At 34.3% G+C, this 70,935-nt stretch overlaps 2 protein-coding genes across 5 annotated transcripts; one reads left to right on the top strand and one right to left on the bottom strand.

Moving 5' to 3' along the window:
- Positions 1 to 41,401: 41,401 nt before the first annotated feature.
- Positions 41,402 to 64,521, bottom strand: LOC135137443 (centromere protein F-like). 4 transcript variants are annotated; one of them, XM_064067095.1, is made up of 21 exons: positions 64,369 to 64,521; positions 63,965 to 64,165; positions 49,462 to 49,605; positions 49,253 to 49,408; positions 48,928 to 49,204; positions 48,691 to 48,875; positions 48,447 to 48,641; positions 48,044 to 48,247; positions 47,684 to 47,887; positions 47,324 to 47,527; positions 46,964 to 47,167; positions 46,604 to 46,807; positions 46,241 to 46,444; positions 45,881 to 46,084; positions 45,521 to 45,724; positions 45,158 to 45,361; positions 44,798 to 45,001; positions 44,438 to 44,641; positions 42,319 to 42,522; positions 42,001 to 42,192; positions 41,402 to 41,941 (listed from the first exon to the last, which is right to left on the bottom strand). In XM_064067095.1, exons 1-21 carry the CDS (start codon positions 64,429 to 64,431, stop codon positions 41,675 to 41,677), a joined length of 4,128 nt encoding a protein of 1,375 aa, XP_063923165.1. In that variant the 5' UTR covers positions 64,432 to 64,521; the 3' UTR covers positions 41,402 to 41,674. The 4 variants fall into 4 exon arrangements, 3 of the variants coding, with proteins under 3 accessions (XP_063923165.1, XP_063923166.1, XP_063923167.1); XM_064067096.1 differs by lacking the exon at positions 42,319 to 42,522; XR_010281808.1 differs by lacking the exons at positions 41,402 to 41,941; positions 42,001 to 42,192 and adding an exon at positions 43,552 to 43,744 and having other exon boundaries at positions 42,449 to 42,522.
- Positions 64,522 to 70,016: 5,495 nt separating this feature from the next.
- On the top strand, positions 70,017 to 70,619 carry LOC135137358 (uncharacterized). The gene has a single exon (XM_064066981.1). The coding sequence runs from the start codon at positions 70,017 to 70,019 to the stop codon at positions 70,617 to 70,619; it is 603 nt and encodes a 200-aa protein (XP_063923051.1).
- The last annotated feature ends 316 nt before the right edge of the window (positions 70,620 to 70,935 follow it).

Below are 70,935 nucleotides of genomic sequence, written 5' to 3'. Positions count from 1 at the left end.
ACATATATATTAGGATTAGGACAATCATGTAGATGATAAAACGCTAACCAAAATTTCGTTAATAAGCCCCACCACAAATGGGGTGACGTCATCTCCAAAATTTACAATGGTAAATTTGTTTTTAATTTTATAAAATAAGATACGTCTGCACTTGTGCTGTATGAATCCGTGTTGAGTTTTCACCTTCGACATCCACATTTTTGGAAAGAAATCAAAATTGTATAGCAACAAAGTATTTAATCTTGAAACTGAAAAGCCGAATATCTTGTAAAAAGTTGATATATATATAAAATGTGCACACTACTACTAAAAGTAGGTACTTGTGGTTTATCGACGCATTCATGTTTTTTTGAATTTCTTATACAAAGTTATTAAAAAAATTAATGGATGGGACATGTTTTATTAGTTGTTAATAGTAATACACTGCATTTACTAAAATTGATGATATACATGTCTTTGCTAAGATGTTGATGACGTCATAAAAAAAAATTCGAAGTTAAATTTGATAATTTTTCGAAGCTGGATTTGTTCGACTGTACTTTAGGGCTGAAGGAAATCCTGTCGAAATATACTTTGATCAATTTACAAAGTGTATTTATATATATCAGTTTACTTCATTAAACATCGAAAAATATTGTTTTTCTTCAAACGTCAAAAAAACATGACTTTATGTACCTCAACAAATGAACTTAAAGTATGACATTTCAGCCGCTCCTCACCACCGACAGATAAAAATTTTTGCTGCCGCTACAAAGTAAAACCATAGCAACAGCATACAAATCATTCCAAAGCACACTGAAAAACCATAGTAACAGTTAACTTAATTCATTCGTTTTAAAGAATTGATATGTAATTCCATTTTTTTAAATTACTTCTCTAATTGAATTGCAGACGTTTGAAGAAAAAATAGCATGTTTTATTCGGAGAAAAATGACTTTTCGTGGCTCATCTGTAATTGCCGGCCTCGCGCGCTCGGCCGTCAAACCTACAGATTCGCCACGAAAAGTCTCATTTTAGCTCCTAATAAAACAATATACTATTTAGTAATTATCCACATCATTCTATTAATTTTGTTTTTTTTGAAAAAAGAAAGTATTTTTTATATTTTAGGGAGTTTTCAGAATACCGTGTTTACAATTTTTTTTTTCTCAACAACAAGGAAGTTTGGCACACATCAGATTTTCGAGTACATGAAACTTCTGCTATTGACGCAATATTATAAAAATAAATTACTGCATGTATTTAGAATAAATTCTAAAAAAAAAAAAACAAATGTACACACCATATAATCAACTTTATTAGAAATAATTAAAAATAACATCTGAAAGCTATTTAAAACAGTTTAATTTATTTAAAAAAATGGTCGAAAATTATTTCGACAGAATTTTCCTCTCTCTTGAAGGACAGTGCGAGAAATCCTGCTTCTTTAAAAAAATATAAAATTTAATATTGCGATTTTCATTTTGTGTTAACCTCTGTAAAGTAAACATCTTTGGCGTAAATAACTCCCCTGTGGCCCCTACGCCGCGAAGCCGTAATTCAAGAGGGTACACAAGTGTGGACAATATGAAATATATTTAAATAAGCAGATAACCAACTGTAAAAAATGATTGAAATTCTCAATTTCTCAATACATGCTTAACATCAACTGTTTATGTTTTTACTTCGTGTCTCCACAACACAGAGGAGAGAAGTGATTAATCAGTTTCTTTTCCCGAAAACAGTTACAAATTAGAAGATTTCATCAAAATTGTAAAATGACGGACAAATTTTGATTAACGATTTGTCATGCCTGGTGCAACCTTCAAACATTTGCAAGATTTCAGAGCCCTGCGTTTTGCAGTTTCAAATTAAAATTGTAAAATACAATTTTGAACTACATATTTCCCAAAAATTTGGATGTCTAGGGTAAAAACTCAACACGGATACCTTTTAAGATTTCATAACATTCGGTTTTGTAGTTTCAAAATTAAATTATAAAAGGTTGTTACAAAACTTTGCTTTATTATTTTTCAAAAATCTGGATGTCCATGGTAAAAGCTCAACACGGATTCATAAACCACATAAACCAATTGTGCAGGAGTATCCTATTTTATAAAATTTAAATAATAATTACTAATGTAAATTTTGGAGATGACGTCATCATATTATTGATGGGGATGATTAGCCAAATTATGGTTAGCGTTTTACCATCTACACAATATTCATTATACACATTAAAAATTTGACAGCAACCGGGACCGCAGTTTCGAAGATTATCTGTCTAATAAAAAAAAACGGCCAAACGGCAGATAGACAGACAGACAGACGGAAATGGACGACCAGTGTTTTCGTACTCTAGGATTTATGAAACCTCCAGAAAACAAAGAAGTAGGCAGTCGCTCGTTGTACTCGATTGCAATACTTCCTTAACTTATACAAGCGAAGTAAAAAAGTAATCATCCACCTTATTCATTTTTATTCTTGTATTATTATTATTAGGAGTTGCCAGTGTTGCGTATTTATAAGATTTTTTTTTATCATTCAAGAAGTATGGCACCCATAAATTTTTTAGTTGCATTAAACTTGCACTAATTGATAAAACCTTCTGAACATAAATTATTGAGCATATTTACAATAAATAAAAAAAAACAATTTCACACAATAAGTATTTGAGATAAGGATAAAAAAATATCCATGTAAAGTCTATGTATCATCTTTATTACAAATTACAAGAAAAAATGTCTAAAAGCATAATCTATTCATCAGTGACTCTAATCTATACATTCTTTTTCTTTTTACTTCCCGAGCGTAAGCAAAGGAAGTATTGTAATCGAGTCCGTTGGTCGACTCTCTACTTTTACGTTTTCTCGACCTGTCATGATCCCTAGAGGACAAAGAAGTAGGTCTCCCGTTTCCGTCTGTCTGTCCGTCTGTCTGTCCGTCTGTCCGTCTGTCTGTCCGTCTGTCCGTCTGTCTGTCCGTCTGTCTGCCGTCTCCACTTTTTATTAGACAGATAATCTCCGAAAGTACTGGACCGATTGTTGTGAAATTTTGGATTTATATCAAGAATATCATGTAGATGGTAAAACGCTAACCAAAATTTGTCTAATCATCCCCACCAATAATGTGATGACGTCACGTCAAAATTGTACATAGTAAATAGATTTTAAATTGTATGAAATAACATAGTCCTAAACATGTAGTTTATGACTTCGAATTGAGTTTTTACCCGAAACGTCCAGATTTTTGAAACAACATTTTGCAGTTTAATTTGGAATCTGCAAAACCGACTACTCTGAAATCTTGCAGATGGTTTACAGTTACGATAAGCATGATAAATTTTTGAACAAAATATATTTACTTATCCCCTCCAAAAAATTGATGACGTCAGCTCAAAATTTTGCTAAATAAATCCTATCTAAAATGTCCAAAATATGATGAGTCTGTACTTGTGATTTATCATTCCATTCATATTTTTTGGATTTATATATACAGGGTGACTCAAAAAAATTAATGAATGCGTGTATTTATTTTATTGATTGAATCAGAAATTATAGAAGCGAATGCTTTGAAATCTTGCAGATGGTTTACAGTTATGATAAGCATGATAAATGTTTAATCAAAATATATTTACTTATCCCCTCCAAAAAATTGATGACGCCAGCTCAAAATTTTGCCAAATAAATCCTATCTAGAATGTACAAAATATGATGAGTCTGTACTTGTGATTTATCATTCCATTCATATTTTTTGGATTTATATATACAGGGTGACTCAAAAAAATTAATGAATGCGTGTATTTATTTTATTGATTTAATCAGGAATTATAGAACCGAATGCTTTGAAATCTTGCAGATGGTTTACAGTTATGATAAGCATGATAAATTTTTAATCAAAATATATTTACTTATCCCCTCCAAAAAAATGATGACGTCAGCTCAAAATTTTGCCAAATAAATCCTATCTAAAATGTACAAAATATGATGAGTCTGTACTTGTGATTTATCATTCCGTTCATATTTTTTGGATTTGCATATACAGGGTGACTCAAAAAAATTAATGAATGGCTGAATTTATTTTATTGATTTAATCAGAAATTACAGAACCGAATGCTTTGAAATCTTGGAGATGTTTTAAAGTTATCATAAGCATGGTAAATTTTTTATCAAAATGTATTTGCTCATCCCCCCTACAAAATTGACGATGTCACCTCAAAATTTTGTTGAATAAATCCTATCTTAAATGTGCAAAGTATGATGAGTCAGTACTTGTGATTTATCACTGCGTTAATATTTTTTAGATTTGCTTATACGGGGTGCCTTAAAAAATTAATGACCGAGTTAATTTATTTTATTAATTAAATCAAGAATTACAAAACTGAATACTTTTAAATCTTGTAGACGGTTTAAAGTTATTGTAAGCATGGTAACTTTTTAATCAAAATGTATTTGTTTATCAACCCCAAAAAATTGATTACGTCTCTCCTTTTGAAAGTGTGCAAAATATGATCAGACTATACATGTAATTTATCCTTGCATTCATATTTTTTAGATTTGCTTTTACAGGGTGGGTCAAAAAAATTAATGAATCAGTCAATTTATTTTTGATCAAATAAAGAACGAGCCGTGACTTTCAGACTGAAAGCAATTTCATTAAAATGTCCCGTCACAGAACTCTAATGAGAAGAAACTATGATTGACATAGAGACACGGTTCTGAGAGCGAGGGAAGTACTGTCTAAACTCTCTAGACCAATTTTTTTGAAAATACACTAAGTTTTCGGACGGTTGCCAAACTTGCGCATTTACGAGGACATCTCTTAACAGTAAGGAAGTTTGGCACACAGGAGAACTTCGTCTTTTTCAACTGCTGCAAATTCATCTAATTTTTTTTCGAAGTGGCCAACATAATTATAAAAAGAACTTTAACAAATGTGTTATAAATTAATATTTTTACTAAAAAAACTGTATTAATAACGAGGGTGCCAAATTTCCTGAATAGTAAGAAACATTTTCAACAACACATTTAAAATGTGAACAGTTTACATAGAAAAAAGGACAGAAAATGTGTTTGTGTAGTTCTCAACAAAATTTCTATATTAACACAAATTTAAAGATGTTTTTTCAACCAATTTTTGCAAATAATTTTCACACTTTTATTTGTCACTCCACCAATTGAGAAAACTTAACGAACACTGTATAGTTTCACTGCCTCACAGAGAAGGTTGAAGACATCTCAAAAAATTTTATTTCTAGTTCACAGTTTTTGATAAAATCACCATTTACTCCAGCAGCTGACCAATACTCCTCTGGCGAATAGTCGACAGAATTTAAAGGACAAGGAATTTTTTAAAATCAAAAACTAGTGAAAAATTGAAACGTCTTCACTGCCCATTTTTCACTCAAGAGTTCTAAAGTCTTCACACAATTTCAGTTGTTGAGAGTATTCATAGTCTCAGTGGTTGATTGGCACTCCTCTGGTGAATTTTCTGCTGAAGTTGATGGATACAAAATTTTCTCCACTAATTAGAAAGTTTAATTTTAAACAAGTGAACATCAATACAGTTGTTCAACAATATCGTGTCTGAAAAACTTGTACTGGACTGGATACCAAACAATATCATTTTTGATATTGTTTCAGTCTTTACTCTCAACTCCGAAAACTCACTTAAATTTGATTATTGTAAATAAGTATTTATACGTGATTATGGCTCGATCGAGTAATATTATGGCAAAAATAATAGTTTGACTAACCACAACTTTTAAAACATGCAAATGCAATGCCTGCCATGTGAATGTGCGAAAGTTCCTTTTAATGAGTAACATGTTTCCCATGGAGGCAGCACATTGCAGATTATCGACAAGCAAGCCAGGTTCTCATATGAAATAAGAAAACGTGTGCAACGATGTCAAATTTCACGTTTATTTATGCCAAAATTCCGCTTTGATGAAAGTGGCAATTTGGCACAGGTGCGAAAGTAACCACGAAGTTACCGAATTGCCTACAATATGCATGTTTTCGATGCCAAATTGCCGCCTAGATATATATATATATATATTAGGGTGATTAAAAAAAAAAAATAATTTTTTTTTTCGTGTCAAAGAGGTTCAAAAGTTTCTTTTCAACGTAAAAAAATACCAGTTAAAAGTTGAGCTCTTAATATTAATATTAAGACCGTCCGCATCGCGTTTTTCTATTTCCCATAAGAATAACATGGGAAAATTTTTGTTTGCACCTTCTGATTTTTATTGCTAGCCCGTCGTGTGTCGTGAAAAAAATTCAATCACATATTTTTATAGAGAATTGAACGCTCTACAAAAAGTGTCTCCTATGATTTTGCGAGAAACCTGACTATGATTTTTTAACCCACTGATGCTGAAAATGTTCGGAAAGAGTTTTACTGGCCTTATTATAGCATAAAATTATAAACAATTACTGTTTAAAAAACTAAATTTAAAATGTGTATAAATTTTTGTGGTGATTTATTCCAATAAGACCATCAAATTTATTGTAATGCATCAAAAACGTCAAAATTTGGATAAATTTAACTTTAGCCTAAAATAACTCTTCAACTATCAGGTTTCTCGCACAATCATAGGAGACACTTTTTGTAGAGCGTTCAATTCTCTATAAAAATATGTGATTGAATTTTTTTCACGACACACGACGGGCTAGCAATAAAAATCAGAAGGTGCAAACAAAAATTTTCCCATGTTATTCTTATGGGAAATAGAAAAACGCGATGCGGACGGTCTTAATATTAATATTAAGAGCTCAAATTTTAACTGGTATTTTTTTACGTTGAAAAGAAACTTTTGAACCTCTTTGCACGAAAAAAAAAAATTTTTTTTTTGAATCACCCTAATATATATATATATATATAACTGTGTATTTTAAACTCAAAGCTCACTTTCGAAGAAAAACACTATGAGTGAGGTGTATGTGGATTTCCAAGGTTTTCTTAACAAAGAAAAATTTGTTTTCAAAGAATTGGCAATCATTAGTGAAGACTATTCGGTAAATTTACATTGTTTATTTAAACCACCCCACAATATTTCTCAACTAAATACATGCGAACGGCAAATTGTTAAATGGCTTACTAAGAATCATCATGGATTAAAGTGGCAAAATGGCGACCAACCTTACGAGGAATTGGTAGAAACACTCACAAAGTATACTAAAAAAGCGAACGTTATTTTTGTAAAAGGGTCGGCAAAAGAAGAAATTCTACAAAACTACATACCACACAAAACCGTTTTAAATTTAGAGGACTACGAATTTCCATGTTTAGCAGAGTTAATGAGCAATTCGACAGAACTTCAATGTGATCATCACGAGTATAATAACGACTTACATGACAAAAAGCTGTTTTGTGCAAAATACATTGCTAATTGTATGATGAATTATCATAATGAACACCGTAGAACTAGAGATATGTTTGAAGAAGATGTGTATGATGACGACGAAGAACTTATCACTTGCGGGTGTATTTGCAAATAATCGTTTGCCATTCCGCGTAAGTAGACCTGCTTCTATCATAGTCAACGATGATCCGGATTACATGAAAGGTAGTCACTGGACCGCTATCTACGTAGAAGAAAACGGGCTTGGTTATTTTTTTGATAGTTTTGGGAGACCGCCTAACAAGAACGTGGAAAAGTTGCTCAGAGTAAATTGTCGTTATTGGAAGTTTAATACCAGGCACATACAGCATCTTTCGTCTGATGTGTGCGGAAAGTATTGCGTTCTATTTCTTTTTAATTATGTACTTGATAATGGTGTAGATATGTTTTTTAAAATGTTTACTGGTAATACTAAACAAAATGATGACATTTGTAAGAAAAACTTCAATAAATACTTTTCAAAATAAATATTTATTTATTTGAACCAAATTTTACACATTTTATTTAATTAGGAGTAAAAGTATACAAATACTGTAATATTTTTTTGATAAATATAAACACAAAAAAAAATTACAACTAATGAAAATATAAATTATCACATAAAATAAAGCTTACTTAGATGTCGTCGTTGTACCCATAAGGAACAGTTTCAAAAGTACCTTCAAGTCTGCGCCTTTTAGTATAACTCATAGCGTATTTTTTGGTTGTGTTTTTTGTAAGCACATCATATTGAGCGTTACGTATTATCGAACGATCCTCGAGCTGCACCTCAAAGTCGGGGTTTTCCAAGACCATTGTTTTCAAAACATCAAAATTCACTTTTTGCGAGTTTGCGTAGTGTAATGTCAGACCTTTTACCCTACACACAGTATCGTATTTTTTTTCGTTAGCATTCCAAAATTTGTAGGCGTAATTCTTAGGGCCCCCACTGACAAATTCTGTGATGTAGGAATCTTTTCCGTACTCAGCCATTTCATCAGTTAAATCCCCAAGAAAATCGCCTGTGGGTGGTTCTGCCTGACCTTCATACTCGCTAACAAAGAAAACACTATTGGTATCATAGTACAATACGCGCTCATTCAATTGTTCCAAGTATTTGTACAGTTCTAAGCGCGCATTCGACGTAGTGTACGCTGCTATAGCAACATTCACAGATTTTAACTGGGCAATGTCTTCTTCAACTCTTTCCCAACTCGTCAACAAAACGTCGTCGGTTAAAATTGTCATAGTGTTAACAACAATTGAAGGATTTGTTACCAACGCAAATAAGTCACTAGGTTGATGAATTAATTGAGTTTGTTGCATGTTTTCCCGCTGGCCAAACTTGCCCCAGAAGGAATTGAGCATAATCTTTGATACAAATCGAAGACCAGCATTTTTGTTAATCTTGTTTTGATCTAAATCAATACCCTCCCGTTCTTTATACAGGTTTATGTATCGTTCTTTATCGATATCTGTGACACACCAGCTAGGCCAGCCACTACACTCCTGCTTAATTTTTAGAAAGCTATTGATATACTCTGAAAACAATCCACCTGTTTTGGTGTTACGATCATATTGCACAGTTTTGTACTCCCATGCCTCAGAGATATCAATAACTTTATAATTTTTTTCAATGGCTTTCCTTAAGAGGATTCCTTCCGTATTTTTCTTATGGGAGATTCAATACATCTACCCGAACAAATATCTTGCGAACCATCAACAATATTGACTAAAATTTTATATGTATGTAATGTTTTTAATATTCTCAACAGAACGGATTTAGAAAAATTTAAATTTTCGTTCGGTATCATTTCGAAATTAAGGGCATAATTAGACCAAATATCATAGGTTTAGCTTTAAGGCTTTATCAATCGAAAAGTAGTAATTTGCAAAAACGGTCGTGGAGATACTATGTTTAAAATTAGTTTGCTGAAAATCGGAACTTAAAATTTTAATAAATAATTGAGTATTTAAGACGTAACAATTAACCATCTGAAATTTCTTCGTCTTATTTTGATTTACAACAGACCATCAGAATTAGCCGCCGTTTATGTCTGGGTTGATTTATGACAATCCCTTCTAAAGGATCCGGACAGTTGGGTTTTTGTAATTGCGAGAGATTACTGTGTAGGTAAATATACAATAAGTTTCTCTGTTCTGAGAATAAATAATATCCTTGCAAATTACTGGTACAAATTTACCTGTTTGTTCGGTCTAGTCACCACACCATTTACTTGTTGAATTTTGTCTAGTGCTGTGTGTCTTGTCTTGTGTTTTTTTTTTCGTATATTTTATTTCGTTGGATTTTAAACAAAACAGTTTTTTTACTTCCCGAGCGTAAGCAAAGGAAGTATTGTCATCGAGTCCGTCGGCCGACTCTCTACTTTTACGTTATCTCGATCTTTCATGACCCCTAGAATACGAAGAAATAGGTCTCCCATTTCCGTCTGTCTGTCCGTCTGTCCGTCTGTCCGTCTGTCTGCCGTCCCGGATTTTTATTAGACAGATAATCTCCGAAAGTACTGGACCGATTGTTGTGAAATTTTGTACTTATATTAGGAATATCAATCATGTAGATGGTAAAAAGCTAACCAAAATTTGTCTAATCATCCCCACCACTAATGCGATGACGTCACTTCAAAATTGTACATAATAAATGGGTCTTAAATTGTATAAAATAACATAGTCCTACACATGTAGTTTACGACTCCGAATTCAGTTTTTACCCGAAACGTCCAGATTTTTGGAAAAAAAATCAAAATTATAAAACAACATTTTGCAATTTAATTTGAATCTGCTAACCCGAATGTTTTGAAATGTTGCAGATGTTTTAAGGCTATAAAGAGTATCATAAATCTTTAGTCAAAATATATTTAGTTATCCCCTCCAAAAACTTGATGACGTCAGCTCAAAAGTTTGCCGAATAAATCCTATCTAAAATGTACAAAATATGATGCGTCTGTACTTGCGATATATCACTCCATTCATATTTTTTGGATTTGCATATACAGGGTGACTCAAAAAAATTAATGAATGCGCAAAATTTATTTTACTGATTTACTCAGGAACTACAAAACCGAATGCTTTGAAATCTTGTATTGCTTAAAATGTAAGTATTTGGTCGTCCGCCCTAAAAAAATTATGACGTCACCACAAAATTTTGCTAAATAAATCCTATCTAGAATATACAAAATATGATGAGTCTGTACTTGTAATTTATCATTCCATTCATATTTTTTGAATTTGCATATACCGGGTGACTCAAAAAAAATGAATGCGTAAATTTATTTTATTGGTTTAGTCAGGAATCATAAAACCGAATGCTTTGAAATCTACTGCGAAAAAAAAACATAATAGGCATGCAGTCGTCACGTTTCCGATAGCGAGGGAAGTACTGTCTAAACTCTTTAGACCAATTTTTTAAGACTACAACTAACTTACTCTTTATTAGAGTGAGGTAAGTTATCGAAATTAAGACACTTAAAAAATTTGTTTTGACAGTATAATTTGTGTTATACAGTGCGGTAAAACATTTAATATCTATGTTCCAAAATAAAAAGTTTTTGAAGTTGGTGGGTGTTGAGTTTTGTTACGAACGCGAAAAAAATTTTGTATGCGACTCGTGAGTAAATTATTTTTTTTTTTGACTCGGCGGATTTGCGCACTCGCCTTCGGCTCGTGCGGCAAATTTTCCTTGTCGTAAAAAAAGATACACTTTACACACTAGTTGCATAAATAACTATTTATGTAAAAAGTAAATTAAAATACAACATTTTAATACCATTATTAACAGTTAAATTATTAATTACCTAACGGCTTTACTTATCACTGGCAGAAAAAAATTAAATAACAGCAAAATACAAATTATTAGTTAAGAATTTATACAGAATCCGATACCGAGAGAAATGAGTGTCTTTCAATGGGTTGGATCCATAAATTATTCTTCCTAAAGGGGTGGTGAGCTGGACGTTTTTATGACATGCGATTAGAAGTGAGTCGGTGTTGACAGCAAGGGCAAATTGTCCGTTCTCAAGGTCGAATTCTGGAAGGAATGCTCTTAATATTCAGTCAATCAAAGGATACTTTCCGCATTATTTTAATACTTTGGAAAATCAAGAATACGTAGGCCCTATGCCTGCAATAGAATTTTATGATCCAAATTCTATGAAGGAAGCTGGAAAAGCTGCTTTTTAAAATTTCTATGAAGAACAAGTCGCGAATGGTTATATTTTTCGTATGAAAGATGAGTTGATTAAATATTGCAAAGCGGACGTGAAAATCTTAAGAGAGGACTGTCTAAAGTTTAGGGAGTATTTTGTTACAGCAAATAACGTCGATCCACTCTTGGAATGCATAACAATTGCATCCGCCTGCAATTTAGTGTATAGACGTAATTTTTTAAAACCGGAGTCGATAGGCATAATACCTCGCGGCGGTTACAGGATGAATGACAAACAATCCACTATCGCTATAAAATGGTTACTCTGGGAAGCCAACAGTAATAATTTAGATATAATGCACGCAGGTGTAGGTCGCGAGGTGGTTCTTAAGGAAAATCTGCGTGTGGATGGGTTTTGCTCTGATAATCAAACAGTATATGAGTTTTATGGATGTTTCTGGCATGGATGTGAAAGATGTTTTGCCAATCAAACAGCGCGCTTGAGTGACAAAAATGATACCCTATTTTTTAGACGCGAAAATACAGCGTCAAAAGAAGTACGCATCAGAAATGTCGGTTATAATTTAGTTACAATGTGGGAGTGCGATTTCCGTAAAAGTTTAGAACAAAATGCTGAAATGCGTGAATTTGTAGGACATAATAATGTTACAAAAAAGACACCTTTAACTGCAAGAGACAGTTTTTTCGGAGGTCGTACTAACGCGTCGAAGCTATACTATAAATGTGGTGTAGGGGAGAAAATTAAATACTTTGACGTATGTTCGTTGTACCCGTTTGTTAATAAATACGGAAAGTATCCTATTGGTCATCCGACGAAAATTCACGTAAAACCTGAGGAATGCGCTCTGATTGATTTGCAAACATTTGAAGGTTTAATTAAATGCACGGTAGAACCACCTAACGACTTATACCACCCCGTTCTGCCGTACAGGTGTAATGGAAAATTAATGTTTCCGTTGTGTCGCTCATGTGTTGAAACAGAAAACCAGGACAATTGCTATCAATCTAAAGAGCGACAGTTTACGGGAACTTTTGTGGCTGACGAGTTAAGAGCATTCCTTCCAGAATTCGTCCTTGAGAACGGACAATTTGCCCTTGCTGTCAACACCGACTCACTTCTAATCGCATGTCATAAAAACGTCCAGCTCACCACCCCTTTAGGAAGAATAATTTATGGATCCAACCCATTGAAAGACACTCATTTCTCTCGGTATCGGATTCTGTATAAATTCTTAACTAATAATTTGTATTTTGCTGTTATTTAATTTTTTTCTGCCAGTGATAAGTAAAGCCGTTAGGTAATTAATAATTTAACTGTTAATAATGGTATTAAAATGTTGTATTTTAATTTACTTTTTACATAAATAGTTATTTATGCAACTAGTGTGTAAAGTGTATCTTTTTTTACGACAAGGAAAATTTGCCGCACGAGCCGAAGGCGAGTGCGCAAATCCGCCGAGTCAAAAAAAAAAATAATTTACTCACGAGTCGCATACAAAATTTTTTTCGCGTTCGTGACAAAACTCAACACCCACCAACTTCAAAAACTTTTTATTTTGGAACATAGATATTAAATGTTTTACCGCACTGTATAACACAAATTATACTGTCAAAACAAATTTTTTAAGTGTCTTAATTTCGATAACTTACCTCACTCTAATAAAGAGTAAGTTAGTTGTAGTCTTAAAAAATTGGTCTAAAGAGTTTAGACAGTACTTCCCTCGCTATCGGAAACGTGACGACTGCATGCCTATTATGTTTTTTTTTCGCAGTAGATTTCAAAGCATTCGGTTTTATGATTCCTGACTAAACCAATAAAATAAATTTACGCATTCATTTTTTTTGAGTCACCCGGTATATGCAAATTCAAAAAATATGAATGGAATGATAAATTACAAGTACAGACTCATCATATTTTGTATATTCTAGATAGGATTTATTTAGCAAAATTTTGTGGTGACGTCATAATTTTTTTAGGGCGGACGACCAAATACATTTTAAGCAATACAAGATTTCAAAGCATTCGGTTTTGTAGTTCCTGAGTAAATCAGTAAAATAAATTTTGCGCATTCATTAATTTTTTTGAGTCACCCTGTATATGCAAATCCAAAAAATATGAATGGAGTGATATATCGCAAGTACAGACGCATCATATTTTGTACATTTTAGATAGGATTTATTCGGCAAACTTTTGAGCTGACGTCATCAAGTTTTTGGAGGGGATAACTAAATATATTTTGACTAAAGATTTATGATACTCTTTATAGCCTTAAAACATCTGCAACATTTCAAAACATTCGGGTTAGCAGATTCAAATTAAATTGCAAAATGTTGTTTTATAATTTTGATTTTTTTTCCAAAAATCTGGACGTTTCGGGTAAAAACTGAATTCGGAGTCGTAAACTACATGTGTAGGACTATGTTATTTTATACAATTTAAGACCCATTTATTATGTACAATTTTGAAGTGACGTCATCGCATTAGTGGTGGGGATGATTAGACAAATTTTGGTTAGCTTTTTACCATCTACATGATTGATATTCCTAATATAAGTACAAAATTTCACAACAATCGGTCCAGTACTTTCGGAGATTATCTGTCTAATAAAAATCCGGGACGGCAGACAGACGGACAGACGGACAGACGGACAGACAGACGGAAATGGGAGACCTATTTCTTCGTATTCTAGGGGTCATGAAAGATCGAGATAACGTAAAAGTAGAGAGTCGGCCGACGGACTCGATGACAATACTTCCTTTGCTTACGCTCGGGAAGTAAAAAAACTGTTTTGTTTAAAATCCAACGAAATAAAATATACGAAAAAAAAACACAAGACAAGACACACAGCACTAGACAAAATTCAACAAGTAAATGGTGTGGTGACTAGACCGAACAAACAGGTAAATTTGTACCAGTAATTTGCAAGGATATTATTTATTCTCAGAACAGAGAAACTTATTGTATATTTACCTACACAGTAATCTCTCGCAATTGACCAGTAAAGTGAATGACGCGCGAAATTTGAACTCAGTTCATAACACGAGACCCGTATTTCAGTTCCCCGTGTAATCCTTATGGGTGAAATCGAGGCGTCACTTTAACGCTTAAATTGTACCATTAAACTAATTTTCTTATATATCCCACTACCTGTACCATTAAGACTGATATTTTTACTGTTGATCTTGATACCAAACATGAACGGAACCGGTAGTATTTAATAAATATTTAAATTCAACTTTTACCACTACATTTGCCTCGAACGTATGTCGTACAGTGGTTCATACTGCCATTGACTTCCCCCTCCACATAAATGGCTTTGATTTTCAGATGCTACAGATACAGCTGTGAATTTAAAATAATACATAAAGGAGATCTTATATTTGCAAATGTTTTCAATCAATTGCCAAATTTTGATTTAAGAATCATCATCAATGCCAAGCTTTTTTCTTTTCACACATTTTTGCTAGAAACGGAAAAACTTAGCATTCCTGATTAAACCTTTTATGTACAAGTAAAAATCACTTTCATTTTAGTACGAATTGGGTCTGAAACACCCATTAAAAAAAAACACAATTTAAATAAAAATTTATTTCAAAACAAAAAAAAGTATTTTACAATAAAAAATTGCACTTCCTAATGCAAAATCTGATTCACTTTTGGTGAAAAACTAATCCACAAACTGTTTTCTTGATGGGCCATTTAAATAGTCCTCGGACACTAATAATTCTTCGACACTGTGAAGTAGATTTTCTTCAAATCTTTCTAGTTCAGGGCCCAATAGCAAAAGCAGTGCTTCGCTCCTATCAGTTTGTCGTAAGCTTTCATGAAGTTGTACCTCAACATTAGCTGTTTTTAGGCTGACTTGGGGATTAAAAGAATTTTCAGAGGCAACAGCTCTGACCTCAGCCGATTCACTTTTCTTCAGATGTACGTCCCAAGCACGCAAATTATTGGTCCACAATAATAACGTCCGTGTAGGGCAGGTGTAGCCATATGGTGATATACAAATGCACCTTTTGGGGTTTCACATGTTGCCTCTCTTAAGGAATATCTAAGCATAATAAAACAAAATACGTCATAATTTTACTTGACACAGAATTTATCAATATACATTAACTTACCATAATCTTCTCGCATTCTAGCTCGAATAAACTGTTCAAGCACATTTAATTCAGTATACCAATTGACTTTCACTACATTATTTGACTGTATAGAATTTTCTCCAACAAAAAAAATGGCAATTGCCCCTATTGTTAACACATGTCTTTCTGTCATTATTAATAACAAATACAAAAAAACCAGTCCACAGATACATACAACCTAATGTGAATCAATATCACAGAACTAATATATCATCCAAAAATTGTGATTATGATTGTTTGTTGTGATGAAAATACGAAATCAACTGTCATATTTTGGGGATTTTCACGATCTAAACGTCACTAGTACCGCAAAATATTGGCGTTCTTTTTCTTTCCCAAGTGTTTCTGGATTTTCCGTTTCACTCATGAGCAAGACGTTAGAAACGATGTACGTTACTTCGATGGATAGCGTTGTTTTTAATTTGCAATATCTTTTTAACAGAAGCTTTTTATATAGTTAAACCTTTAGTAACAGGAAGATAATTGTACAGTCTTTATCGCTTGTAGCATGAACTAGTTAAGATTTCTACCTATGCGGCGTATTTTGTCTGTAAAATCAAGCTCCCATAAGAAACTCATAGTAGAATTTTTCAATTATGAACTGCCGCGCATTCTAAATTCTAACCTTACTTTACTGGTCAATTACAAAAACCCAACTGTCCGGATCCTTTAGAAGGGATTGTCATAAATCAACCCAGACATAAACGGCGGCTAATTCTGATGGTCTGTTGTAAATCAAAATAAGACGAAGAAATTTCAGATGGTTAATTGTTACGTCTTAAATACTCAATTATTTATTAAAATTTTAAGTTCCGATTTTCAGCAAACTAATTTTAAACATAGTATCTCCACGACCGTTTTTGCAAATTACTACTTTTCGATTGATAAAGCCTTAAAGCTAAACCTATGATATTTGGTCTAATTATGCCCTTAATTTCGAAATGATACCGAACGAAAATTTAAATTTTTCTAAATCCGTTCTGTTGAGAATATTAAAAACATTACATACATATAAAATTTTAGTCAATATTGTTGATGGTTCGCAAGATATTTGTTCGGGTAGATGTATTGAATCTCCCATAAGAAAAATACGGAAGGAATCCTCTTAAAAGCTTTCGGAAACTGTGAAAGGGGCAACTGAATAAAGTTTAGACTATCGATAAAACGTAACGACGATCCACACTGTATAGACATAATTTTTGTACCCGATCTAATGATTTGCGGATTCCAACGTGAAAATTCAGAGTACAACTCACGTAGTAAGAAACATCCATCGAATTTCTGCGAATTGTGAGCAATTACGGTGACTTTAAAATTTTTACTCATGTCAGCTAAATAATTTAAAAAATCTTTCACTGGATTTTTAGTATAAAAAATTTTTTCACGCTCACCGCAAAATTCACAGTTCGTAGAAATAACAGTGTCAGAGATACAAAACTCACAAACGTGCTGGGAAATACACAAATTTACCTCGTGAAGAAACAAATTATTTCCTAAAGCCTTCTCTTGTCTTGTTTCTAGATCAAAGAATACTATTAAAAATTTAGTATTGTCACTATTCTTAGTTACAGGTGATTTATTTGGCTGAATAAAGCATAAATGATTGCGGGGTTTGTCACTCTGGCACGTGATACAATATTTGATACCACAAACATGCTTTTTTTCCTTCGTTACCCATACACTCATGTGGCATTCATTGCACCTTTGAAATTTGTTGCAAGTTTTTAAAGACCTGTGCTTAGCGAAACATATTTGTCCCCTAAAAGTTCAGTTACATGCTGCACACGTAATTGTGTTAGTTGCAATTTCGCATGGAGGCTTCGCATGACAACACGGACATACATAGGGACATTTCTGATGCCGATTGCCATTTTGATATCTTTTGGCACAAAATTAGCAAAAATAACTAGCTGAAAAAGCACCGGTTGACTTAGTATAACGTTATAATGCCGTCCCTCCATAAATAAATTTAGGCGTGGTTTCCCTGAAGACATATCCCCGACAAAATACCTTGTGTCACCAGTTCGATTTGCGTACACTACAATCGTATACTCCGTCAAATAATTTTGAAACAATTGAATGTGCTCGTAATTTCCACCCTGACTTAAATCAACACCGGCTTTGCGGCACAGCTCTACAGATTGACGTCGCAACGCACCATGTCCCGCAAATTTTTTATGTAAGGCCTTGCGGTTGAACTTAACCGCGATAAATTCAATGGCTACAATTAAAGCCGCAGCTAGACAAAACTGATCCTCCGTAATGACATACACGCTATGTTTCCGAATACTAAATTCATTAAACGTTACGCACTTACCATCGACGGCGCTGTAACCATTACCTGACGGTAATTTCAGTATATCTACTTTTACACGTAGACGGTCATTGGTAAAAAACGACGAATTACTCTGGAATACTTTCGCTAAAACCGCAAGGATCACATTTTCATCCAGTTGGGACCGTTTGCGCAACGAAATGCCAATAGGTTTGTCAGGAAAATCGTCATTTTCCATAACAAATCCCACAATATCGTCTGCTTCGCATTCTCGCGTTATGTGGTCCAACAGTTCTCGTAATGCTTGCTGTAACCATCAATGATATTAATAAACATGAGTATAGAATTACTCTCCATAATCACCTTAAGCCATTGTAACGGCTGTTGGAGGTGCCCCAACGGTTTAAAAGAAAATTCCATTCTTCGACTGGTCAATGAAAATTTCTTGTTGAAGTTTTCACTCTCACCTCTTTTAATAAAGTAGGTAAAATTTTCCACTTCACTATTTTGCCGGACTCCTTTTCCTACTTGCTTTTTAACGGAACATGCCAGGCTCGTATCATTTATAATTTTTCTATTACGGGTAACGCTTGTAGTCTTTAAATCTACAAAAATTGTTTAAATTAATATTCTTTACCTAATCAATTTACCGAAATTACCTTCATCTATAACTTCCAACAACAAGCTTAATTCGTCGTCATCAGTATTGGATTGCCTTTTAACAATTTGATTTGGAGCTGTAAACCCATCACTAGCTGAAATAATATGAAATATTAGAATAATATTATTCCTTATTTAATTTCTTATATCAAATAACTACTCACTCGCTGCATTACGTCGCGAACATCCCTGACTGTCATTGGTTTTGTTCTGATTCAAATCTGTAACAGCGTAATATGATTTAGAAAGTTTAGTAAACAAATAAGAGTTCAAATTTACCTTGCTCAATCACTTCCAGTATTAAAGACAAGTCGTCATCATCATCATCATCATCGTCATCATTATTGCACAAAGGTTTAGAAGTTTTACATGACTTATCATTAGAAAAACGCAGATCACCTAGTAAAGTACAGAAAATTAAGTATACCTATATGTAAAATCAATTAAAAAATTAAAAATAAAAAACCTTACCTTTCATAAACGAGACCATAAGCTGATCGTACAATCTTCGTTCATCATGCGAAAGTACAACACTACCGTTAACAATTTTTTCAGTGATGTGGTTTTTAACCACTCTCAAAATATTTATATTGGGAAATAACCCTTGAGAATACATTCCCAGGATTTGCGTGACCGAAAGATTATTTAGAAATACAGAAAATTCCATTTTATTTCAACGGACTTTAACAACTGACCAGAGCTGTTCAAAGTACCCAAAAAAAGTACTTGAAGTACCAAGTACAAAGTACTACTTGAAATAGTGTTCAAGTAAAGTACCAAGTACTTACTTTCAGCAAGAGTATTTCAAGTATCAAGTACTTTTCAGATGTACTTGAAGTACAAGCCAAGTACATTACTTCAAGTACTTACGAGTACTTGAAGTACTGTAGGTATACTTCAAGTACTTACAAATACTTGAAGTACTGAAAATGCTTTAAGTACTTTCTAATTATTTGAAATACTGTAGAATTAGATAACTTTTCCTGTTTTTTTAAAAAAGCTTAATATATTTTAGAACTGAATTTTTTAATACTCAAAATTTAAGTATACAATAATACATATTTCGCCACATAAAAAATTGCATAAGCATCAACTTAAATGCAGAATGGTAGCTCACTTATTAATAATACTATGTTATTTATAAACAATATTCTTTTGAAATACTTTTACATCTTTCTGTTGACACAATGCCTTCGACAAAATTAACGTCTATTTCTAATTTAAAATTTAAAATAAAATACATGACGGCGTTGTCTATGTATGCTTACTATTAATTTATAACAAAAACATCGGCGCTGTATGGTATTTTCTCAGGCTTCTGTTGCCTTTTTTTAATATTTTGAATTTTGGTTCACCAGCAAAACGTTCTGATTTTTTAATAAAGTTGTGTTAAAAATATATGAATTTTATGAACCGGTTCCGTGTTTAAGTTTGTGGGCAGTTTACAGCACCCTTAATCATTACCCACTGTGAAAGTGCACAGGGCCGGATTTCTGAAAGTGAAATTTTTCAGAAAAAAATTTTAAGAGCAGTGCGATACATATACATGCTCGTGACATAAAAATGTTTAAGTCACTATGTTGCATTTTCAAAAAAAATGTATGAATTTTTTAAATAAAAAATAAAATGCCTAAAACGAGAGTTCATTTTCAGCGAAAACTATAACTCTTGAAAAATATCAAGGTGATCAAAGTAATTAGTCGTTTTTTACTTTTGCGGTTACCAAAAATGCTGATGCCCATATTTCTGAATATATCTCTATCTACCACTTACGTATTTACTATTCTAAAAATGATTAAATTAACCTAAATACTACAGTGACTAAATAGTAAACACTAATCACTACAATGTTTGTCTAACTAAGTATGCAACTTTACACTGACAAATCACAAATAATAGGTTCGTAATGCTGTTCCGTCCATTTATACAAAATTTTGTTCCTCTAATGCCACAATACTTTCAAAATTTTCCTTTACATTTTCGATTGGCTTATTTTTTATTTTTACCTGAAAACCCAAAGAAGAGGACATTAGTAACTGATAACTATAGTGAACCAAGACCTATAAGGTTATATGGCCATCATAAAAGTAGTTGACCGCAAATGAATACCCCCTTTGTGTGGTTCGCACTAAGCTTACCGGTTGGCAATAAATCATCTTCTAAACATTTCTTGCTCATATTTAACAGGGCCGGCTTTCAAAGCGAGTGGTTATTTCGGAACCCCCAGCGGCTGCAGGTAGTAAAGAAATAGTGGAGAGGTGGATTTTCATATTTAGTGAAAGCCGCCCCTGAACGAAACCACAAGAGCCGGTCGAGCTGCAGTGGACACGTTATTTACGACCCTAAAACCTTTTCTATTGTAAACAACTTAACTTCGACACAATGGGATGATTTTATGATGGCCATATAACCTTATAACTCTTGGTTCACTATACAATGACTTCAGGGAATGCCTAACAACGGCTTTTGCGAAAATTCAGGTAAATATGTACTAAATTTATTATTGTTAAAATATTTCGTAGGGGTGTATTTATCTAGGCAATTATACTAACTAATCGCGAATTTCATTAACTTTGTATTTTTTTTATAATGTGAATATGTGTTTTGTTCCATCTACGGAAGGGGCCACTGACCCTTTTGGGTATCTTTACCTGATATTGTAAATACAAATGTAAATTCAGTACTTCTGTAACTGCCCATTCACAATGGACATAAGGCAGTGGCGGCTCCTCAGAGGAGGCAGGGGAGGCTGAGCCTCCTCTATTTTTTGGAGCTGAGTTTCCTCTAATTTTTTTCGATGAAAGAATTTATATTTTTGTAGACATTTGTTATTTTTCAGAATATTTTCTTGGATTTCATTTACTTTCATCATATATCAGGTTAAAATGTCGGAAAAATTTATATTTGCGCCCTCACAATCATAATTCACATTCACACCACTCCGCGTTTGGTTTCAGCGGCAGAGGCTTGCTAGCCGCTAGCCTCCGAACGACGATGCATCTGAATAAGAGACCGTGACCTTGACGCACCGTCAGTGTGCATTGCATTGGCTAAAACGTTGATTCGACAGCCGCTCCAAGCCGCTAGCCTCCGGCTAGTTCATCTCTTTTCAGATCAAGTCGTGCAGATAACTTTATCTCTTTCTTATTAGTTGGAGCAATCGGGTGTAAGTAGGAAAAACATTGAGGTGGTTTCGCGAGCTCCCTGTTCAGTGGTGGTGGTGTTTAGGCTTTACGTAGGTAAGGGTATAAAAGGGAAGACCAACACCATCACTCCCATTAATGGTATTGACAGTTACAATTAGAAACAAAACAGAGCATTTCATGAAAATAATTATAATAAAACTAAATAGTTAACGGCTTCGGTTTTAAGAAACAAATTATACTGTTGGAATTGTGTATTATTTATAAGTGATAAACTGATAAATCTTCCGCTTGGGGTAAAACAGGCTATAATAATTTACAAAATTTGTCACGAGCTATAGAAAGGCATGAAAAATCACAGGAAGACATATTTTCTTCGATTAAATTAGAAATGCTTGGTAAGCAAAACATTGCCAATAATTTAGATTCGGCTCATAAAAGGGAGAACTGTTACGAGAAAGTTGATGAAAATTGGGCAATTTTGAAAAGACTACCTAATCGATGCAATATAATTTATCTGTCAACGCAAGAGTGTTCTTTTCGTGGGCATGACGAAAAAAATTATTCAGATAATAAAAGATATAAAAAGTAGTGCTTTTCAAATTTGAGCCTCCTCTGAAGAAAACTTCACGAGCCGCCACTGACATAAGGCATAACAAGTACATAAAGCTTACATAAATACATAAAGTTGAAACGATGGAAAACGTGTACCCCTGTTCACAGTGGACGAACATAATTCTTATGCTTATGAACGTTTTATGTAATCCTTGTGTGCGTACACAAAGTTGAAACAAGTTCAACTTTGTGCACGAATTATGTCAAAATTATGTTAAAATCTAGGGACTTTTGAATGCTGCTATTGAATTCCCTTTGACAGTTGGCACTTGGCACTTCACACCTTTGATTATATTATATAAATTATAATCAAAGCTTCACACTGCGAGTTTGTTCTGTACTGCGAGTTGTCAAGTTCGAATATCGTATGAAATTGTAGGTTAGATATTTTGATTGACTCAGTTTGAGGTTAGCCGTTTCTATCTTTAGCCGGGAGTTATTCCGTTCTGCGTTTGCGCAGTTTAACAATTCTTACAGAGTTCACTCTGTCCACTGTGAACGTAGATAAGCATAAGCCAGACACAAACCAAAAACGTAAATTATGTTATGCGCTCGTTCTTATGTCTTATGTCCATTGTGAATGAGCAGTAACCGTCCTGTATTTAAACATCGAAACCGAACGCTGTCTATTATTTCGCACACAACAAAACAAAGGTCCTTCGAGCAATATCAAAGTACAATTCGGTACTCATCAAAACCATACAATCATGGTCGTATCAACTGGATTACAAAAAACATTGGTACTACGAGCCGAGTTTCACAAAACATATTTCATTTTGAACAATATTGGGTTTATGTAATAAGCGATGCAATGCAAAACGTAAAGTTGTTGTACGGTAATAAATAAAATCCGCACAGGAAAGATAAATGACACTAATTAGTGTGACTTTTAAAATCATTGTTTTTCTGCATTACGTCTTTTTAAATTGTTGGTGTTCAAATAATTCACACAATTTAACAGATTATTTGAAACTGTAATGTGAGAAAATATAAGTAGTAATAACAAACTAAGTTTATATGGCTGAACCATGTATAAACAAAAAAAGAAAATTTGGTACAAAACGAGTGTCTAACATGATAAAGAAAATTAAACTGCAAAATATTTAACATAAAATTGTGTTTAAATTCTAGGAGGGAGAGGCAAATATGAAAGTCTGTACCTGCCATCAGCTATTGCTATTATAATAAAAGGCATAATCCCCTGCCGAGTTCTCCGCCCTGACCAGGCTTCTTACTGACAAATACACGGCGGGGTTAAGAAACTAATGAAAGAATAAATATCTTTTTGAACGAGTACTGAATCATTTCTCAAATATTTTCAAATCCGACCTTGCACTTTAGCAGGTACGTCAACAAACCCGATTCCCTTTGGGGTACCGGGAAGGTACTGAAAAACTACCCGCAAAGTTAAGTTCCAGACCAAAGTACAAAAAAGACAAAATTCATATATTCACAACTTTACATCGCTGAAAATTTTACATCCACTCTCAAATGACATATTTATGACATTAATTTTCTTACCTACCTATCTATCGGCATTATGCAAGTACCTATGAAATGTACGTCATATTGTGGATAAGATATCCACAATCACAGATCAAAATATAACCTCACAGGAAACAAACACGATTTTACTATAAAAATACATCTAATCAAATAATTGAATTAATAACTTCAAGCATTTAACAGACCCTATTTTGAGATGTGAAAACTTCGTAAAATAGAGACTAAAGTATTTGAAATTTCCACTTTCATACTTCAAGTAATTCAAGAGTATTTAAAATACTGAGTGAAGTACTTGGAGTAAAGTACTTGTCAAAATCAAATACTAAACTCAAGTACATTTTAGAAATACTTCAAGTACCAAGTACCAAGTACCTAAATATAAAAGTACTTCAAGTAAAGTACTTGAAGTACTTAAAGTACTTGAAGTATTACTTCAAGTACTTTTACTTGAAGTACTGAACAGCTCTGCAACTGACAATGTCGACACAGCAATGCTCAAGACTGTGAACTCTTCAAGGGTCGGTGTGGTAATGGTTATTTTGTTTCATTTGCCAAATAAACGGATGAGTGTTTTAAATCCCCATTTACAGGAAATTTTGTACCTGCCTTACGTAACGACATTATAGTATGTATAATGGAGCTGTGATAACAACCGGGTGCATTTAAGAAAACACAAACGAATATCCCGTGATAAGGGAGCTGATAGAGTGGTGATAACAGACCGCTGCACTTTCGCGACGTTATAGTATTGTGCCAAAATGACCCTTCTGCAATATTGTGTTAAGAAACTATGTACATAATCATAAAGACCTAAAGAATGCAAAATGGAAAATTCACGTACCGCACAAATGACGAATGTCATCTTCAAAACATTTCTGATGGATCGGTAATAACAACCGGATGCACTTAAGAAAACACAAACCAATATCCGATGATAAGGGAGCGGTTAGCACTTTTGGACCCTCTGCACTTTCGGCGAAAAAAAGCACCAAACCCACGCCATAAAATGCCATCAAATTAATTTAATTACGTTCGCTATTAAAAATTAAATAAATGTATTTGATGGCCATCTTAGAGCGCTGGAAATTATACTAAAACATGTAAGAGGAAAAGAGACAGCGTTACTTTGATAAATTATAAGTAAGGAGATATATATTTCAATAATTTTATTTAATTCATTAATACATCTAAATTAATTTTATAATTACGTGCGCGATTAAAAATTCAATTATGAGTAAACAAATTCCATTTAAGAGAATTATCTTGATGTCGCATGTCAAAAATCCATTAAGAGCAGTATCTTATCACACATGTCAAAAATCCATTATCATTGATAACGTAATTGACATCTGTCATGTTTATCACACCTGATGAGTAACTAATTGATGACTAATACCCAAACTGCCATCACTTCTACTCCTACTGTAGCACATAGTATTTTTCCATAACGAGCCTGCTCTTCATTATCATGGGAACCAAAAGTCCGAACTTCCCAGCAGGGGCGGCTGGTCAGGGGCGGCAGGGTCGGCCACGCCGTACCAGTCATTTTAAAATACTTAGTAAGCATTGAAATTAGAAAATAAAAAAAGAAATACAGTTTGAATGTACGTTAGGATAGAACATATATATTAAAAAATATATTTTATTATATTGTAGGTACAAAATAAAGCATTTGTTGCTAATTTTAAATGCTGATAAACACGCTTTGCCGGCGAGATTTCGGCACGCCGTATCCAGGAATGCATAATGCTCGATGTTTCGACTTCGTAGCAGCTTACGGTTTCATCATTCTCTTTGTCTACTGCACTGACAGTAGACAAAGACCTGGCGGAACGTATGTTGTGCCAGGTCCGGCGAGATCCTTCTTCGCCGTACCCAGCAATGCGAATTTAGTTTTTAAAACGTTTAATATTTAAGATAGCTAACAAAATTACAAAACAATAACGACTTCGATGTTCTTCAGTGCATACTATTTTTTTTTTAATTATAATTGTCGATTTAATACATTTTCCTGTGTATGAATAAAAAAATTACATTAAATTATCTAAAATTTTATTGTTCGTAAATGACTTAACTACAACATAAATGCGCTTTTTCTGTATTTTTAGCATTTAAGCGTTTTCAGATATTTCAGAAATGAATTTAAAAAATTTTAAATCATTTTAAGTTTAATTCAATAATTATTCAATTAATTTGACAATTTGCCATATACATTGAAAACAAATTAAATGTAAATGAAGATAGTTAACAGTTGGTACTTTTATTATTACTTTTTTTATATTTTTTAACTGCATGTCATTATTTAATTATTATTATTTAATTGTGGATGTCCGGGGTCGGCAAGCCGTATAGCCGCCGGTCGACGCGGAACCCAGCAAAAATAATTTTTTCGGTGGTTCTCAATTAATGATAAAGCAGAACAAGTAGAATTAAGGATTAATAGTATTTGGAATCAAACTGACATTGTCAATTTCCTATAAAAAAATTATTTTATCAAGTCGAGGTCGAAGCATTTGAGATGTTTTGTACATCCTAGCACGTAAAATGTCAGTGGTTAACGAGTAGCGGCCATACATTACGAAAATATATAACACCAAAGTGTACACTCAAAATATTTGGCCGACCCGAAATTTTGACCCACCAGCCGCCACTGCTTCCCAGTATTGTCAATTAACATAATCATAGGCAAGCAATCGCTTCCCATGGCCCCACACAGTCACACTTCCTTCCAGGAATAATCGGCAAAACGCATTCTATGCCCTAAAATGGAGAACATCTTCATGTCCAATCAAATCACTCCAGTTGCAATTAATATGCACATTTGCATGGGAAACTTGGGGTCAATACAAACACTTGAGATCAAGGCCAATAAGTCTGACGAATTCGTTATCATTCTGGGTGGTCGGACGACAATTAATTATGGGAAATGCATTTTTACAAACACTCGCCGCCGTTTCCGGCGACAAAATTGCGAGAAATAGATTTTTTTTGTTATATCGTCTTCAATATTCTCACGCTTGAAAACCCTATAAAAACGTCCGGATTAGAATTAAAATACAATTCGATTCCGATTCAGTCTGGCGTGCGGATGGGACTGCTTCCTAGTGTGATCGCGATACCCGACTTCCGGCCGCTGTGCTAGTGGCAAGTGCGAAACTGCATCTTCCAAGCCAACTTTCTTCAGCTGTTGCAGTGGGGCTTCGTCCATTCCGATCTTCCACAGAGCCGCTAACTCGACGACATGTAAGTCCCACTGACCTAGTTACGGCATGGTCTATTCTGTCCTTGCGGAGACCGGGTTATCGGTCATTATCGGCATCTCAGAGTGATTTTAATGCATCATCAGGATGAATCTCGCTCATCAAGTGATAGACTCCCCTTATCAAACCAGATTCTTTCGACTGTATTCGGGACCCCCGTGCCGTAGTTTGCCCTGTAGGGCACTGCCCACGTTTTTATCTCATCGACGCGTTCAATCCCGTGAACCAGCACTCCTCCGCCGTCAAGGAATACGTTCCCAACACTGAGAGCCCTATCCTTTAGGAAAGGTTGTAATTATATCACTTACTCCCCCCCCCCCCCCCCCCAAATCTCGAACCATGACCTAGGAAAGCGCCAACAACCCTCTAATTCGCATATATATTATAGTTTTAATAATACTTTAAAAAGGAAACATTTCACAACCCTGCCCGTTTCTTTTAACTTAGTTTAATGTTTATGTTTACTGCCCGTTTATTATTCTTTCTAATCATTAGCAATATTTTCTTAGTCTTAATTACGAATAAGATGTACGAGCCCTAATCTTGTTCCGTCTCGGTTACTCGTTTAAACTGTAGCATTTGTTTAAAAAGATTACCTATGGAGCGAACCGCTTCGCGTTTAACTTACCCTTTTCGCATCCCGAAACGGCCCTCACGGACCAGGACCTAAGGGGCACCATTTTGTGACGCCCACCGGCCATAAAAACTCGGACATCAAAAGTTGGACATTGAATATTAAAATAAATTATAGAAAAGAGCCGGCAGGGCCACCACATTTGTAACGAAGACGAAATGTGTCGCAAAATAATTGTAATTGCAAACTGCAATGTGTTTAACTCGTTTATTGTGTAATCGTTAAACATTAAAGGCGCTCTCCCGTTAAAAATGTATGTGTCTTTATACCTGTGTTCTTCCCTCACTCGTTGGTTTGCTCACTTCGCTATAGATCTGAACCGCCTGCCGCCATATTAACGTAACACAACGGAGGTTCTAACCTTGCTAGACGTTCACGACCATTGACCAAATTATTCATTTGAATTTGCGCGGTTTTCTTGTGTACAGAGTGCGCATGCGCAAAAATTCGGCGGCAGGTTTGGGTTTTAAAACTTAGATCATGATATAATTTGACATAATGTAAACTCTTTGTTTGAACCATTGATAAATTGTGGCAATTATTAATCCCCTGTAAATTTTGTTAACTCTGCAATTTTCACCTCATACTATATTTCTTAATCTCACAATCTTAACCTCAGTAATTTTATTTGTTGTGTGATTTTAATTGAAGGTAAATTTCATATTCGACAGTTTTAACCTCACATAATATTTCTATTTTTACAAGTTTATTTCACACCAGATCTTCTGTTTCATAAATCCTTGCTAAGTTTTGTTTTGTAAATACTTTGTTGATGAATGTTTCTATCATATAAATTATTTGATGTCCAACTTTGATCTCACATCAGAATTATTTGTTGTTTCAAATTTCACAAGGTTGTATGGCGAATCTAAATGTTGTTTATTGCTCTTTGAAACTTTAACCCTTGTTCAGTTGTTGTTAACATCAGAGTTATGGGAGATTGAATATTTAAAATGGAATTGAGGTTAAATGACACAGAAAACATGGCAGAAGCGAAGTTCGGTTCCTAGTCGAGCTGACGAGATTTATCGTGCCACCTGTACAAGTCCACAGGTTTGGATAGATTCAGGGGCGGCCGCCGATGCTGTAAATTTCTCGATTTGGCCCAATAGTCGAGATCTCTTGCGGGTTCGACGACCGTTATGGCCTGGTTCCGCAGGGCACGTTCGTAATGGAGATATGCGTGTGGGGTAGGCTTTGCGATAGATATAGAATCATCGTCGCGGGGGGAGAACAGCTCCAGACCGGTAGCCCAGACTCCGCTCATGCTACAACGCCCCAGGGGTACTTTTGTTATGCCCCTGTTAACTGCCGTAACTTAAAAAAAAAGATCTGCCGCCACACGCCTGTAATAACTTGTGTATTTGCATCCAGTTACTTGATTCAGCTTTCGTTTTGTTTTATTAAATTTATGATATTCAAATAGTTGCATTGATTCCAAACAGATGTATAGAATTTCCGTTTGTTCGTTTTTCATATGTGTATGTCTGTCAATTCGCGACTGTTTTTCTTTCATATATCTTAAGGTGTTTGAAATGTAATATGTCCGGAAATAAAACAAAAGGGGGTTTTTGCGCTGAGGAGTAAATCTTCGCAGCGTCTTTCCTCTGGTGAGGGGGTGTCGTATTCCCCCCTCCAAAACAATTTTGTCTATTATTTGTTGCGCTCTCAACTCAGATGCAGTATATGCTTACTTGTATAAAAGAACGTCTTCCTGCCATTTTTCAAAAGTAAAAAAAAAACACACAACGTAGGTTCCTATTTGTTAGACGATCACAGCCAAGGCCAAACTTTGAATTTTTAAATTTTTCGCGGGCCTTTCTAACTTTTTCAAGGACAAATTTTATAACCTCTTATTTTTTTCACACCGGTGCTACTTTCGGAGAGCGGGTTCTTCTCGTGGTGTTTGCACTCACCTTGGATTCAACTTCGTTGCTAAACTCTTACTAACCAAAAATAGTAGGGCGCCACTCAGTCGTTATGGTGGAAAGGAGGCTTGAGGGGACTGAGACCACCCAACTTCATCAATGCTCTTTTTATTTATACAAAGTAAATTAAATCAACTAATTACATTATAGAACAAAACTATGACTCGAAATCAAAAAAATGTGGTGGGCAGGAGTTCGGTTGGTTTTAGCGTTTAGCAGTCCATGAACGCGGTTAATTCACCTCCAGGTCGGCGGTTCGACAGACTTACCAGGATGACAGGATGACACCTCTCCTTGGCACTAACTTTTCACCCCTTTTTCGTGAACAACGACACCCCAAAACTTTCGTGTCTTTTTCTCTCGACCTTCTTTCGTCGCCGTCTCAGAAGAAAGAGAAACCTTCCTCCACTCTCGCTCTTCTCGAACCTTCCATCTCCTACCCCCCTACTCCCTAAATGCGCGCGCTATTCAAATCGTCGTAACATTTTCATGTTACACTACCCCCCCTCCTAAAAGAAAAAATATATGACGTGCAACGAATATATTTTTTAACAAACAAAAAAAAAAAACGGAAAAACCTCTAATGAAATAAAATTGCAACACCTTATTACAAAAAAATTTTGTCGGGAACACTTTCGCTTTCGTCCTTATAATTGGGTAACTGCGCGTACCGAACGGTTAATAACATAGAACGGGTATTAACTGAAAGTCATATGAATGACGCGGTAAGATGAAATGTCACAGCCGGGAAAAGTCACAAATTGGGTAGGTCGCAAATCGGGTTTCGAAAATCATTCCAACAACAATGAAAACAAAAAGAAAAAAACTAAACTGAAAATTGAAAGTTGACAAACCGAAACTAAAACTACTAACCTTGGGACTCGACATCGGAATCTTCGGCCGAAATAAAGGGCTTCAAGTCCTTTATGTGCCAAACACCTAAATTTGCGTTGGATTCATCCACCAGCTCATAAGCAAGCTTAGACAACTTTCTCCGTACCGTACACGGAACATAACCCGGTGCTAGTTTCTGGGCGAACGCTTTGGATGCGTTGGACAGTACTTTATTCCGTTTCCACACTCGATCACCGACAAAGAATTCAACATCGCGCTTCCGTAAATTGTACGTTCTGCTGTTCCTAACATAAGCCTTATTCAAGCGCTTCATGACCCCCTGAAAAATACTTTGAAGACTCTCTAAGTCCCTAGCTTACTTCTCTCGGTCGTATGCTGTAAGAATATCGGGATTGGTACAGACTTTCCCGTAAAATTCTCCGGTACACGGGACCACGCGTCCGAAATTTAAAAACGCTGGACTGAAACCAGTAATTTCACTAACAGCGGTTCTAACGGCATATCCGATCTTCGCTATCTCGGCATCCCAGTTTTCGTGGTTACCCTTAATATAGCATCGAATCGCCGTCCCTATCACACGGTTGTAGCGCTCCACAGGGTTTGCTTGTGGATGATACTTGGCTGTAAACCAGATTTTTTGGACTTTATACTCCTTACAAACTCTAATAAAATTCTTTCCGTTAAACTGCTTACCGTTATCTACCAATATGAATTGTGCTACTCCATATACTAAAAAGACTTCGTTTTCTAAAAAATTCACAATGTTAGGACTATTAGCTTTTCTAAGAGGACACATGACGACGTATTTAGAGAACCAATCCACTATTACGAACAAGTACGTGAACCCTTTCTTCGATCTTGGAAGTGGTCCAGTTAAATCGACTGAGATAATTTGCCAAGGAAACTGAACGATCTTTTCTTTCCCCATAATCCCCGGACGACTTACATTTGGAGCTTTCTGAGCGCTGCAAACCTGACAACTCAAAACGTACTTACGCACGTCTCTATGGGCTTTCGGCCAATAATAATGGATCTTAAGTCTCGATAGGGTCTTAAAATAGCCTAAATGAGAAGAAGTGGGCTCATCGTGACATAATCGCAATACTTTAACGCGTTGACTTTTTGGAACGAATAATTTCCACTCTGGGACATTGCTTGTCAGATTGATTTTGTTCGGAAAATATTTAAAAATAAATTTACCCTCGACTTTCCAATGATAAGTATTTCTGCGGATCGCCAAGAATGGTCTTTCGGATAATGGCGTAGGCTTCTTCGGTATCATCCACGGTCACCTCTAAATAGGTATCGGTATCGACAGAACTAATTTCGGCGGGAAGACGCGATAACGCATCCGGAACAACATTCAAACATCCTTTCCGGTGTACTAAGTCAAACGAGAACTGGTTTAGCCTAACGCTCCACCGAGCTAGTTTACCGACGGGGTCCTTCATTTTTTTCAGCCATAACAAGGAATAGTGATCAGTTATCACGGTGAAATGTACTCCTTCAACATAAGGGCGGAATTTTTCTAACGCAAAAACCACGGCAAGGCATTCACGTTCGGTCACGCTGTAATTGAGTTCCGTTTTACTTAACGATCGACTGGCATAAGCTATAACCTTTTTTGGTCTTCGATGGTTTGGGTAAGCAAACCGCCCAAACCCGTATCTGAAGCATCGGTATGGATCGTAAAAGGTTCAGAGAAATTGGGACTGGCTAAAACAGGAGCTGATACGAGCGCTTCTTTAAGCTTACGGAAAGAGAGGTCAGCGTCTTCATCCCACTCGACTTTTTGACGTTTGCGCTTTCCCTTTAATAAACGATTCAACGGCGCTATCAACGACGAAAAATGCGGCACGAAGCGGCGGTACCAGGAACACATTCCTACAAATCGCTTTATTTCAGTAGACGTTTTCGGCACCGGATAATTAGCCATACTCTCAACCTTTTCGGGATTTGTACGGAGCCCTTGCTGGTCCACTATAAAACCCAGATATCTTAAAGACGGACAAAAAAATTTACACTTCTCTAGGTTAATCGAAAGATTCGCCTTCGACAGACGTCTCGCTACGTCGCGTAGTACGGACAAGTGCTCGTCAAACGTTTTCGACAATATAATTAGGTCATCTAAGTATACGAAAACTTGCGGCTCTAGTTCTGGACCGAGTAATTCATCCATTAGCCTTTGCAAAGCTTGATCTGCATTAGTGACCCCGAAAGGCATCACCGTAAAATGAAAAAGACCACGCCCTGGTACGGCGAATGCTGTTTTTGGTTTCGACGATTCTTCCAACGGTATTTGCCAAAACGCTTGTTTCAAATCTACCGAACTGATATATTTCGCGTCACCTAGCATGCTCAATATTCTATCTACTAAAGGCAAGGGATAATTATCCCGCACGGTAACCGAATTTAACTTTCGTCCATCAAAACATACTCTAAATTCCCCAGTAGGTTTTTTAACTAAAAGAATCGGAGAGGACCATGAACTATTCGAAGGCTCTATAACCTTAAGCTTCAACATTTTATCAATCTCACGATTTAATTCCGATAACATATACGGAGACCACCAAAACTGTCTTTGCTTGAAGGGAGGCGCGTTTTCGGTGTCAATACGGTCTGCCCTAACGGTAGCTCGACTCAGTTGATCGTTGTAATTCAACTTTTTAAATTCCCCTATTACTTCTTTTATTTCCTTTCGACTATCCGCATCAAAATCCGTAGATATTAACTGATCGATATCCGAATTTACTCTGTTGATGCTTCTACTGCACCTACGTGCGATACTTTTGGCTGCTTTCGACTATTATTTAAACCCGCACTTGAAATTTCATAAGAAAATGTTCGAAAGTCCAACTTTAACGTAAAAAGTCTGCAAAAATCACTCCCCAAAACTATTTTATGTATCAAATCAGGTACTATATAGAAGAAAATTTTATGATGCCTTCCTTGCAACCCAATCTCCAGTTCCACTGAGCCTGCAACACAGTGAGATTTTCCATCTGCGGTGATCACGGCCTTTAGCTTGGAAGGAACCATATTTATATGACATCGCGGTTGTTTAAGTAAATCTAAGCCACCACGTCCGATAATACTGCAATTTGAACCAGTATCTAATAACCCCTCGACAAATTTACCATTTAATTGAACCGAAATAAAGGGCCTGTTATCCCCATCCCTTTTCGAAAATGTAGGAGCGACTTCCCCCTTTTTAGGACTAATACTACTCTTATAAAATTGACGCACAAAATTAACCCATTTATTCCAATCATCCCGAGTCTGAACAAAAGTTTTTAGTTTAGAATAGGTAGTACGGAAACGATTGCTCCGATCAGCGTTAGCCTTGTGAAACTTTGGAAACGTCGACCGGCCTAAAAATCGTGTTTCCGTTACTCGTTTCCCGAACGACATTTCGGACAAGATACTACAGTCACGTTCCGCAGACCACATTTGTAACAGAATTTCGCGCGCTTGGCCACACAAGTGCGGTAGCTATGATTTGGTTGTCGGCAATTCTAACAGATCAATAGGGTCCTCCGCGGATCTTCCTTGCCTTGTTTCACCCTCACCGAAAGGTTGTACATCTTCCCTTGACGGGACCACAAAATTAGCAATTTCCTCGTTACTAGATTTTTCCTTAAACGTACCCCGAACAGGTTGTGTTTGTACACCAGCCAACTCGGCTTCCAACAAACACGACTGTCGATACGGAACCTTAGATCTCTGTCTCAAACTAAGCATCTGCTCGATTTTCTTACCGATCTTAATTAATTCATCTAACGTTGTTGCCTCCGCTATCTCTAAATGATTCAAATATGCTAAGCCCAGATTTCTTTGGATTACTTTGACTTTAGTGATTTCTAACGGAGCACGCGAAAGGCGCGAGAAAAGTGTTTCCATCACTGCTACGTAAATTGATATGGACTCGCCCTTGATCTGCATTCTATTTTTAATATCATCCCATAAAATATCGTCACAATCACTAGGAAGAAATTCTTGCTTGATCGCGTTCACTAACGAATCCCAATCTACGTATTTATGTCTAACAGCTCGATACCATAATAACGCTTTTCCGCTAAACAAATCAACTGCTGAGTTATACAGATCATCCTTAGTGGCATGTCGGGCCTGACACAACTCGTCAACACGTTCAAGAAATTGATTAACCCCTACACCTTGGGCTTCACCGCTAAACGAAATCCCCCACTTGTAAATTGGTACTAGTTTAGTATTGATAACTGGTGGAAGCGAAGGAACTACTGACGGAAAAATAATGGGAGGAACCGGAGAAGACACTTGCGGCGATGCGGTGGTCTCTACCTTACCATACAATTCGGCCTCGAGTAGCGCACACGTTGCATGAGATTCGTTACGGAACTCCATCATTTCTTTAGCGTCGTTTTCGGAAAGATTGTCAGGAATTTTAATTCTAAGAACCCGAAGAGTCACATGAGCAATTCGCGTTCGCAAACGTTTAAATAAAGCATCTTGAGTAGAACCTTCAAATTCCGGCATCAACTGTTTAATACTATCAATCGTACTATTAATTGATTCAACTTCCTGCTCGTAATCAAACTGCGGGTATTTATACGCCAAAATTAGTTCTAGTGGTCGACCGATATCTTTATCTTCATAGTCGCCAGCTATGAGTGAGGGCGAACAAGAATGTTGCTCCGCATGTAAAGCGGATATAACCGATTTAAATAAAAGAATACAGTGCAGTGGTTTGTGTAATCATGTATTCCACATGGACTGCGCGAGTGTGAAAAAAGCAGAACTTAAGGTGTTAGATAACACTAACTTTAAATGGTTTTGTGATAATTGCTCAATTTTATCCACAAATATGATTGGGCTTCTTACATCAATAAAGAACACAGTGCTACACAACCAGGACCAAATCCTTCAACAAGGTAACATGATAAAAAAGCAGTCCTTGATTATTGAAAATCTTGTGCAAGAAGTGAACCGTTTAAAAGAAACAAAGATAAAAGACAACGATATCATTAGTTTTTCTACACATGTTTCGCGTTGCAATGAAAACAAGGATAAGAATCAGGAGGTGGATAAACATGACAGTGATTTCCAAAATGTGAAAAGTGGAGATGGGCGAAGGCCATTATCAAAGGTCAGTTGGTTACTACCAACAACATTGCAAGATAGGGAGCAGTCCCATGATGATTTAAAAAATATTTTCAATACTCGCAACGGTGGATTGAGTAAACAAACGCAAATTACAAAGGAAGACGAACGATCATCAGTCAAATATAGTTCAAATAGGGACCCTCAGACACAGGGTACAACTAAGTTGGCTGGGTCGATTGATAGTGAAGGATTTATGCTAGTAAAAAATAGGAAGCTAAAACGTACAAGTCAACAAACTGTTATTGGGACTGCAGAGGTTTCTACAGATGATAACTCGGGAATAAAAGGTCATGAACGAAAGGCCTGGATATATGTCGGAAGAGTAAGCATGGACTCAGATGACGTTAAATTAGCAAGATTTATTTGTCAGAAGATTCCAGGAGCTCGAAAACTTAGCGTCACCAAGCTTACGACAAGAGGAAACACATATGCCTATTGCGTCGGTATTGATTTTGAATACAAGGATCGTCTTTTTGAAGCTAGTTTCTGGCCGAAGGGTATTGTAGTGCGTAGATTTAATTTTAGTTTCAATAAAAAAAGTATGCCTTCACTTAATAGTGATTCTAACAATATGACTCAAAGGAATAAGGTAACTGATACTTTTGATGTTAAAGAAAATGATGTAAATTTTCACCAAGGGGCGATACCGAAAATATACAAATGATGCGTGGTAAGAAGTTTTATCTTAATTTATTCTACATGAATATGCAATGTATAAGAAATAAAATATTAGAGTTAGAGGCATTTTTGAAAGATTCTCAACCTATAGAAATATTATGTTGTAGTGAACATTGGTTAAATGACCTTGAATGTAATGATATGCAAATAGAAAACTACTCGATTGTGTCTAAATTTTGTAGAGTTCTTAAAACACATGGCGGTGTGAGCATTTACGTTAGGAATTCTTGTAGGGATATTTTTATACCAATAGATTTAAGCAAGTACAGTAGAGAAATCCATTGTGAATTTGCAGGAGTAAAAATCTTAAATGTGGTTATTGTATGTTTATATCGATCACCTGATGGTGATCTGTATATTTTTATTGAGAATCTAAATCTAATGTTATCCTATGTAATAAAAAATAATAATATAATTTTGATTGGAGATTTCAATGTTTGATAATAGCAGAAATAGTCAAACACAGCTAGTGGTAAATTGCCTTTCATCATTTAATTTAATACAAACTATATTTCAACCAACGAGAGTTAATTCGAACTTAGACAATATGTTCACAAATATGCATAAAAATTGTTACGAGACAGTAGTGTTTGATCCAGTTATCTCTGACCATAGCGGTATATGTGTTACATTTTCTTTACAAGAAACTGCAAACTTGATAAAAGGCAAAGTATCATGCAGACCAGTCACAAAGGCTGGCATGTATAATTTATACAACTCAATTGAAAGGGCTGATTGGTCTTTCATTGATGATATATCTTTGAACTGTAATGAGAAATTTAGTAAGTTCCATAATATCTTAGTTATGACGGTTCAGAATTCCTTTCCCATAAAAACATTACCTTATAACAATTTAAACAGACCGAAAATACAATGGTTTAACAATAATCTTAAAAATATGCGAGAGAAGTTACATTTTTTAAAAGAACTTTATAATTTAAACCTAATATCAAAACAAGAATTCAATAGTTACAGAAATAAATACCGTTCTGAGTTGGCTAAAGCAAAAAAAACAGCGCATGATAATTTTATATTAAAAGCTGACAACAAACATAAAGCAGCATGGGATATCATTAAACCCCAGTCAGTACAATTACCACCCACAAATGATTTGACATCCAATGATTTTATAGATTATTTTACTAATGCTCCGGGAAACATTGTAAAAGACTTGCCTCAATCAAATTTTGATCCCTGTAATTATATGTCAGTTGTTAATACTTCTCAGTTTAAGTTCAAGGAAATAACATTTAATGATCTCAGACAAATTATTTCTTTAATAAAAAATAGTAATAGTAAAGACGCCTATGATATAAATGGAAAAATGATAAAAGTTTTAACTAATGTAATCATAATTCCACTAACAAAGCTTATAAATCTATGCTTACGAGAATGTGTATATCCGGATGTTTTAAAACTCGGAAAAATAATTCCTGTTTTCAAAAAAGGTACGGATAATCTAAAAAATTATCGTCCAATATCCATAATTCCAACAATTAGTAAAATATTTGAAATAATTCTCAAAAATCAAATAAATAATTACTTTGAACAAAACATGTTATACTGTCATAATCAGTATGGATTTAGGAAGAACCACTCAACTACAATGGCAGTAAATAAAGTAGCGGAAATTGTGTTCAACGCATTTAGTAAGAAAGAACATGCCTATGCAATATGCCTTGATCTAACTAAAGCATTCGAATGTGTCGCACATGATTTACTGTTAAAAAAACTGGAACTTTATGGATTCGATAGTTCAAGTCTATTATTGTTAAAATCATATTTGACAAATCGGTACCAGTATGTAAATTATAAAAACGTAAACTCAACACGACAATTAATAAGATATGGTGTTCCTCAAGGTTCTGTCTTGGGTCCCATCCTATTCCTAATATTCATCAATGATTTACCAAGCAGTTCTTTCATGACGAACTTTATTTTGTTTGCAGACGACACGACACTAGCGGGTAGTAATCAGGATGTAAAGAAATTAATAAACGAAATTACTCAAGCAGAGAATGAAATCAATACTTGGTTCTTGTCCAATAAATTGTGTAGGAATGAGAGTAAGACTCAAAGACTATATTTTTCTTTACGAGAGCTGGATACTGTTGAGGAAACAATTAATATGCTAGGGATAATATTGGATAAAAAAATGACTTTTGAACAACATATTGTTAAGTTAAGCAAATCAGTATCAAAAAGAATCTACACACTTCGCAGGCTACGACTAGTTGTGTCTGAAAAAACATTAAGAGCAGCTTATTTTGGATATATTCATAACTGTTTATCATATGCAATTTTAGTATGGGGTCATTCTCATCATTTGTTAAAATTATTTGCTATACAAAGAAAATGTATTCGCATTATAGCCGGGTTAAATTATAGAGATGACTGTAGGGTATCATTTAAAAATTTATGTATTATGACACTACCATCAGTTTATATTTATGCTTGTCTTAGATATGTGAAAGCTAATCCAAATCAGTTTAGATCCCTGGACCATGAGCATCAAACAAGATATAAAGAATGGCTACAAACAGATTTTCAAAGATTAACGAGAACAAGAACAGCTCTACGGTATTATTGTATTACACTATTTAATGTACTTCCAGTGTCATTAAAAGAGTTACCTGAGAATGTATTTTGTAAAGTTGTCAAAGAATTATTAATTAATAACGTTTTCTATTCTACATCTGAGTTTATTAAATATAAGTTTACGGACATGTGAAACATTTTTTGTAATGATTATCACGAAATATATTATTATTATTATTATTATTATTATTATTATCAACCGAACGCTGCAACAACCTCCGTTTATCATCTCTACTACGCTTGGTTACAATTCCCCTTATGCGCAACTCATAATCGAGCTCACCTGCTAGTAAATACCTTGCCTTAAAAGTGTCGTCCATATTAATATCACCAATGTGAAATGGTTACAAGACATCCAAAGCCAAGACATACAAATTCAAGATGTAGAACGTCAGGATGACAAAGTCAGAATGACAAAGTCAGGATGACAAAGTCAGGATGGCAAAGTCAGGATGACAAAGTCTGAAATGCAGAGTAATTAGAATTATGTTCGAACGGTATCATCAACAAAATGTCTGTCACCACCTATTTCATTACTTGGGCTGCTAATTGCCACACCACCGCACCATACCTCAACAAACTCCTATGACCTTATAGAATTTCACAAGTAACGAAGTCGAACCAAGTCGTAAATCCACCTACCACTGTCAATAACGCATCTGGCCCCACGTTACGGCGCCATTTTTTGTATAACCTCTTATTTTTTTCACGCCGGTGCTACTTTTGGAGAGCGGGTTCTTCTCGTGGTGTTTGCACTCACCTTGGATTCAACTTCGTTGCTAAACTCTTACTAACCAAAAATAGTAGGGCGCCACTCAGTCGTTATGGTAGAAAGGAGGGTTGGGGGGACTGAGACCACCCAACTTCACCAATGCTCTTTTTATTTATACAAAGTAAATTAAATCAACTAATTACATTATAGAACAAAACTATGACTCGAAATCAAAAAAATGTGGTGGGCAGGAGTTCGGTTGGTTGTAGCGTTTAGCAGTCCATGAACGCGGTTAATTCACCTCCAGGTCGGCGGTTCGACAGACTTACCAGGATGACAGGATGACACCTCTCCTTGGCACTAACTTTTCACCCCTTTTTCGTGAACAACGACACCCCAAAACTTTCGTGTCTTTTTCTCTCGACCTTCTCTCGTCGCCGTCTCAGAAGAAAGAGAAACCTTCCTCCACTCTCGCTCTTCTCGAACCTTCCATCTCCTACCCCCCTACTCTCTAAATGCGCGCGCTATTCAAATCGTCGTAACATTTTCATGTTACAATTTCAAGGCGGGAAGATTGGGTTATCACAATGTATTTGTTCATCCTCCCTAAAAAAATTGGTGACGTCACCCCTAAATTTTGCTGAATAAATCCTATCTAAAATGCAAAAAATATGATGAGTTTGTAGTTGTGATTTATCATTCCATTCATATTTTTTAGATTTGCTTAAAAGGTGGCTCACAAAAATTAATGAAGTCAATTTATTTTATTGATTAAATTAAAGGCAACACTTATTATTATTAGTATTACATTGGACCAACCCAATTTGGTAGACACAAAATTTTTTAAAGTAAAAACTCGGTTGAAACATAAGGGTAGCACGCTTATTTATATTTACTTTAACATTACAAACGTGCATTTGTTTTGTGCGCTGACTAGGTTCCGCGAATGTAGTATAGACATGTTTATAATCAACCAATTGTGAATTCCACCGTCAAAAGTTAAAATAAAACCCAATGTTTTATATAATAAGCGGAAGTCGAAGCAATAAAAATCTCTAGACGACCATCGGTTTTGTTTACAGTTTCTCTGTTTGACTCTCACGTATGCTATGTTACGCTTGTCGTCTTAAATTAAGAATGCTTATACATAAACCATTTTCAGTTGCCTCTCCTAGTACACGCCGGCGCCGTATACGTGAGTAAATTATTTCGTTATTTTATTGATTATTACAAATCAATATTCAAAACGACCCAATTCATTTTCCCGAAAATTTGGGGATACAATAATATTATTCTTAGTATTACACTACATCTATCTCAACTGATATACGTGTCCTTGTAAAAATGTTGATGACGTCATCGCAATTTTTTTTTAAATTCCCACTACAAAAATGTAATGAGAAAAAAAACTACAATAGGCATGCAGTGGTCAAGTTTCCGACAGCGAGGGAAGTACTGTCTAAACCCTTTAGACCATTTTTTTTATTTAATTTAGCATGTATGTTGTTGGTTCTTGCCTGTTACAGTAAATGTAATACCAGTTTCTTGGTTCTGTGTTACTGTGTGCGATGGAAGATCTCAATCTGCTGTAAAAGTTAAGTTCAACGGCATGTTGAATAACTAAATTTCTGTTGATCGTTTGGGAAAACTGAAAGTCTCGTGTGTGTTTTTTCACGTGTATATTGTTCGTGATAAATAAAATTCGCTTGGATAAACTAGTTATATTAATATCAATGATAAAAAAATATATGCAAATAGGAAATACCAGTTGACAAATCTAATAAATCTAAAATAACAGTTTTTGTTTGCTATTCAAGGCTATGTAATCATTACCAAGAAATACAGAAAAAATATATAATCGAAGATTAAAAAGAAACTACATAAAAAATTCTCTTGCTATGGGCAACATACCCCCAAATAACTCATTACTCTGCAAAATGATGTCAGTTGGAAAATATTTCTTATTTAGAGTACGAAGATTATTCTTCTTCAGCCTCGTTGTTATAATTTCTTAGTTTTACTGCAAATGCTCCAACTCCACGTGAAATTAGACCGAGTCCACCTCCCACAGATTTACCAGCTCCAAACAGAACAAGGCTCATTATGGGACCACCTACTACTCCACCAGCAACTGCCCCAAGAACTCCTAAACTGGTTCCAGCCCAGTGTTCAATATTATTAGAAACATAATCGACATGCTTCATTTCAATTTTCTCTTTGCTCCTTTTATATATTTTGAAACATTCCTAGAATTGCAATTTATTAAATTACTATATTGTTTACTTTAACGAAAAAAGTTATATACTTCCATCAAATGTATCTTCAATGTATTTCGTAATTCATCCTCGCAATTCAAGTTATTTCTTTCAAATTCAAGCAAAATTCGCTCCAACTTTTCATCGGCTTCTTTTAAAGTGCTGCATTCGTTAATAAGCATGGAGTATTGCTTTTTTAGATAATCGGTCATCCTAAATTTCTCCAACACGTCCGAAAGGAACTAAAATACTTTTGTTATAGTCGTTTTATATACAAGTGTCAAAATTATCTTCGTTCTTTTCATTTCTTCAAGTGTCCCATATTAAATTATACATACATATAATTATTTGCACTGATAAACACTTACTACATTTAGACGTTTCTTAAAATGATTTCGAAATTTATTCTTGCAGTATGTGCTGTCATTTTCATATATACTACAAATTTCTTTCACCCCCTGCGAAGCCTCCAGTGAAGTTTTGTATTTTTTAATACTTTCACAATATTCCTCTGTTAGCTGATTTACATGGTTGAAAAGTATGAAAAAATCATTATACACATTTTTAAGACCCTAAAAATACTCCTATTATAGCTGCTTTACACACAAATGTCAAAATGATATGTTATAAAGGATTATACCTTCCGGATGATTTTATATTTAACATAAATTCCCTTTATTCAAGTATTCCAGATTAAATTATACAGTGCATCTTTTTTAAAAGTGGCCATAGGGATTTCCATGTTAGATTTTAGATCCCATGTTAACTTTTGTTAGGGTGAAAACCCAGAGATGATTTTTGCAGAGAAAATAACCTTCGGGTTCTACTTTAATTTTCACTACCACTTTTTGCAGTAATTTGCTAATTTGTGCTTTAAAAAATAAAAATTATTTTGATTAAAAAAGTTTGGTACATCACAGACGGTTTTGATTTATCATTTTAACTTGTCATTTTTGACAGCATAATTTTGATTTAATCATTAAATACCTTGATTACAGTTTTTAGAGAAGAAACAAAATGACGGAATTCAAATATAAATGAAGATAATAACAGATAATTTGACTGAAATTGCGTTTTTAATGTCCAAGATCGAAAAAAACCTGTATTTATAAATCTGCCACAAAATTTTTAAATTGTGCTCTTGCCGGGTATGGAACGATGTGGGAATGCTGCAGCAAAATTTTGCGGAATTTCTCTGTTGTCGATAAGGCTTTAATGTATCTATCAGTGACTATTTCTACTTTTTCTTTAATTATGTATTGCGGCATGTTGACGAATTTCGGTTACTAAAAACCAGTAATTGAGCGAGTAATCAAAGTTTAGAAACGTCAGGTAAATGTCTGTTTTTACATGGCTGCCTACAATATTAGCGACAAAAATATCCAAATGTTTTAATTTTTTTAAAGAAATGTCCTTTAATTTAAAACATGACTTTTAATAAAATCGACAAAAGATAACCCAAGTTACATCCAGTAAAAATTTCAGTTCTGAATCTTTACTCAAACATAAGTTAACATGGGGTATAAAATTTAACATGGGAATCCATATGGCCACTTTTAAAAAAGATGCACTGTATAACTATTTTCACAGAAGAAACTTACTGTATCTAGACGCTGCTCAAAATAATCTCGTAATTCCCCATCGCAGTTCAAATTCTTTCTTTCAAATATATATCTTCATTTTCTTGGTTTCTTCTAAAGTTGCGCATTTTTTCAAACATTTGGAGTATTTCTTTATTTGTTGATTTACATGGTTGAAACGTATGAGAAAATCGGTTTGCATCTTATCAATTGACTAAAAATAATTTTTTCCAATTTCTACTAATAAAATACTCATTTTGTATGTTAAATCTCGTATAGTTTAATCGAAAGGATGAATAAAATGTTTATAGCAACACTTTATTCACACTGTCATTGACAACGAATAAAGTAAAAAAACTAAAAATTTGCACTACCACTGAAATTTTCGTCGCTATGGATGTGTGGATATTCAACTAAAATTTGCAACGCTCGATAGTCCACCTCCTGTAAAACAATCCTAATGAAAGTCCAGGAGCATCGTTTGAATTTGATCGTGACGAAAGTACAGGCAGCTTAGGCAATTTACCTTTTTCAAATGTTCATCATATTAGTAATAGTACAATTAATATTTATGTATATGGATTACCTAAACAATACATTTTTTGAAGAATTTTGCGAAATTGGAAAAAATCTTGTATGATACACGTGAATAAACGAATTTTATCCACTCAAAAACATTATCACACTCAGCTTCGCCTCGTGTGCTAAACTGTTTTTTCGTTGGATAAAATTCACTTGTATTCACTTATACCATAAATAGCTATTGTTACTAGTCGCTTTATACACAAGTGTCACAATTATTTGTTTTGAAAGATTATAAATCCTATGTGCTTTAATGCTTGTCATAATTTTCCTTTCATCAAGTGATTCAGATTAAATTATGTTATTTACCCTGAAACAAACTTACTTCTTTTAGGCGCTGCTTAAAATGATCTCTTAATTCCCTGTTGCAGTTCATGTTCTCTTTTTCAAATATCTCCAACCTTGTCTTGATCATTTCCTGAGCTTCTTCTACAGATTTGCATTCTTTAACAACGGTGGAATAATCGTCTTTTAGTTGATTTCCATGGTTGAAAAGTACGCAAAAGTCATCATACTTCTTATCAAGTGTCTAAAAATACTTTTACTACAGTCGCTTTATACACAAGTGCCACAGTTAATATTTGTTGTGAAAGACTATACATTTCGTATGCTCTTATGTTTAACATGAATTTCCTGTATTTTAGTTAAATTAAACAATTATTTATCCCGAAAATACATAACTTACTGCATTTAGGCGCTGCTTAAAATGATCTCGTAATTCCATGTTGCAGTTCACGTTCTCTTTTTCAAATATCTCCAACCTTGTCTTGATCATTTCCTGAGCTTCTTCTATAGTTTTGCATTCTTTAACAACGGTGGAATAATCCTTTTTTAGTTGATTTCCGTGGTTGAAAAGTACGCAAAAGTCATCATACTTCTTATCAAGTGTCTAAAAATACTTTTATTACAGTCGCTTTATACACAAGTGCCACAGTTAATATTTATTGTGAAAGACTATACATTTCGTATGCTCTTATGTTTAACATAAATTTCCCGTATTTCAGTTAAATTAAACAATTATTTACCCTGAAAATATATAACTTACTGCATTTAGGCGCTGCTTAAAATGATCTCGTAATTCCCTGTTGCAGTTCACGTTCTCTTTTTCAAATATCTCCAACCTTGTCTTGATCATTTCCTGAGCTTCTTCTATAGTTTTGCATTCTTTAACAACGGTGGAATAATCCTTTTTTAGTTGATTTTCGTGGTTGAAAAGTACGCAAAAGTCATCATACATCTTATCAAGTGTCTAAAAATACTTTTATTACAGTCGCTTTATACACAAGTGCCACAGTGAATATTTGTTGTGAAAGACTATACATTTCGTATGATGCTGTTATGTTTAACATAAATTTCCCGTATTTTAGTTAAATTAAACAATTATTTACCCTGGAAATATATAACTTACTTCTTTTAGGCGCTGCTTAGAATGATCTCGTAATTCCCTGTTGCAGTTCACGTTCTCTTTTTCAAATATCTCCAACCTTGTCTTGATCATTTCCTGAGCTTCTTCTACAGATTTGCATTCTTTAACAACGGTGGAATAATCGTCTTTTAGTTGATTTCCATGGTTGAAAAGTACGCAAAAGTCATCATACTTCTTATCAAGTGTCTAAAAATACTTTTACTACAGTCGCTTTATACACAAGTGCCACAGTTAATATTTGTTGTGAAAGACTATACATTTCGTATGCTCTTATGTTTAACATGAATTTCCTGTATTTTAGTTAAATTAAACAATTATTTATCCCGAAAATACATAACTTACTGCATTTAGGTGCTGCTTAAAATGATCTCCTAATTCCCTGTTGCAGTGCACGTTCTCTTTTTCAAATATCTCCAACCTTGTCTTGATCATTTCCTGAGCTTCTTCTACAGATTTGCATTCTTTAACAACGGTGGAATAATCGTCTTTTAGTTGTTTTCCATGGTTGAAAAGTACGCAAAAGTCATCATACATCTTATCAAGTGTCTAAAAATACTTTTATTACAGTCGCTTTATACACAAGTGCCACAGTTAATATTTGTTGCGAAAGACTATACATTTCGTATGCTTTTATGTTTAACATAAATTTCCCGTATTTCAGTTAAATTAAACAATTATTTACCCTGAAAATATATAACTTACTGCATTTAGGCGCTGCTTAAAATGATCTCGTAATTCCCTGTTGCAGTTCACGTTCTCTTTTTCAAATATCTCCAACTTTGTCTTGATCATTTCCTGAGCTTCTGCTACGGTTTTGCATTCTTTAATAACGATGGAATAATCCTTTTTTAGTTGATTTCCGTGGTTGAAAAGTACGCAAAAGTCATCATACATCTTATCAAGTGTCTAAAAATACTTTTATTACAGTCGCTTTATACACAAGTGCCACAGTTACTATTTGTTGTGAAAGACTATACATTTCGTATGATGCTCTTATGTTTAATATAAATTTCCCGTATTTTAGTTAAACTAAACAATTATTTAACCTGGAAATATATAACTTACTTCTTTTAGGCGCTGCCTAAAATGATCTCGTAATTCCCTGTTGCAGTTCACGTTCTCTTTTTCAAATATCTCCAACCTTGTCTTGATCATTTCCTGAGCTTCTTCTACAGATTTGCATTCTTTAACAACGGTGGAATAATCGTCTTTTAGTTGATTTCCATGGTTGAAAAGTACGCAAAAGTCATTATACATCTTATCAAGTGTCTAAAAATACTTTTATTACAGTCGCTTTATACACAAGTGCCACAGTTAATATTTGTTGTGAAAGACTATACATTTCGTATGCTCTTATGTTTAACATAAATTTCCCGTATTTTAGTTAAATTAAACAATTATTTATCCCGAAAATACATAACTTACTGCATTTAGGCGCTGCTTAAAATGATCTCCTAATTCCCTGTTGCAGTTCACGTTCTCTTTTTCAAATATCTCCAACCTTGTCTTGATCATTTCCTGAGCTTCTTCTACAGATTTGCATTCTTTAACAACGGTGGAATAATCGTCTTTTAGTTGATTTCCATGGTTGAAAAGTACGCAAAAGCCATCATACTTCTTATCAAGTGTCTAAAAATACTTTTACTACAGTCGCTTTATACACAAGTGCCACAGTTAATATTTGTTGTGAAAGACTATACATTTCGTATGCTCTTATGTTTAAGATGAATTTCCTGTATTTTAGTTAAATTAAACAATTATTTATCCCGAAAATACATAACTTACTGCATTTAGGCGCTGCTTAAAATGATCTCCTAATTCCCTGTTGCAGTTCACGTTCTCTTTTTCAAATATCTCCAACCTTGTCTTGATCATTTCCTGAGCTTCTTCTACAGATTTGCATTCTTTAACAACGGTGGAATAATCGTCTTTTAGTTGATTTCCATGGTTGAAAAGTACGCAAAAGTCATCATACATCTTATCAAGTGTCTAAAAATACTTTTATTACAATCGCTTTATATACAAGTATCACAGTTAATATTTGTTGTGAAAGACTATACATTTCGTATGCTCTTATGTTTAACATAAATTTCCCGTATTTTAGTTAAATTAAACAATTATTTATCCCTAAAATACATAACTTACTGCATTTAGGCGCTGCTTAAAATGATCTCGTAATTCCCTGTTGCAGTTCACGTTCTCTTTTTCAAATATCTCCAACCTTGTCTTGATCATTTCCTGAGCTTCTTCTACAGATTTGCATTCTTTAACAACGGTGGAATAATCGTCTTTTAGTTGATTTCCATGGTTGAAAAGTACGCAAAAGTCATCATACATCTTATCAAGTGTCTAAAAATACTTTTATTACAGTCGCTTTATACACAAGTGCCACAGTTAATATTTGTTGTGAAAGACTATACATTTCGTGTGCTCTTATGTTTAACATAAATTTCTCGTATTTCAGTTAAATTGAACAATTATTTACCCTGAAAATATATAACTTACTGCATTTAGGCGCTGCTTAAAAAGATCTCGTAATTCCCTGTTGCAGTTCAAGTTCTCTTTTTCAAATATCTCCAACCTTGTCTTGATCATTTCCTGAGCTTCTTCTGCAGTTTTGCATTCTTTAACAACGGTGAAATAATCCTTTTTTAGTTGATTTTCGTGGTTGAAAAGTACGCGAAAGTCATCATACATCTTATCAAGTGTCTAAAAATACATTTATTGACTGTCATTGGAAATATATATTAATTAAATCCCATTTAAAATCTAGTTGCCTGCAATTTATAGGTTGGAAAAAGGAGACTTTCCGACCACTTAAAAAGCAAATCCGAGAAAAATTATTCATTTTCCAACTTTTTAAAAGTTGGCCGCATTTTGTCGACCGCTTGTGAATGAACATATTTACCTCTGCAAGCTGTTTTTTAAAACTTTCTAGCAATTCTTTTGAGCCCAACTTCATCTCCCTTTCATTTTCAAATTCTTTCAAAATCTCACTTTTCTCATCGTTGGCTTGTGTTTGATCTGTACAACTCCCTAAACGCTTCTTATATTCTTCTACCTTTCCATTCACAAGATCTTGAAGAGAAATCTTAATAGCTGTCTAAAAATACAAAATGACTATTGAAAAAGCATGGACTTCAAACGCGTACCATGTAAACTGATTCAATGCATAACTCATCTTTCTCATTAATACAGCTCCAGTAACCACGAATAAATTCAAATAACTCTTCGACCGTAACAAATTTATTATTAATCTTTTTCGGTACTAGATTCTCGGGCGTTAAAATATTTTCAACAAAGGTTTTCACATGATCGCGAAATATTTTCTTAATTTCTAAAAAGTGGATTCAGAAAAAATTTCTCCGACGAACAAAAACCATAATTACTATTAAAATCGCCTTTAAATTCCTTTGTCTCAACTTTACTCCCAGGCCTTGGCATAAGAAAGCACTGAACATTTGCAAAATTATCTCTAATAGTTTTTTGTATTTCACGTGAGTTGGATTTTTCGTGTTCCTTGAAAGTGGAAATTAATAAGTTCTCGCCCCCTTCAAAACCGAAACCGTAGGCTTCATGATTTACCCAGTCTCGAATCAAAATGACCAAATCTTGGAAAGGTTTCTTCTCGCTGTCGCTAAACATCGCCCCATATCCTGTAAATAACTAAAAAGAAAGAAAAGAAATGTGCGCAAGTAAAAATAAAAACTTTACTTGTAGAACTCCAAGCTGCTCGAAATCAAGTCTGTTCTGGATGTTGTAAATATGAACTGAGCTAATTAATGCACTGAGGGCAAAAATCTTAGTGCCCTCATCATAAGAAGTTTGGTGATCAGATGTTCCTTGAGTGTCCATCAAAATTATAGCAATCTAAAACATAGAACCACATGTTCTTTTTTGATAATCATAATGAAGGATTCTACTTTTTCGCCTTCTTTTGTTTCCGTTAAAAAAATTTCCGGACATATAAGTATACCATCTGTAACTCTCTGCCAACTTTTTCGCCAATAAAATTCCCTAGTTAGGGTGTCGTTAACATCCATCCATTCTTGTTCCACACTTTGACACTGAGAAATATACAAATTTAAGAAAATCACTACATTTAAAAAAAGACACAGTTTAATTTTTTTAATAGATAAAACAATACAATATTAAGGCAGCAGACACTTTTGAGGTAAAGATCGGGTGGTTGCAAAATTAGTTAATTAATTGCCAACTCTGGTTCAGTTTTTAATCGTACCACATTAATTTCATCGCACCATAGAAAATTGGCCTAACTTTATTTATAGAGAAATTCCCTCGCTTCTGAAGTACAATCTAACAAACACAGCTTCTTCGAACTTAAGTTCATTAATTTATATTTTTTAAGTCACCCTACTTCAGCAATAAAGAAAAACTTGGCCCATGAGAAGATCGAATCCGAACACAAGTATGCGAGTATAATGTTGTATAAAAAGTAAATAGCATTTAGCACGCAAAATTTTGAAATGTTTCCGTCATATCGTTGGTGACGATGATTAGACAAAGTTCGATTACCGTTTTACCATCTACACGATATTCCTAAAATACGACCCTATTACAATACTTCTTTAATGTGAAGTTTGTATCCCTGTCTCATTTTTGTCACCATGTCTGCCATGTCTGTCAATAATCAACAATCTACTAGCTTTGTAGATAATGTGAACGAAGTTGTAGAACGACAAAATAGAAAATGTAATTTAATGACGTTCGGTGTAGTTGAACCTCCTCCAACTTCTCTTACCAATATTCAAGCAACTGATGAAGATGCCAATGTTACAAAAGATATCCTAAAGCAAATTTTTCCCAATTAGACGCCGAAAATTTGGTAATTCATCGCCTTGGCCGATGAGTCAGACCAATCAAAATCTCATTACGAGATGATGTGGACTTCCCACAGTTTCATCAAAAACGCAAAAAACTTAAAAAATTATGCACAGTATACTAACGTCTCACTATCTTATGATAAAACGCCACGACAAATGGAATTCTTTAAAAACGTCAAAAAGGAATTTAACACAACGGTATTCCGAAAATTATTAATAATAATTTAAACCATTAGCCGAACCTAATTGCAATAATATCGCTCTAAGATTACAAATTTTTATAACTCGGTATGTGAAAACGATTTTGAGTTTATAGCAATAAGTGAATCTTGGTTAAACTGTGATATAACAAGTAGTGAATTATTCCCTGATAATTATAGTGTCTTCCGTAAGGATCGTACGACTGGAGTAGCAATAAGAGGTGGTGGAGTTCTACTTGCAGTGAAAAATTCCTTTAGCTGCATAGATTTAGATCTATCTTCCATTGGCAACGTGGTTCCAAATATTGATATAATCGGTGTTAACGTTACTGACGAAAGTAATTACCGTAAACTTCTTATATTTGTTTTATACATTCCCCCAAAAACTTCAATTACAGAATATGAATTGTTTTTCGAGGCTTTTAACTCACTTGAAATGTTCACCTATAACCACAACATAACCACAATCGTAGGAGATTTCAATATCCCTACTTACACATCAAATACTAAAGAAAAGACATGTGTAATGTTAAACCTCTTCAAAGAATTTCATGGATTACGTCAATATAATAATGTTTTGAACAAAAATAACCTCATTTTAGATCTTTCGTTTTCTAATTTTAGTGTCCTAGTAGATAAATCAAGCAATCCTCTAGTTACCGAGGATTTGCACCATCCAGCTCTCTCCATTAGCTTTAATGTCTTGTCTTTCCAAGTGCCACGTCGTTTCCAAATAAATAATCTTACGAATAACTATAATTTCAAAAAAGCAAATTACTCTCTGTTATATGATCTCTTGGTTAAAACTGACTGGTCATTTCTAGATTTTATCGACGACGTAGAAGAGGCATGCTCATAAATGTATAAAAAGCTTTACGAATTATTCGATATGGCAATACCTAAATTCTGCTCCTCACGTAGCCACCGTCAATATCATCCTCCACGGTTTTCTAGTGATATTCTAAACTGTCTTCGTGAAAAATCAAGGGCTTTAAAGAAGTACCTACAAAAAAAACTCATAATTCACACCATTATGATGTATTGTGTTATTATCGTTCTGTCTCGAAAACTCTTATTTATAAATCGCTTATTATTACATTTTCCGTATTTTAAGTAAAATACCAAGTAAAAATGACTCAAACACGCCAAAATAGTGGTGATCGTTATGTTAATGTGAAAGACTTATCCAATACTATTCGAGAAATTGTGAAAGCAGAAACCGCAGTTCTTTTAAAGAAGATTGAAAAACTTGAAGCGACAATTACATCCTTATGTGAAATAAATAGCGAGATAAAAGCCTCAGTGATCAGAAAAAGTGACAAATTGCCGCATGTGGAATGTGATTTACAAGAATTAGATACATCCAGTGAATCGGTCTTCTCCACGGATACAATTATTGATACGAAAAAAACATGTGATAAGCAAAACGAACGCCGGGAAAAGAAACCAATAAAGAAAAGTTCGGCTAATCAGAATCATAATCCAAAAGTTAACGACGATCTGAACCCCAGAGCCGAAATCAGGGGATCGGTGGAATCAAACTCGACGTTTCAAGCTAGAAAAAAGAAAATCTGGTTGTACGTTGGCAGATGTAACGAGAAGACAACTGAAGCCGACGTAAAAACTTATGTGGGTCAAAAATGGCAAAATCATGACTTTGAAGTAATAGAACTTAACAGTAAAGGTACCAGCAAAAGTTTTAGAATAAGTGTTGACCATGACGAAGAATTGATGACCTTATTATATGAGCCAACCTCCTGGCCGAAAAATATTTTAGTAAAACGCTTTAGGTTTTTTCGACAGAACAACTCAAGTAGATTCTCCACTGCGACATTACAAACTACATCAGGACTACTCTGACAAAAATTGCCTTTTGTCGGTGAGAGAAAACTTTATTGATCACAAATCGTGTTTTCCATATCGGAAGGACATTCAACAAAATTTTGAAAATCAATTAACGATTGCCAAAACCGCAAAACTTTTCTTTATAAACTGTCAAAGCATCAGAAATAAAATGTGTATGTTTGAAATCTTTCTTGAAGAACATGATATCCAATACTTCTGTGTTAGCGAACACTGGCTTTCCCAAGATGAAGCAGCGCTCTACAGCTTTCCAAATTTCGATGTGGCCAACATTTATTGCAGACAGATCTCAACTCATGGGGGAGTAGCTATTTACACGAGGAAAGGAATTATGTCAAACGAAGTTTGTCTTCAGCACCTATGTGAAGAAATGTCATTTGAGGTTACCGCTATTCAGGTAGTGGAAGAAAACTGTATTATCATTGTTATTTACCGTTCACCTTCTAGTGAGATAAAAATATTTTTTACAAAACTTTATGAGGCGCTAAATTATGTTTCAAAAAACTATAAATGCCAAATTATATTAACCGGCGATTTCAATATTAATCTATTAGAGAACTCTGTCAATACTACTAAATTTAAAGATATTATTGTTTCTTTTAATTTGCATACAGTTATAAATGAACCAACAAAATATAACATTAAAAGTAATACCGGTCATGACAACATATGTACGGATCTCTATAGCAAACATCATGGTAAGGTGATAACAGATAAGTTTGGGGATCATTTAGGCATTATGTTGTATTTTTTATCACATAAAAATAAAGACATACCATCTATTAGAACAAAAACCTGTAGAAATATAAATAACACTAACTGTGAAAAACTTGTCAATGTATTGAGGCAGCAAAACTTTGCATATGTTAATGATAACAATCTATCAGTAGAGGAGGTGTTTAACTACTTCCATCAAAGATTTGTAGATATATTTAATGAAAACTTAGTTACAACAAATGTGAATCGACGACATAAAATAAAATGGTTCAATAACGAACTTCATCAAATGAGAAAACAAATTGAAATCTTAGGTATTGTGCGTCAATATGAAAAATCTTTAGATAATGTTTACAAATCACTAAGATCTAAATATAAATACAAACTAATAGAAGCGAAAAAAAAAGCTAACAACGATTTCATCCTGGCTTCTTCAAACAAAAGCAAAGCGGTATGGAAACTTATTAAATCAGAACTAAATGTAAAGTGTAACAGCACCCGTCAAAGTCTACATACAGCTGAAGAGTTAAATACACATTTTGTCAAGGTTGCCAACCAACTAATCTCAAATATTCCACCGGCAAAAACAAGCAGTTCCACTTTTGTTAACAACTTAAACAAATCACCAGTAAATTCCATTTGCTTCTGGCAAACTGATGAAAACGAAATCTTAAAAAGCATCAATGAATTAAAATCTTCTACTAGCAATGATTTGTATGGCCTAAATTCGACTGTTATTAAATTTGTAGCTCCCACCATTGCTAAACCCTTGTCAGTACTAATAAACAGATGTATTGACGAAGGCATATTTCCAAGTTGCTTGAAAGTTGCAAAAACCATAGCATTACATAAGAAAGGGGATATAAATAACATTAACAATTACAGACCCATATCTATTTTGCCAATTATTTCTAAAATATTTGAAAAAATCTTAAAAAAGAGACTAGTCCAATTTTTCGAAAATAATCATGTGTTTGTTAGTGAGCAATTTGGATTTAGAAAAAACAAATCAACTATTTTAGCTATCCTAAATCTAGTAGAAACTATAATGTCTAACATCGAAAACAACAAAGCCACTTGCGCGACGATGCTTGATCTATCAAAGGCTTTCGATTGTGTAAACCACCACATCCTATTAAATAAACTATATTATTATGGAGTAAGAGGCAAATGCCACGAACTTCTTGCGTCATATTTAAAAGATAGAACACAAGTAGTATCTGAAAAAAGCATATTATCGCTACCCAAAACATTGAAGATTGGAGTTCCCCAGGGTTCAGTATTGGGACCAATATTATTTTTAATTTATATCAATGATATTGCTGCAAATATAGATACACAAAAATGTATATTATTTGCGGATGACACGAGTCTCGTCAATTCGTCAGATAACATTCAGGATCTTAAAAAAATGGAAAGTCACAGTAAGCAAAAAACAAAGGAATGGCTTGCATCGAATAGTTTAGTTTTAAATGAAGAGAAAAATCAATGTGTTATATTTTCCTTAAAATCTAACTTAACAAACACTACTGATGTTATGAATGTAGGAAAACTATTAGGGCTGACATTGGACAGTAGACTTACATGGAAACCACACATTGATGTACTGGCACCACGACTGAACTCAGTATTATACCAAATAAAAAAATTAATGTTGTATTGCTCCAGCGATATAGCTCGCACATTTTATTTCAGTAATTTTAATAGTTTACTAAGCTATGGTATTATACTTTGGGGAAATTCTAGTAACGCAACTCGAATATTTTCTATACAGAAAAAAGCTATCCGAGTTCTATCAAACTGTCGTGACATGAGGGCACATTGTAAACCCTTCTTTAAAAAACTTAATATCTTGCCACTTCCTTGCATTTATATTTATAATATACTACTATATGCATATGAACAACAAAATAACTTTGTTAAACATTCAGACGTGCATGATTACCCAACTCGTAACAAAGATAAATTCATGATGCCATACCATCGGTTAGAAAAAACAAAAAATTCCATACAAGTAACTTGCATTAAAATGTTTAACTTATTACCACACACGGTCAAAAGTCTTACGCCCTATAAATTTAAGTCTAAGATTAAGTCCATTTTGCATGAAAAATTGTTTTATAACATTGAGGAATTTGCTAGTGTTCACATATAGGATGTCTTCGGCGGGGCAGATCATTTATTGATTGTTTTAGAAGTACTGTTATGTAGGTACTTGATTGTACTTGTTTATACAATGTGTATATTTTAGTCTAGTGTGTAAATATATGTTATGTAAGTGTGTACATTTTGTTACTGGACGAGGCTAAACAAATTGTATTTTGTATGCTAATAAATTTATTCTATTCTATTCTATTCTATTCAACATACGATGAAAATCTTATTCCGTTCTCTTGTTCGTTCCAAATTGGAATATGGTGCTGTGGTTTGGTACCCGATCTATGAAGTACATCGCAAAACTCCAGAAAGTATTCAGCGCAAATTTCTCAAATTCCTGGCTTTTATCCAAGATGGTTTTTATCCACCCTAAGGACTTGACCATACTGAATTGTTATCCAGATTTAACTTCACGTCTCTTAGCGTCCGGCGTAACATCTTAATGATACGATTTCTATATAATCTGCTGAATAATAACATCGACTGCCCTGAATTACTATTCTAAATTGAATTTATCGTTCCAAGGTGTTGTAATATTCGTCAGCATTTGCTATTTTATACACCTCAATCACGAACTAACGTTTTAACTAAGTCACCAATTGCTGTAATGTGCACTTTATACAATAAAGTAACAAATGACTGTGACATTTTTCACGATTCTGTTAAGAGAATATCTTCTTTTATTCGGGATTTATCTTAGTTTTTATAAATTCACATTTAGATCTAGTGTTTGTTTTAGTTGGTTATTCTTTGAATTGTATTTTTTATTGTTTGTTTACTCAAGAATTGATTACATTATGTTATTAGAATAAGGGTTCATGTAATTGGGTTCTTTACCTGTTGGTATCAATAAATTATTATTTAAGACCCACCACTGACCCGGAAATAACCGGCATTCATTATTATTATTATTATTAAGACCCACCATTGACCCGGAAATGACCGGCATTCAGGCAAGACTTCTATCATTACGGGTACTATGACCAAGTAATGATATGCATTGATTTGATTGACAGAACAACTTTCGAGATTCTAGAATTACAGCATACAAATTAGTCTGCTATTATTCTCTAATCTCACCCCATCCCCAAAAGTCTAGCGTAACTACCGACCATTTATCCGCGCATCACATGAAAAGTGACCTACACTACTCTGACCTACTGGTGCTAATCTAATCTGACTGACATGATCAGACTGTTCGAGAAACTTACGAACAATATGACATCTTCCTAACAAAACTTCCTGGTAAGATGTCCCACAATGGTACTGATTTTTCTAATCCCCAAGATATCGTGAATGCGTTTGCATCATATTTTGGAAGTGCTTTCACCGTCTCTAGTGCTTGTGACAGTGACTGTGCATGTGCAAAATGCGAGGAAGTCAGTAGCAGCTCTTCGCATCCTAGTACATTACATAGATTTTCAATAAGTGAGAAAGACATACTTGACGCTGCATCTAAACTTAAAAATAACTATACCATGGGTCCTGACAATGTACCAGCATTTTTAATCAAAACTTGTATAGATGCGTTGGTGTCATCGCTATGCTATTTGTTCAATTTAATTTTAAATACGTCCACATATCCTTCTTTATGGAAGACAGCAAAAGTCATTCCAGTTTATAAAACAGGTAACATACAATTAGTATCTAATTATAGACAAATATCACTAATCAGTAATTTTGCAAAACTGTTTGAAATGATTTTTTCTAAAGTTCTGTATAGTCATTTTTCGTTACAAGTTATTAATGAACAACACGGATTCGTGAAAGGTCGATCCACTTGCACGAATTTGTGTGAATTTTCACAAATTGTTTTAAATGCACTTGCTAATCGTATGCAAGTTGACATAATCTATACTGATATGACAAAAGCATTTGATATAGTAGATCATGAAATTTTAGTGTGTAAACTCAGTCGGTTAGGTTTGTGCCAAAGTTTACTGGATTTATTTAGATCATTTTTCAGTAATCGCTACCAGTATGTCGAATATAAAGGTTTCTGCTCTTTTACATTTCCAGTAAGTAGTGGCGTGACGCAAGGGTCAAACCTTGGTCCCCTACTATTTAATATTTATATAAATGATGTAAAATCTTGTTTTAGTTGTCCATTTCTTATGTATGCTGATGATTTAAAAATCATAAATACAATTAACTCTCAAACTGACTGTTTAACTTTGCAGGAAAATGTTAATAAATTTTTAGTTTGGTGCAAAAACAACAAATTATCTGTTAATGTAAAAAAATGTCAGTCATTGACCATCAGTCGAAAAAATACTGCAATTAATTTTGTTTATACAATCAATAATGAAATTATAACCAGATCGTCTTGTGTACGTGATCTTGGTGTCTTAGTAGACACTACGCTTTCGTTAATACCACACATAACAAAAATTTCAAATGATGCACTTAAATTTCTAGGATTCATTAGACGGAATACGGCTAATTTTAGTAATATTGATAATCTATTAGTTTTGTATTATGCACTGGTCCGAACCAAGCTTGAGTATTGTTCAGTTGTTTGGTCTCCCTATTATGATGTACACATCAATACAATAGAAAAAGTACAGCGAAAATTTTTTAAACACCTATATTTTGTTAAATATGGTAGATATCCACCACAACATTGTGCTCAAGCTGAATTATTAAAAGAGTTTAATCAAGTGTCATTAGCAGTAAGACGTAATTATATGTCTGTCGTATTCTTGTACAAATTAGTTAATTGTATATTCACTTCTGAATCTCTAACTGGACTATTGCAGTTTCATGTACCTCGTTCAACATCTAGATTAATGTTAACCTTTGATTATAGTACACCTAAGACTAATCAGCATATGTACTCGCCTATACTTACTATGTATAGGAATTATAACAATATTTGAAAATATGTAGATATATTTACTCATAGTTGTCCGTCATTTATTAGGGAATGCAAGAAACTCTTTAATTTAAATTAAAAATATTTGTATTTGTATTTCAGAATTACTTAATTTATTTTTTTGTTTCCTAATTATATGTAAGAAAGTGGTTTGTTTCATATTGTATCCTGTAATTGGACTTAGTGTCTGTTGGTTACAATAAATGGTATTATTATTATTATTATTATTATTATTATTAAAACAGCTTTTTGAATTTTGACAATTATTGAATCATTCAAATGCAAATACTTTTATTATTATTATTAAGACCCACCACTGACCCGGAAATGACCGGCATTCAGGCAAGACTTCTATCATTACGGGCACTAATACCAAGTAATGATATGCATTGATTAGATTAACAGAACAACTTTCGAGATTCTAGAATTACAGCATACAAATTAGTCTGCTATTATTCTCTAATCTCACCCCATCCCCAAAAGTCTAGCGTAACTACCGACCATTTATTCGCGCATCACATGAAAAGTGACCTACACTACTCTGACCTACTGGTGCTAATCTAATCTGACTGACATGATCAGACTGTTCGAGAAACTTACGAACAATATTATTATTATTATTAATATTATTATTATTAGTATACTGCCCCTACAGACGAATCCAATTACAGGGACAGAAATATTTGCACTACGTATAGTTGTCACAAAAATGAGATATTTCACCTTAATATGGTCATCTTAATGTGACGGTTGCTGCAGTTAAACAAATCTATATTATTTTGATATAAGTTGTAATTACGACACATGGTGAAAATAGGAAAGAACTTTTGTAAATTAATACGCGCAGTTGGTAAATAGAAGGTATCATTATTTCTAATATGTAATCTTGGCACATGGAAGTCGAGTTCTGCCAATAAACTACTACAGTCAATCGAACCAGTAACTAATTTGTGCAGAAATATTAGTGATGAAGCAACTCTCCTTTGCTCCAGACTTTCTACGTTAAACATATCAAGCAGCGTTTCATGAGGGTAACCTCTGTTAGGATAATGGCCAAAGCTCAAGAAAAACAAAAATTTCAAAAATCGTCTCTGGATCTTTTCCAGAGCCACCGTATGGATGTTATAGCCAGGCGACCATATTATGCTTGCAAATTCTAACTTTGATCGAACAAATGAAAAATATAGAGGCTTGATTGTTTCATTGTCCTGAAATTGTCTACAATTCCGTATAATAAACCCCAGATTTTTTAGTGCACTTGACATTATTTGCTCGTAGTGGTAAATAAACGTCATTTTAACGTCGAATGTTACTCCAAGATCTCTAATAACATTTTTTCTGCAAACCTGGACATTATCAATACCATAGTCGAAAATTAAAACTTTTGATTTTAGTGAAAAAGTAACTACATTACATTTAGCAGAGTTAATTGAGAGGCCACATTGTTTACTTCTGTCACAAACTAACTGTAGATCGGCTTGCAATTTTAACTGATCTTCCCTGCTAGTAATTTTTCTAAATAATTTCATGTCGTCCGCATACAATAATGCCGGTGAAGTTAAATTATCTGTAATATCATTTACAAAAAGATTGAAGAATAGAGGCCCAAGAACAGATCCTTGTGGTACGCCGGACGTAACGTTAATTTCTGCTGACTCATAACCACTACACATAACACGTTGTTTTCTTCCCGTTAGATAAGTAGCAAAAAATATTATTAAGTTGTCAGAAAAACCAAAGGAGCTTAATTTGTCAAGTAATTTATAGTGGTCCAGTCTGTCGAACGCCTTCGAGAAATCTATGTAAATAGTGTCCACTTGGGTTCCTGCGTCAATATTTATTTTTCTGTCACAAATTGTGTGAACATACATAAGTTAGTTTCAACAGAACGGCCCTTGACAAAACCATGCTGAAGTGGAGAAATATAGGAATTAACATGGTTTATAATGACTGTGTGCAACAAGATCTCAAAAGCTTTAGAAAAATTACTAAGCAAAGTAATTGGTCGATAGTTCTCAATATGCTTTCTGTCACCTTTCTTAAAAATTGGACATATTATGGAGTCTTTCCAGAGAGTAGGGTATTTACAAACCGTAAGTGATAAATTGAATATTAGAGACAGAGGATGGGCAAAAATACTTGCGCAATCACGCAAAATAAAAGCGGGGATTCGATCCGGACCTGAAGTGAATTTATTTTTAATTTTACGTAATGCTTTATAAACTTCATCTTCGCTAAAGTGATTTGTATTAAGAATATTAGGGGTAATAATTTTTGACTCTGTTTTCATATTATTAAAATCAGATTCAATATATGATTCCTGAAAGAACGATGCCAACGTGTTCACAATAGGTTTAGCACCCAATAGCTCTGTATTTTGATATGTCATAATTTTTGGAAAATAGTTCTCTTGTCTTATACTCTGTATAAACGACCAGAAATGAGATGGATCAGTTTTTATTTTATTTTCGATGTTATGTATATAGTCTCTATGAGATTTACAGATTTCATTTTTTATTTGAAGTCTTAAGGTTTTGAATTCATTGTAAGCATTTTGATCTCTGTGATGCTTATACTTTTTCCACAACTTAAACTTTTTTTTTATGTTACTAATAATAATTGTATGACTATACCATGGAGGAAATTTCTTTTGTTTAAATCGATTAGTTAACGGTACTGAAACTTGGAAAATACTATTCAGTTTGGTGTAGAATTGCTCACATGCAATGTCAACATCCCGACAGTTTTCTAAAAAAGACCAGTTAATTTTGGATAAATCGTTATATAGAATTCTAAAGTCTGCCTTGCGGAAATTATATGTTTTGAATTCAGAATTTCTTATACATTTTTGTTTATTATTAGAAGACTTTTGTTTAATAGGAATTGTGATTTCTAAGCTGGGATGGTGTGAATCTTCTTTAAGTAATACATCATGTGCCTTATCCACGTGACTGTGTATCTGGTCTGACAGGACTAAATCCAGTAATCTATTATTAAAATTTAGTATTTTATTGTATTGAACAAAGTTTGAAATTTGCACAAAGTTAACTAAGGCATTCGTTCTTCTATCGGTAGCTTGAGAATTATTCAAATAATTTGTGTAGTTTGGGATGTTAAAATCACCTACAATTAGAATATTGCTACCTAGACTTAGGCAAAGAGAACTGAGAAGTTCGAAAAAATTATCTACATCGTTAGCAGTTGTACGAGGCGGGATATATATTAAAATTATGTAAAAGATAGAATGATCAATTGTGATTTTTACTACCAAAACATCAATTGTGGATACAGAATTAAAGTCTATACCTTGTGTGGTGACAAGACATGAAGGAAATGAACTGGAAACTGCGAGCAACACTCCTCCACCTCTCGAGCAATCGGTTGTGAACTTTCTATCTGCTCGATATATAACATAGTTCTCATTAGAAATTTCTGAATTACTAACTGTATCATTTAAAAATGTTTCTGTCAACGCTACTATATTATAATTTGAGTCTAAAATTGAGTTATAAAGTTCCGCTAATTTCGTGTTTAAGCCTCGGACATTTTGATAATAGATGTTAATATTAAAAGTGGTATTTGTATTTGTATTTGGAGAAAGCATATTTTGCATCTCGTAAGTAGTAAAAGAAGAAGATGCATTTAAATTTGATTGCTACAAAGACAAACCAAACAAATCGTGTTTGAGTTTGTTTACAGTCTGTTGGTATGTATGACAGTTATTATAGTCCCAGGCTGCATGATTTTCGTCGATAATGAGATCTCCATTTTTTGTTTTAAAGTTGATGCAGTTTATACATTTCAAATTTTCAGCAGAACAGTCACCAACTACATGCTCATTTGCACAACGTGGACAACAAATTTTGTTTTTACAATTCGTTGATGAGTGGTTATATCCATTGCATCTGAAACACCGTGTTACTTCGATAGCACTATAAATTGAACAGGTATCAAGACCTACTAAACAATGTCCAACTGCAACAGCCTTTTTATAAGTAGACATGTCAACTTCGATTACAGCCTGGAAAGATTTCTCTTTTTTTTTTACCGGATAAAATTTTAACATTTCATATTCTGTAGTGTCATTATCAAAAATAAACTCATTTTGTTTCACAAGGTAGGATAATACATCTTCTTTTTGAATAGTGTCTGAGATTCCAGCAATTCTTATACGAGGTTGGATCTTTTTAACTTCGCGCACATTATAATTCTGCGAGAGCTTTTCTTTAGCAATTTCTTTAAATTTGGATATGTCTTCACAACCAAGTAACAAACCGCCATCTTTGAGATTTTTAACTTTGCCTATAACTAATGACGATTCAATGGGATTTACATTATTCAGTAGGTATATCACTCTTTGTTTTAGATACATTTTGGGTTTTATCTTTAGGCTTCACTATTACTTTGTTCTGCGAATTTTTTGCAATACATTCGGCGTAAGTTGTTTTAACATTCAACACTTCCTGATTATGTTCTGACTCCTGCGTATTATTTTTTTCTATGCTTTTACTTAATTTTGAAATTTCAGACTGCAGTTGTAAATTTTGAGTACTTAGTTTTTGAACCTCATTTACCAATTCAGCAACTTGTTCTTTTAATGGCACTACTTGACATTGTACTATGGCTTCGACTAATTTAGTAAACTGATCAACAGGTAAATTAATATTATTATGTTTGAGATCTTCGGAATTACCATCTTTAGTCGTGACATCAACGCCAGCGGCATTTTGCATAGTGTTGTTACATTTACAGAAGTTACAGACCCAGGTTGAAAGTTTATCTTGCTCTATCAGTTTTTCGTAGGCTTCGTCAGCAAAACCACTACATGTCAGATGAAAGTTTGATTTACATTTTTTGCAGGATATGTATGATTCGAGGCGTACATTAACATTCCTGTTACATTTTGCACATTTCACAGGCAGTTTTATGTCTATACTTTTTTAATCACCGTAACGAGTTGTAAAACAATGCTGCAATTACACTGTTCCCCCGAAGGGGGACCCTGGTGGAGCGTTATTTATAGCACGATTTTACAAAAAGTCTGCGAGCGTTACCAAGAAAAAGTATGATAACGTACAGGTGGTATCTCCTTAAATGTTAAAAGAAAACGCGAACTTACTACTGATATGAGTAAGTATCGTGATTTTTAAATTTAATAATAAATTTGTACTTATCTTATGTTTGCACACAATAACTGGAAACACAACCGTACTACACCGTGTCTCGAAACCTTGATTAATATGACATGTTCCTAACAAAACAGCTTTTTGAATTTTGACAATTATTGAATCATTCAAATGCAAAGACTTTAAATTCTCAACTAAGCTATTTGGAACTACACCTACATTAGAGATAACTAGGGGTAGAATTGAAATTTTTTTAAGATTCAACATGGATTTCATTTCTATCGATAATTGTAGATATTTTGAAATCTTGGTGTGGTATGTTTGAATAATATTGTTTGTGTTAGGAACAGCAATGTCAATGAGAATGGCTTCGTTCGTGTGTTTTTTGATAAGTATGATGTCTGGTCTGTTAGCTGTAATGTTTAAGTCTGTAAGTATTGTGCGATCCCAGTATAATTTGTATTTGTTATTTTCAAGGAACGGAGATGGAATGTAAGTGTAATAGGGTGTCATATCTTCGATTAAGTTCATAAGTGTTGCTAATTCTTTGTTATTATTATTATTAATAATATTATTAACTTAGGCCCGGGAAACAAAAATTAGGGAATATTATTAAAAGTTGTATTAATCATATAAAACTTTACCTTCTTCTTCAAAAAATGCAAAAAGAAATTGAGAAGAAAAGATTTGCCTGTCCTGTAGCTTCCATTGACTGAAATGACACAAACTTTGTACTTTTTGATCTTAGAGTTTTTTAGTAGTAACTTCAGTGGATCTTCGTAAAATATCATTTTTCCCTTCTCTGGATCGATTTTGAATATTCGGATGGCATCTTGTTGGTTACTCTAGAAAAATTATTCAAAAGATATGCCATTTGTAAAATTTAATTTCCAAATATAAAAAAGTGAGATATTGATTTTGTAAAGATGTGATAAAGCTGTTTTAATGTAAGTCGACCACTGATTGGACGACTGTAATCAAAGATAATATCTTTGTGCAATGTTAAGATTTCTGATTATTTAGGATACGACACCGCTCAAATACTTACATTATCTGGAAGGATGGACACACTTGTAAATGAACGCTTCATAGTACCTGAACTTGAAGCCATTCTGAAGCACTTTATTTAGATTTGCACCGAATGCTGCTGCTGGTGTGGTTTCTTTAACTCATTTCTGTAACAAGGACTGGTTCCTTTAGAAGAGCTTCACCTGAACTATTTTTTTACGCTCAAAAATTTCTTTTATCAGCTTCTAGTTATCTTTAATTTAAATTATCGGCGTATGATTCCATAGGTCAAGGAAGCAACTTTTCGGTAAAGGTTGCATGTGAAACTAAGCGTCAACTCTTCGTTTTACTGCTTGAGCAATATCTAACGGGGGTTATGTTTGTTAAATAGAATTTCTTTTTATAATAGTACTTTGCAGTTCAAAAAACCTGTTTAATTGAAACTAAAATGTGTTGTTTTCTATATTCTCTTTTTATTAAAAAAATTTCTTGAGAATATCTTCTATGATTCCCTGTTTATTTTTGTATTTTTGTTGTTGATGATTATTAGGCAAGTTTTTGGCTGAAGTTTTACAATTTTGAAGACGATGATAAAAAAAAATACGTGGAATTTTTAAATCAGATAAAAATCGTTATTAAACAATTCCTAATTTTAAAAAATATCAGATTATTTATCGATACATGATTAAACAACAATAGCGAAGATAAAAATTAAATTTAAAATTCTGGTCGGAAATATACAAATGTAGGGACTGCTTCCCTTAATTTTTAGTAATTTGAGAACTAATGGTAGTTATGTGTGTTCTCCACGGTATTTAAAAACTGTGATAATCAAGTCTTCTTATGTTCTTTCATCAGGGACGTATCTCAAGAGGTAGAAGGCAAAATACCTTATTTTATGGATCATGTTATATTTAAGTTTAATCAATGCTGATGTCATAAGTAAAAATCAAGATCTAGATTACACGACACCACAAGCTCTTGGATTCTATAAATGAAAATTACCTAAAACTTCGTCATCTTTTTCATAATTAAATGCCTTTTACATTACTACTAGGTTGAAAATCAGAAGCTTTTATCAAACTCTTAGGGTTGAAATGGCCAATACATCAAGAGAAAACCAGAGTAAGCTTAGGGATTACCATTGTTACTTTAAATTCCGTGGATGGTGTGAAAAAATTAGGTAACAAATTCGTGTCGAAAACTGCACTGGTATTTGAAGGTTATTCCAAATGTTGGAGAACTTGGAATACCCACCCACAGCTGTTTACAACAATTGTTATCAACTGTGTATATTTTTAAATTTTTCTTGTGAGTAACGCTTGCCGTTTTAGCTTTTTCACATGAACGATTCAGTACTTAGTTTTCAAGAAGGCCTTATTATTAGAGATGTACCGACTGTAGGTCTGGCCGACTAACCGACTGGCCGATTGTTCGGCCAGTAAAAACCGACTAGTCGGCCGACTGTTCGGCTTTGCTAAAACCGGTTTATAAATGCGACAATATGTTTTTTTTTTCTATTTCTCTGGCTACCTTAAAGGTTTGTTCTATTTTAATAAAAGGAATAACTAAAGTTCCTTCGTTTTCCAAAAAATGTGTTAAGTTTGTTTGGATAATTTTAACATTTAATTTTTTTAGTAACTCAGTACAAAAATAAAGAATAACACAATTTAGGGCCAGTTTATACAATATTTTAACTGAGTTTAAGTTGATCGCGCATTTAACAAGGCCATTAGCGACGTCTGATTGGCGTAGAGTCGGTCACATGATACTTTAACGCGGGGTTAAAAATTAAATCGCAATTAAATATTTAATTGAGGTTCTGTAAACCGGGTTTAATTGTTTTATATACTATTTTAATTTTAATAAAAAAAGCCGACCGATCGCCTGTTTAGCCGACTAGTCGCCGACTGCAGCCGACGATGAAAAACGGCCGAATAGTCGGCTTATCCGACCGGTCGGCTACTAGTCGGTACATCCCTACTTATTATCTTTTATTTTTACTGTTCAAGTATTTGTGGCTTATGAATTCACACTGATTTTTTACCCTAGATTTTCTCAAAAAATCCCAACTGTATAACCGTATGATTAATAGTGTTAATCTTTTCGATTTCCAGATTTCTCGCTTTATCACCGGCTTCTATTTACTCGACGTCTAATAAGGTCAATTCAACAATGAAATCTTGTGGTAGTAGAGACTGCTAGCTACCGGGGAAAACTGTCACGCTGACATTTGTCGTACCTGACACATAGTTGTTCACAAATTAGATTTTTATCGATTTATTAGACTTATTTTATACTTGAGGTATCAAAACATCAAATGAACAACAACCAAAAATAATAGATATTTATTTTATTAGGAGTTTAAGTGATACTTTATGTGTCGAGTATGGACGATTAAACGCCGAGCGATAGCGATGCGAATTAAGTCCATACGAGTCACATGAAGTCACTTAAACTCCGAATGAAATACAATATTTTATTTTCAAACGATTAATCTTCTTTTGTAATGATTATTTCCTATCTTCTTGCTTCATTAAGGAATTGCCTTGATTTCACTTACCATGGTTACTATGGTTGACAAGCACTATGATTTTCACATATTTATACTCCGGCGGAGTATAAATGTGTTTATTCTATTTTAGAACCATAATCTTATTTATAAGCACCCAAATGCGGGCTTAAATTGGTCTTTTTAGCACAAATCTGTCAAAAATTGCTAAGCAATAATTGATTGTTCATTTACACTAATCAATTAATTATTCAAACACGCTTCGATATTCAACGTTTTTCTTAAGTTGGAAAAATAATATTTTATCAAATCATTACCTGACCGACTTCAAATTCTTCTAAACTTTCGTTTGAATAAAGGCTTTCCGCTTCTTTAATTTACATTTTGAAAAACGAATTATCAAATAATCAACGTGGTATCCATAACAACATCAAAATAATAGCCAGCTATGTATTAAAATTCGCATCGGCACAATTCACACAGTCTTGCCGAAAATACTCAATATTTCGTTGAAAATAGTTTAGAAACTAAAATAGAATAAAACGTTGTATGTACCACGTGCATAATTGTCGATTGTGGCACTCGGGAAATTAAAAGCCCTCCTTCGTCGGGCTTTAAACAATCCCTCGTGCCACAATCTCCCTGATTATGCCCTTAATACATAAATAACTATATTTATACGCCGGCGGAGTATAAGTAGTACTTATGCGCCGCTCAAACACGGTGTCATAGAAATGACACTTAAACCCCGGTAAGAGCGTCATATAAGTGTCAGTTATATGACGTTTGAAAATAAAATAAGTATTGCTTTCATTTCTATCATATCTAAAGGCCTGACAACTATCTACCAAGTACGTAACAGTGGCGCGCGCGAGAGAGGGGATGCCTTGGCGTAAACGTGTCGGACGGTCGGGAGCTGCTACCCGATATCACGATGGTCGATGTTTATTACTTGTATGAAGCCCTCAGTGTTTACGTCCACGTGCAGAGTGGTCATTTGGCAGGTCGTATTAGCTATAAGCGTCTTTTATAATTTTGAAGAATACGTTTAGTTTTAATTTTTTATATTTATTTGTTACATCAGTTTGCAAACACGCGAGTATCAGGTCCCGCCACTGCACTCGATGTAGCTGACCGCATCGAGTGGTCGACACTACTGCGCGCGGAGAGTGCTACACAATAGCTGGGGGATTGCATTTGGTGGATAAGTGTCAGGCATAGACAAAACAACGTTCAAAGGAGTTGATCTCACAGAAATGAGTAATGGTGGACCACATGCAACTGCAACTTTCCATAAACAGAGCCACGTGATGCGCGGTTTTCATTTTTACATTTACTCAATGTCCAGACGGCGAATTCGCCATGTTTCCAGATTCGTCATATGTTTCTACGCGTCTTATCTGAGTTTGTCTATGGTGTCAGGACAGTGATCATATCCGACACCGCTTGATCTTGAATAAACTTAAATCACTGCTGCAGCCCTTGTGTTGCGTTTGTCGATCTGATTACACGCTGACATTTTTGGGAAGACTTTTCCAATAAATCAATAATAATGCTTTCAAATAACATTACAGTTAAATTCGTACGCCAATAAGCAACATTTTTAACAACTCAACCGCACGATGCAACGCCATTCCTTTTCTCTTGGATGATGAAGATGGAGGGCTCACAAGCCGACTGCTTAACTGGTGACAGGATAAAAAATTAATTTTTCCAAGTTTGTGAGAATTGAACAGAAATGTTGATAAAGGCACACATGCAAGTTCTGAAATAATAGTAAAGTGTTTGTATTTCTTAACATAATCGGATTGACACATGACAGTTCTCGATAATTAATAAACGTTAAAATATGAACGAACCGTGTCGTCTCTAGCTAGATCACAGTAAGCTAGATCCTCTAAAGCCACTAGATGTATTATTACTTTTAGACACAGAGAGAGGAACCTAACCTATGTGCTAGACAAAGATAGCGCGAGACTAGTAATTTTCGCTATCAAATGTAGGAACTGTCAAAGAAAGTTTGATGTGTTTACGATTGAAGGTTACGACAGACTGTACTAGAATTATCTAGTTAACGGACCGAAAAGAACACTATTCCAGTCCCAAAGTAACTCCAGCCCTATACAACGAGAACTAGATAATTCTAGTACAGTCTATCGTAACACTGAGTCTCCGTGGTGAATAGACGTGCCGAATTTCGGTGTTAACTAAACTTAACAAAAAATTAATTGTTAAACAATATGACGCGTAGTAACACTAAACTTAAAAGTGACGCAACTAGTGATCCTTATGAAGACCTGAAATCTTACATCGCTCAGCAACTTAGTGATGTAACTAGTAAATTACTAGGCAAAATTAATGAACTTCAAGAAGAAGTACAAACAATGAAAGAGGAAAACCGTAATCTAAGATCCTTGTTACAAGCAGAAAATAAACTCCCTTTAAATTTTTTTGATGACAATCTCGACGTAGGTACCTGTCGAATTAGATAAAAGTGATATGACAGTCATTGAGCAAAACAATAGGTAAACCACGAAAAAACGTAGGCAAAAGAAAAAGCAGAAGTAATATTAATAAGCAACAACGTCTGTTTCGTATATACGTTTACGATTGCGGGAAGTTAGGCAAGCAGCAATTCATGTCCACCCTCTTATTGCCTACCCTTAATTACCACGCTAAGATCATCCCCACCCACACACGAAGGCCGCCCTCTAGTAGAAGAAAAATTCAAAAACAGAAGAAACGGTTGATGTTCGTTAAGCATCAAGGCTGCAACACCTCGTGGTGGCCTTTTTTGTCGTCGTTGTTATTTTGTTGGTGCAAGAGGCCCCCTCGCCTCCTAATCGTAGAATCAAGTGAATCGTAGCGGAAGATTGGTGCAATTAGGGTGCGTCCGTTGTCCATTTTCCCCATATTGTTGTTTGTATATATATAACTTGCGTCGTAAACATATGGTCCTTCGAGCCGGATTGTTTAATTACCTCATGGTTTACAGTATATTTGTTTCGTGATACACTGCAAAAGCTGTTTATATATTTCGCGTGCACGCTTTTGCGTCTATTTCTTTGTTCAGTAGAATTGGTAGGGTTGCTTGACCTTAAACAAGGGTGCTAACGGAAGCGAAACACGTGTTCGTAAGATTTGCGTTGTGTTGAGACAGGTTCGTAAGATTTGTAATGGCGGTAAAACTGAAGGAGGCTAAAGCAATGCGAGCCCTTGCGTATAATCAGATGGTAGAGATCCACGACGTGGCCTCCTCTGCGTTGCTGCAGATTACGCTCAAGTGTTTATTGTCATTTCGGTATCAGCGCGTTGAGGACGTTGTGCAGGATTTTCGAAAATATCACACGTCGGATATTTCTTGTCTGTCTAGTTCAACCGAACCAGATTTTGAAAGCGAAGATGCGGTGAGGAAAGAATTTGATCGGTTATATTGTGAAACCGGAGTCGCATATAACGAACTTTTTCCCGCGTCCTCGCCATTGAATACTCCCACTCCTAATAATCATAGTCAAACAATGAGACAAACTAATATTCGTTTACCAAAAATCTCGTTGCGAAACTTCCATGGCGATTTTGTAAAATGGTATCCGTTTATTCAAACATTCAATACGGCCATTCATAATAACGAATCATTACCACCCGTTGACAAATTTCAGTATTTGCTAAGTTGCCTGTCAGGCGAAGCGTTAAACCTGATAAAATCGCTGACATTATCAGAGGATAATTATCCGATAGCATATAAAATTTTAACAGACCGGTACGACGATAAACGATAACTGGCTGCTCAATTTTTTCACGGGATTATGTCCATCCCAAAGCTAACAAAGGAATCTGCAAAGGCACTTCGCTCAGTTCTCGATAGCTTCAAAGAGCATCGCGGGGCCTTGGAAGCGTTAAAAATTGCTGACAATTTAGAAGATTTTCTGTGGTTTAGCATTCTATTAGACAAGGTAGGCGTGAATACTAGGAAAGCCTTTGAGGCCGAATGTCGGACTCAGAAGATTGATTTTGCAACTCGCGAGGATCTAGAAACCTTTATTGAGTCGCATTGTAAGGTGTTAGATTGTTGTCCGGATCCCGCAGGAGTTGCTC

The sequence above is a fragment of the Zophobas morio genome, unplaced genomic scaffold (genome assembly GCF_036711695.1).
Source record: "Zophobas morio isolate AGI-343-1 ecotype UQ-CSIRO unplaced genomic scaffold, CSIRO_AGI_Zmor_V1 ptg000029l, whole genome shotgun sequence".
Taxonomy (NCBI): Eukaryota; Metazoa; Arthropoda; class Insecta; order Coleoptera; family Tenebrionidae; genus Zophobas; species Zophobas morio.
The sequence above is the reverse complement of the archived record's forward strand: the minus strand, read 5'-3'. Positions and strand labels throughout refer to the sequence as shown.

Coding starts and splice junctions, on each gene's coding strand:
- LOC135137443 (XM_064067095.1), bottom strand. CDS start 64,431: ATGGCTTCAAGTTCAGGTACTATGAAGCGTTCATTTACAAGTGTGTCC. Junction 48,248..48,446: donor TTAAAAAACAGCTTGCAGAG/GTAAATATGTTC, acceptor ATGTATTTTTAG/ACACTTGATAAGATGTATGA. Junction 45,725..45,880: donor TTAAGCAGCACCTAAATGCA/GTAAGTTATGTA, acceptor AAGTATTTTTAG/ACACTTGATAAGAAGTATGA.
- LOC135137358 (XM_064066981.1), top strand. CDS start 70,017: ATGGCGGTAAAACTGAAGGAGGCTAAAGCAATGCGAGCCCTTGCGTAT.